This window comes from Arctopsyche grandis, chromosome 11 (assembly GCF_051622035.1).
Source record: "Arctopsyche grandis isolate Sample6627 chromosome 11, ASM5162203v2, whole genome shotgun sequence".
Classification (NCBI taxonomy): Eukaryota; Metazoa; Arthropoda; class Insecta; order Trichoptera; family Hydropsychidae; genus Arctopsyche; species Arctopsyche grandis.
The window spans coordinates 29,043,483-29,105,497 of NC_135365.1; the positions used below are offsets into that span (position 1 = coordinate 29,043,483).

General features: G+C 34.6%; 6 protein-coding genes across 6 annotated transcripts; 4 read left to right on the plus strand and 2 right to left on the minus strand.

Annotated features, from left to right (window-relative positions):
- The first annotated feature begins 7,092 nt into the window (after window positions 1-7,092).
- Window positions 7,093-9,956, plus strand: LOC143918794 (vesicular integral-membrane protein VIP36). Its single transcript, XM_077440859.1, has 6 exons — window positions 7,093-7,298; window positions 7,689-7,804; window positions 7,894-8,091; window positions 8,166-8,328; window positions 8,413-8,579; window positions 8,661-9,956. Exons 1-6 carry the CDS (start codon window positions 7,190-7,192, stop codon window positions 8,871-8,873), a joined length of 966 nt encoding a protein of 321 aa, XP_077296985.1. The 5' UTR covers window positions 7,093-7,189; the 3' UTR covers window positions 8,874-9,956.
- Window positions 9,957-12,204: 2,248 nt separating this feature from the next.
- Mitofilin (inner membrane mitochondrial protein mitofilin) lies at window positions 12,205-20,835 on the plus strand. Its single transcript, XM_077441234.1, has 14 exons — window positions 12,205-12,608; window positions 13,963-14,132; window positions 14,212-14,453; window positions 15,454-15,647; window positions 15,728-15,842; window positions 15,919-16,082; window positions 16,161-16,323; window positions 17,602-17,687; window positions 17,759-17,869; window positions 18,071-18,188; window positions 18,366-18,506; window positions 18,581-18,684; window positions 18,757-18,941; window positions 19,806-20,835. The coding sequence occupies exons 1-14, from the start codon at window positions 12,567-12,569 to the stop codon at window positions 19,981-19,983; spliced, it is 2,013 nt and encodes a 670-aa protein (XP_077297360.1). The 5' UTR covers window positions 12,205-12,566; the 3' UTR covers window positions 19,984-20,835.
- Window positions 20,836-20,909: 74 nt separating this feature from the next.
- Window positions 20,910-24,372, plus strand: LOC143919054 (hatching enzyme 1.2). Its single transcript, XM_077441235.1, has 6 exons — window positions 20,910-21,129; window positions 21,199-21,304; window positions 22,096-22,196; window positions 22,272-22,496; window positions 22,563-22,761; window positions 24,062-24,372. The coding sequence occupies exons 1-6, from the start codon at window positions 21,127-21,129 to the stop codon at window positions 24,331-24,333; spliced, it is 906 nt and encodes a 301-aa protein (XP_077297361.1). The 5' UTR covers window positions 20,910-21,126; the 3' UTR covers window positions 24,334-24,372.
- Window positions 24,373-25,104: 732 nt separating this feature from the next.
- On the minus strand, window positions 25,105-25,767 carry mRpS25 (mitochondrial ribosomal protein S25). Its single transcript, XM_077441102.1, has one exon. The coding sequence runs from the start codon at window positions 25,707-25,709 to the stop codon at window positions 25,212-25,214; it is 498 nt and encodes a 165-aa protein (XP_077297228.1). The 5' UTR covers window positions 25,710-25,767; the 3' UTR covers window positions 25,105-25,211.
- A 2,262-nt stretch (window positions 25,768-28,029) lies between these two features.
- LOC143918639 (uncharacterized) lies at window positions 28,030-31,267 on the plus strand. The gene is made up of 8 exons (XM_077440581.1): window positions 28,030-28,036; window positions 28,110-28,260; window positions 28,344-28,562; window positions 29,207-29,351; window positions 29,465-29,582; window positions 29,667-29,887; window positions 30,946-31,073; window positions 31,150-31,267. The coding sequence occupies exons 1-8, from the start codon at window positions 28,030-28,032 to the stop codon at window positions 31,265-31,267; spliced, it is 1,107 nt and encodes a 368-aa protein (XP_077296707.1).
- A 6,000-nt stretch (window positions 31,268-37,267) lies between these two features.
- Window positions 37,268-44,706, minus strand: LOC143918780 (uncharacterized). The gene is made up of 2 exons (XM_077440836.1): window positions 38,932-44,706; window positions 37,268-38,829 (listed from the first exon to the last, which is right to left on the minus strand). The coding sequence occupies exons 1-2, from the start codon at window positions 43,789-43,791 to the stop codon at window positions 38,530-38,532; spliced, it is 5,160 nt and encodes a 1,719-aa protein (XP_077296962.1). The 5' UTR covers window positions 43,792-44,706; the 3' UTR covers window positions 37,268-38,529.
- Between the last annotated feature and the right edge of the window lie 17,309 nt (window positions 44,707-62,015).

Consider the following 62,015-nt stretch of genomic DNA (forward strand, 5'->3'; position numbering starts at 1 on the left):
ACACACATTGATATTTGAACGAGTGCATTTAATGTCAATATGTTATAAATGTGATTTAGAGATGCTATTTAAGCTGTCTAATATCTGATTTAAAATGCCTTGCACGTATACATATGTATATATAATATATGTACATATGTATAAGCGCACATAATTAATTTTATTTATTTATTGCGCTGCGAGTGTTATTTTGAAACCAGTTTTGCGCATTTCAACGGTGCCGGAAGACCACATTACTTGTTGCAAAAAGGATATTCTCGATATACATACAAAAGACGCTATTCTATTATTGAATGTTTTAATGTTTGTCTTGATTTTGATTGACAATCGTCGATTGAATTGATTGTAATGATGTACCTACAAATATATATGTATATACATATATATTATATACATAATGCAAATGTTTAAAGACTGTTTAAAGACTCGGTTATTGTTTCATATTGTCGAATATTGTATTATGATGTGAATTTTCAATATATCGAATAGTTTTCGCGATCCCCAATCAGCGGTGTCTAATTTTTTCTAGTTTTGTTATAAAGAATTTTCAGCATTGTGAAATAATTTCTCTAGAAGTCTCTAGAAGTTTGTTATAACTAGAGGTAGGATAGTCACAGTGCTATCCATTGTTCAAATCTTTTGTAAAAAAGGTTCGGAACACCTTTAACAATGCATTTTTAACCTTTGAACAATACGCGGCACCTTCTGGGTCCGGTGACTAGTTATAACTTTAATTTATTCATTGGGTCATTAGGGCAATCACAAAATGCAATACACGTTCCAACAGTGCTAAAAAAAATGTTTTCTATAAAATTACAATAGCCATAATGCCAAAAAACCATATTGCCCTAATCACCTGTCGCTGTCTAGTTACAATAAAGCGTGACAGCAGCACATTTGTTTTATTCAGTGGCGCACCTAGGATTTAATATGTGGGTTAAATAAATTTAAAAAAATTTAATTCAACAAAAAGTGCTTATTTTATTTCAATATTTAAATAAATTTTAAATTTTAACCCAACAAAAAATATTTAAAGAATTAAAGTTAGCTTAATTTTATTATTACAAATTTTTTTAGATTTTCTGATTATAATGATTTGGGGATGTGGGGGGGGGGGGGTTATTACGGTTATTAGGTCTTAATATTCTTATATATGTATGTATGTACATATTAAAGTCGACACAATATTAATATTTAATTTTAAAATATTATTCAAATTATATTTTCCTTTTTTTACGTTTCTCTTTTCTCATTTTTCCAACCCCTTTACAATTACATTTTTAATTTTAAGAATTATTTTAATACTGCAGTGTCCTTGGAATGGTTTATCGAATATTACAATTTACAAAAAAAGTGTCATTTTATGCATTTTCAATATAAAAAAGAGCTTTTAACTCGATTTACTTTTTATTTCAGATTTTCAAATCTGAGCAATGATTCAGTTATGTAATATTTATGGAAGATTGCGCAATAATTCCATCACAAACCACACAATAAAAAGTCATGCAAGCGTCATTAATTTTAGTCGATTTATATTATTTATTGTATTTTATGCAATGAGGAATTCTTGAATTCAAGTTAAAAGCAATAAACAACTTTAATGCAGTTACATCATTTTTGACGAGAGATTATGCTCATTATAAAGTCATCAATTTTATTTAATTAATATTACCCTCATCTCTAGTATCATCTTGTTTATTGTGGTTAATTCTATTTCAATTAATTCAAATGAATTATTATATGAACACATATTTTAGAACATTCCCTACGAAACATTGTATCAAAAGACATATTCGAATATATGTAAGTAAAATATATTAGTAACAAAAATCAAATTGTACACGAAACAGAAAATACATCGCCACTTTTAATCCCAAATTTTATTAACCTTTGAAGGACGGAGCGTCGAGATTGAACGAATGTCCCAAACCGGGGTCGAGTAAGACCCCAGTATTTTTAAATCAAAATACAGCTTTTCTTAATACAAATGGGTTCAATATATATCTTATTAATCATTTTATACATCAACATAAAAAAGTTTTAGTCCTATAGCATATTTTTGACTATTTTTGTATTAAAAATAACGGCAAACATCGACATGTAAACGCACATAGGTAAGTCCAACAGGCGACTGCATGACTCAATAGCCATGCGCCAAAAGCGACGAAAACAATAGCTTACGAAAATATAGCTGTTTCTTTCTCTCGCATTGATTCATCGATCAATTAGAATATGCAAGCGAACAGTTAAAAGCATGACGTATCGCCACCGCCTTTAAATCATACTATGGAACGTAGAAATGTATAAATGTATTTTTTTACGATAAATAAATTTCTTGTAGTTCATTCTATGAATTCAAGAAATATAGGGTGTATAGATATGAAAAACCATACAGTTATTACGAAAAACGTAAAAATTGGGGCATTTACATACATAACCCCACATCGGTGAGGAAGGGTTAAATATTCTTTCAAATATGTATACTAATCTTAACAAAAGCATTCAATAATAGTCTAAATTTAGGAGCAAATCAGTTGCCGTCATATTTGAAGGCAAGTATCGCTAATTCCGCTAACAGTTAAAATTAGAACACATATGCATATCGACACGATAATATATCGAAAAAGTCGAGTGTCGGTCACGTCGAATTTTTTCATCCAACTCGGACACGATATGCAATTTTTTAGACGTATACCTACACGTATTGTATACACATACATAAATACATATATATATATATTAATAATATAGCTATCTAATATAATATAAAGCAATATTCCGATCACTCGTGACTGAACGCACATAACCGACAACGCGGTGCATTGACTTGGCCATTGCCGTCTCTAGGCACTAGGCAAGTGAGGCATGGCCCCAGGGCGACACGTCCGCCCAACTGTGCAATTAATATAATAATAATAATAACCAAAATCATAGTGCAGTTACGATCAAAAAATACCGAACCGAAATTCGATACCTGCCGACCGAAATGCGATTTTAAGTGATGCTGACTGGGATGTCGTTCCGAGTCTTGAATAAATTTCTTCATGACTGTGTAGTTGAATTACACGGCGCTGTTTGGGCGGTTAAAAGTTTTTCAGAAGATTTTCTAGTATACGATATACATACCATCTAAAATTTTTCTCCTATATTAAGAGGGCTGTACACCCGAAACCTTAATTTTGTTACCGTTCCTTTCTTGAGTAAATGCGACAGTTGAGCTTCGACCAGATAAAACGTATTTTAAATTGACAAAATCGAGGTTTCGTATTCTACTATTTTCTCCTCCAAAACTGGACCAATTTTTAAAAAAAATTCATCATCGGTATGAGAAAGATACTCTCTGTGCATCTATCGGCGTATTTTTTTAAAAATCGACCGTTAAATAAGCACGCTGGACTCGTTTCGTGGGTGTAAAAAAGAGGCGATTTTATAGATTTTTGGCGGCTCCTAGCTCATTTAAAAAATAATTAATCAAAAAAATAAAACGATAGATGCACCCCAATGGTGGATATCCATAGCATATTAAAAAATAATTTCTCTAGTGTCATAATTGAGGAAGGGAGAAGTATAGTACGTTTGTATGGACAAGGTGCTGCTGTCCAGCCCTCTTAAGAGGGCTGTACATCAGCGCCTTGTCCATACAAACGTATTACACTTCTCTCTTCTTCAATAAGAGCACTAGAGAAATTATTTTTTAATATGCTATGGATATCCAACATTGGGGTGCATCTATCGTTTTTTTTTTTTTTTTTTTAGTTATTTTTTATAGGAGTTAGGAGCCTCCAAACATCTATAAAATCGCCTCTTTTTTACACCCACGAAAAGAGTCCAGCGTGCTTATTTAACGGTTGATTTAAAAAAAAATACGACCACACAAACATAGAAAATATCTTTCTCGTACCGATGATGAATTTTTTTTAAATTGGTCCAGTTTCGGAGGAGAAAACTGGAGAATACGAAACCTCGATTTTGTCGATTTAAAATAGATATTATCTGGTCGAGGCGCAACTGTCGCATTCACTCAATATATATATTGATATATATTGTCGCATTCACTCAATATATACATTCATCTAATATATATATCGAAGAAAGGAACGGCAACAAAATTAACGTTTCGGGTATCCAGCCCTCTTAATGTCAAACAACAATTCATCTAACACACTTTATAAATATACTCGTACGTTCATACAATTTTATTTCATATATATGTATATGTATATATAAAATTGAATGTCTGTTTGTCTGTCTGTCTGTCTCGTATATGTTCCTAAGCCACTCAACCGATTACGATGGAACTTTCAGGATTTGTTGTATGCATGTGCGGGAAGCTTACTGTGAAAAAAAAACCGGGAAAAAACCTCTTAATAATGATATTCGTAATTACGTTTTTACCGACGCGAAAGTTTGTAGCGCCATTGTGTAGTCAAGGAAATGTGTTCGTTGGTAACTACGTTACCAGTTGGTTTATGACGACACGGCTTTGAAGAGACGTTAGTTGAGCTCCAACCATCACTAGAAACGGGAATGGGAACGGGAACATGCCGGGTTTAGCTCGTTTCATATGAAATCAAATCCTAGTCTGTTCAGAATAAAATGTGTAAAATTATAATTAATTCAACGATGACAGAAACATATTTAGATTTGTTTCTCGGGAAACATTTAATAAACACTTCCATAGCCAGCAGTATGGCTCAGTGGTAGCGTGTATGTTTGCTGCTGCGCTAACTGCTGGTTTGGCTTGGATATTTGTGAGTCCAAGTCGATCGTTTCTTATCAGAGTTTGCCAATTTTATTTCATCATTGTTGAAACGGTTCCTCAAAATTGTCAAAAAAATCATCCTACCTGCTGTCACAAATCTTCTGTATTTAATCTATGTAAAATTTGTAAAAATTATGTACAAATCTAAAATCCGTAGATGTCTCAATGGATTAATTAATTGTTAATGTCGTATTCTTCAGCTTCTTGAAATACAGTGATTTATGTAATAAAAATGCTACATTGCTTGTAATTAATTGTCTAGGAAGGCGCATTGGGGTCTTCCTGTCAAGCCTTCACGGTATATATCTATGTAAAAATAAAATAATATTATTAAGAGGAGAGATCCCGCTATCCCGGAGAAGTTAAAATTTTCACCCCCGGAAAAGCATAGGGTTTTACAAAATTTTTCATAATATTATTAAGAGGAGAGATTCAAAATTCCGCTATCTTGGAGAAGCTAAAATTTTTGACCCCGGAATATCATAGGGTTTTACGAAAATATAATATTTTGTTGCCAATTAGGGCTAGAACAAACGAGCTCATGAACTCCCCCCTCTCGAGAGCTGTTCAACTCCTTAACTTACTGGCACACTCCTTGGATATCTTCAATACCAGTTATGTTGAGTTAGTTGAACACATCTTACTTACATAGCACGATATAATTATCATTATTATTTATTTGTTTTTAATTATACATATTTCTTACATGCTTTATATATTTTTTTTTATTTTTGTTATTCTTGTTTTATATGTATATTTGTATTATAACCAGAGGGACGCTTTGAGGCTACCTTTCAAGTCACTGTTATATTGATTTTTTTAAATAAAAATAAAAATATGCAATTTCTTAAGTTGAATTAATTAAAGTCCTTACAAAAGCTGGTAAATCTACTCGGATTTTTTAATATCTCGAGACCCGGGAATCCCGGGAACGATCCGAAGCTGCAACTCGAGTTCCAGGAATTGAAAAAGTCCGGACCAAATTCATCTAAGGTGATTTCATACAAATTTGCCACTTATCTGTCTCTCCAAAAGGCAATAGAGAAAACTATTGAAGTTTCTAGTATATTATTGAAAATAACTTGTGTGAATTTTCAATAAATTAGTTAGAATGATCATAAAACGACTTAATGTATGCAATGGAAGTTTAATTTATGTACTTGAATGGATGCTAACTTTAATTTATGTACTTAATTGGATGCTAACAATTGGGACGCGCTTATAAGTAAATCGCCCAAGGACTCTCAAGTGTCCTTGGACAATTTTGAACTCATTCGAATAATTGGAGTAGTACTATAATACTATAACTACTACGACGAGTCGTGCATTGGCTCACGTACAAATAAGACGCTGGTCGAGTGCTATTCTCGTCGTCCATCCAATACAGGAAGAGACGACGACGAGCAGGTTGTTGGCTCAACAACCACCTTCCCCCTTCCTCCTGCACCTTCTCTCACCTTCTTCCCCTCCTCTTGCACCTACTCCATCTTCACACACGGAGAGAGAACAATTTCATCTCGCGTAAAAGGATTCCTACATTCCCCATACGAATAGATAAATCAACTATACCACTAAAGTTTCCGAATTTCCAGCAGGACTGGCGGCGTCAGTTGATGGGTATATTTGTGTCGTCTTGCATTGTTGTGATTTCGTCAAACCCTCGCCGAAGTCATCTCTCTGGTCGTGGGTGTGAACGATTTAACATGACCGGTCATCGATCTTTATGGACGCCAAATCTGAATCGCGATATTCGGACGTAAACAATGCAAATGTGATAATAATATAATACGATGTTACCGAGTTTGCACCATTGTTATGTCGATCTGTTTCAATGGGCGATAAAATTCCGTCGATTTGGTGCTATAATCGCATTGTATTTAATTTGTCTGTGATGAAATTAAGTGGTGTGCTTATTTGTTCACCTCTGATGATATTACAGTATATACTGTCGTTATGATTGAACCAAAAACTCACCGACCCTAATATACTAATGGTTTACAATTAATTAAGTTTTGAATTGTCCTAAAATTTTCATTCAAATGTTCCGCCTTTAATTTACAAACATCGAACAATTTAGTGACATCTAGCTATAATGTATAAAAATATTATATGTGTATGATAAAACAGTCTGCTGTATTATCGGCGAATGAAATATATTGAGTGTTGCTACTATAAACCATACACGTCAATTTTAACTTATCGAATTAATTAAAGAACGCTTTTCTAATATAATAATGCAAAAAATCAGCACAAAAATAATAAATATTCAATTGAATTGAAGTTAAAAGTGTTGCTAGTGTTTAAAAATGTGGTTTGAAGAAAATTATTTCGTTAGCAATATTTTTACATCTGGTAACACTGAAGCCGGGCGAAGTTTGACGTTTGCGTGTCAATGGTGTTCGTCGAGTGGAGCTAAACGCGTTCGAAATGCATCTTAAAGCGTTGCTGGTGACGCTGGCTGCGGCTGCAGCATCAGCAGACTGGAACACCAAGGACTACATGAAGCGAGAGCACTCTCTGACCAGACCGTATCAAGGTAACCTACAAATACACCCACACCCAATATTCTTAATTCTACCTTCAAACACCGATTCACATTCTTTTCACACACTACACGTCATCGATTTTATTTCAAAGATTATCTTTAACATCACTGTAAGCCCTACATGCTTATATGATAATCCTTTCGTATAGATTTTTAATACGTATGAGTCATTGCACTCAAACCTAATAAAAAAAAATATAAATTAAAAAAATAAAATTAAAAAATAAAATCATATTTAGTTTGTAATAAATCGTTCTTATCCAATGGTACAAATTACACAATGACGTAGCCTTATTTTTGTATATGTATTAGCTATTTTGAATTTTTCATATTTAAATATGCATTGGTATGAATGTGTTGTGCAATATTGATTTTTTTCAGGTACTGGGACGACCATTCCGTTCTGGGATTTAGTCGGCCACACAATGGTTACGCCTAAGCAAGTAAGAATTACCCCAGATGAACAGTCTAGAAGCGGGGCCATTTGGAATTCAGTGGTATAATATAAAGAAATTTGACTCTAAAGCTTTAAAATTACCCTACAATCTTTGATAGAATCACCACTAATTAAAATTATCATCGACAGGCATGCTCATCGAGGAACTGGGAACTTCAAATCGAGTTCAAAATACACGGCAAAGGAAAAGACCTGTTCGGAGACGGACTGGCGATATGGTATGTACGCGATAGGATGATAACCGGTCCCGTGTTTGGCAACATGGACTATTTTACAGGTCTCGCTGTCATACTAGACACGTACAGCAACCACAATGGCATTCACAACGTACGCGTTTACTTATGAGATATGTACAAATTTGATTAACGTCGTTTGTGTATTTATATAATATGCACTTGCAGCATCAACATCCGTATATTTCGGCGATGGTGAACAACGGCACATTGCATTACGACCACGACAGAGACGGCACACACACGCAGGTAGCCGGATGCGAAGGTCGATTCCGCAACTTGGACCGAGACACTCACATAGCAGTGCGTTATGAGAATGATGTTCTTACAGGTATTGAGCTTCTTCATCAAAAATACGTCAATTAATATGATTATATATTACTAATTTTAATCTCAAATTATTTTATCTATATAGTATCGACAGATTTGGATGGCAAGAGTGCATGGAAGGAGTGTTTCTCAGTCAAAGGTGTCTTATTGCCTACTGGATACTATTTCGGAGTATCGGCAACGACCGGTGATCTCAGCGACAACCACGATCTACTCTCAGTCAAGATGTACGAGTTGGATTATTTAGATGACGTATGTGTTGATTTGTATATTCACATTTTTATGTATATACATGTGATATCAAAGAAATTAAAATGAATGAATTTATTCCAGCCGAACAATCAAGAGGATCGATCAAAGATTGTGCCTTCGGCCGAGCTGTTCGAACCGCCTCGGGAGCACATCGAAGATCCGAAGCCGTCCCTCTCGGGAATAAAGATATTCTTACTGTTGATGGTCGGCTCGATCGCTCTGATCGCCTGCGTCGTCATGGGTATCATGTTCTATCAGAAGCATCAAGAGAAAACGAGAAAACGTTTCTATTAACTGTCGAAAGTGCGCTCTGGTTTATTTCGGTTTCGTTTTGTGAATTTGCACATGGACTTGAAGCAATTTTGTATATGTGAGACTTTTTCAGCGATGAATAATGAATGATATTTTGTAAGACTTATTTTTTCTATACATGCAAAAGTTTTAAGCGATATTTTAATTTTTTTTAAATTGCCATTATATTATTTATAAACGTGTTAATTAATTAATCCATTTATCTGGTCAGACTTTCAAACTTTCATTTAATGTTATTACAAGGTATCAAAACGCTTTCTCTCTTCTAAATATAGTTTAGTCAATCTTCTTATTTATGTAAAATGATTCATTCGTGAATTCTGTGATGAAATGATGATATAATAATATGTTAAGTCATTAAAATAAAAGGCTTTATAATTATAAATTTAAACGGGGGTAATAAATTTGTTTAAATATTCTCTCTAGTTTGTGTGATATGAGGAGATGTTTTGATTTTCATTAATCTTCAAATTTCATAAAAAGGTTACGGATTCGATTGTACTTTTTTTTTTCTTTTTTAATTTAATTTAAATTGTTTTAAACGTTTTTATTCCACATATTATTTGACATAAATTGTGTTTATCCGTGTGCTATATACCAATTTCCATTAGATTATAGTTTAACAATTCATGATTTGTTATAATCCCAAGACATTCATTTTATATGAAAAATTTAATGTACCGATTTAGGAAATCGAAATTTTTTAATAAACGATGTATTCTTTTATTAAAACAAGTTTTTCTCTCTTTTTATCCTTTACAGTCTAATTTAGTGATGCGAAAATAAAACGGTTTCAACGCACACGTAGTAACACGTTGTAAAAATGTATTCATTTTGATTGACATAAAAAAGTCTAAGCCTCTAAAAGAATCGTTTCTGTAGGGCAAGAAGTGACAGATCAGCAAAGCAAAGGAAAATGAGATAAATTTAGTAATCTATAAAAGACAGAATCCATTTTAACTTAATATGGGTTTTTGAGCTTATTTTTCTATTATGCTTCTAATACTAACATTAAATTTAGATAATATTAAGAAAGAAAAACAATAAATAAACTGTGAACATAGTATATGAAAAGTCAAAATCAAATTAGTAACATGAGAAATGTATTCCTGGAAGAATCTCAAGAGGTTGGATTCGTCTCAATATTGGATAAAATAATCGAAAAACCATATATTTTATTTTTGAAGCTCAAGCAGGTAGACGGCTTCAAATAGCAATGACGATGAAGTATTTGATTAATCGATCTACACTAATGATTCTCTAAGAATAAGACAAAGTTCTTATACTATTAAGATAGATATTACTGAAACCTATTCCGTTGAAGTCTCTGTCTATCGTCCAATCAGAATTTTATCTTCTATGGATATAATCGTCAATAGAGTCTAGTTTGATATTATACTTGGCGACGGCGACAAATTGGGAATTATAAAATGTCACCATGACTAAACATAAAAAATAAAATAACAATAAAATTTTCCAGATAAAATCATAGATAAGTATGTAGGAATATAGCACAACCTATACTATCCTGAATTGAGGTCGAAGATATCATTTATTTCTCCTTAAAACACAATTCGCACGATTGCATTATCCCCTTCCTGTACGAGTATGCAAAGTCGACTTCGCCTGGAATAGCTTTTTTCACACAAGGGGAAAGCCGAAAGACGCAATTCCATTTGCTCTACATAAACAACCCTTAACCTAAAAGAATCTCTGAGAGCATGATCTCATCATACAGCTCCACACGAACAATATCGAGCCCGTAGGAATCTTCAAAAACATGATCTTTAACAAGCATTTTAACAACGATGAAGAAGATGGAAATAGCAACGTTGTTTGAGAAAAAAAAAGGACGTTGCAAGATATATTACAGTCTAAACACATCTTTGCAAAACTCGAAATCCTCGGCAGCAGTTATCTAGGGTTTGTTTGAATTAGCTACAATTTTTATACCTGCTTTCTATTGGATTTCTAAATAATTCTAGCTGGAAATGTTGGCGAAATTTTCAGCGTGGCGGGCTTTCAACAGAAAAGACTTCAGCACTCAAAGGGATCACCGATCAGCTATCGCATCATCCCCAGATAACGGTGAGTCCCTAAAATGCAGCCTGCCTACTCCTCATCATATTTTTGACGTACATACAGAGAAATGTTATAATAACAGAAGTGGCTTTAGGCGTCATATTGTTGTCAAGTGACGATTGTCCACAGACAATCCTAAATATATTTAGCATCAGTCGTATTTGATGCTTGGTGCTCAACGTATGTCCGATAAAAACTTCTCTGTTTGTTTATATTACTCACAAGATGGGCAAGCATCGTTAAAAATTGCACAATGAATTCAAAAACACACAATAAACAACATGGGATACATTTTTATAAGTAAATTGACCCGATTGTATTCCGTGCGTTGTAGCGTATTTATAGTAATTATTTATTCGTAAGGGCCTTCTATTATTATAAGATTTCTCTGCGTACATAGAGCAATACTTGTATTCACTGAACATAAATAAAGATCCTCTTCAATACTCCGAGTTTAGGTCTGTTCATACCTAGTCAGCACGTACCGACTTCAGCAGGTATCCGGCCGTACGAATAGTATTCTTTGGTACATTTTGTTTGGGTATATTCATACCAACCGTCACGTTTACGCCACGGCAGGCTTACAGCAGTACCCGACATTTCCTGTTCATACCTTACAGCAACATCCGTCAACGTATCGTATCCGTTTTTTTGGCCATCGTGGAAATATACACGCGAATTACGTGCCATGAGTCTGCCGCTTTGCTGTTTTGGACCAATTATCGATAGTGACAGTTGGCAGCTGTTCAATCTTTTGGTTGAACAGCTGTCAACTGACATGGTTTTGGCGCAAATATTTAAAAAAAATTTAAATTTTTTACAGAAATATTTAAAAAAAATCATCCACAAGCTCCTTATACAGTGTCCAAAACTCTCCTTCGGTTTTTCTATTTTTTAACATGGGATGCACATCAAAACGTCTCCGTGCTTTTTTATTGCCTTCTTGAGCTTCTTCTTTCAACAACAGCGCGATTATATATAATTTTTCGTTCGATAAACGTCGAAACATATTTGCTGACTTGTATTCTGACGCGTAGCTACGAATGCACATGAATGCATTCATATTGTAAGTACTCGACAATACGACGTAAGCAATATTGCGCCGTATCGTCATGGCCTGTAACGTATAAGTAAGCCGATTTTGCCTTGCACTCGGCCAAATTGATGTAAACGTGACGTGACCGCGACGTGTAGGTAGATATGAATAGAAATGTAATAAAATGACATATTTGAAACGGAGTCGTGCAGTGCTGAAGCCGTGCAGTGCTGTTAAGTATGAACAGACCTTTTAGAATAAAGTTAGATTAGATAAGCCGAGTTTCCTTAAGCCGGGAAACGGTTGAAACATAACCACCCGTCCTATTGATAAGTGCAAAAATATAAACAGAATTTGAAAAGCTATGTTCAAGTCGAAAACGGTTCAAAATGATAAAGTTGGTAGTGGTTGACAGCGAGGTATAGTAGGCCGGCGCTGGGGGTGTTTTGGCCACCAGCAAGGTGTCATCAGCTTGCGAGGCGATCGAGCAGGCAGTTTGCCGGTGGTGGTGGCCGCGGTAACTCCTCGCGCCGCGGCTCCGCTTCCTCACATCGAACATGTTGCATTTGAGCGGTAGGGCGGCCGCCAGAGCACAACAGGTCAGCTCCGAGACACCTCTTCACTTTCCCCCCCGCCCCCCACCCCTCCGCCCCCTCGCCCCCCGCGCCGCTCGAACGCTTCGAGCCTCGCCCCTTCCCTAACGTCATTTCATACATAACATTGCATTACATAACTTGACATAACCTCGAAACCGTCAAACTCGGTGACCGGTGACGTCACCAGCTGTCATTGCACATGTTATGTTTTCATTCGTCGATTGTCAATTTTTCAATTGTGCAATGTTTTTGCACTATTCAATTTATTTATTTTACACGGTCAAATTGCGCTGCTTTTAACTGAATTGAAATACACATGTATATACTTTTTTATTATCCTATATGAATTTTTTTTTTTTTTACCATACTGAGCAATTATTTTATTATTATTTATACATTGCAGTTCATTATGTATATGTATGTGTGGAGGAAAATTTAAACAGTTGAAAATTAATCTTTATTTTTTCAAATCAATTTTCATAAAATCAATAATCACTTTGATTTTTAATTATTATTACGAAATTATGTTCACAATACATCTTATATCTATTTTAATAGCTACTGATCTACTGAACCTTTTCTATTTTACACTTTTAATTTAATTTTGTTAGTAATCATAGTATTATATTATTCTAATGTTAATGTACAGCATAATAGGAAAAAGAGCTCAAAAACCTATTTACAATTCTTATAAATGCTCATAATACATCTAATACATAATATTAAGTAAATACTCTAAAGTCGACGATCTAAAGCAGATTATGTTTAGGTAATCTGTGTGTTATACCTGAAGGGTATAGACATTTTGTTGTAATCACCGAGACTCTTCACAAGTGTGTTAGTATGGTTATTAGTGATTCCGTCATAGAATCTACTGGTTAGTTTGTTAGTAATGTCTGTAACAAACGGAATATTATTTATGGCATGCAGTTTTTTCAAGTTAGTATATATCGGTGTGTTATAAATTATTTTCAAGGATTTATTTTGTATTATTTGGAGCTTGGAAAGGCTAGTATTCGAGGCGTTATTCCATACAGGTGAAGCATAGGTTAATAATGGTAATATGAGCGCGCGATATAATTAATAATCGCTTAAAATATGTTTAATATATCAAAATCTAATAAATTACTTTTAAGTTTTCTCCACACTACTAATCATAACATCTTCAAACATCGACACGGCTTCAAATCAGTGGGATTTGAAGCCGTGACCACTCTGTTCAAAGCATTATATGCTAACCACTAATCTTTTCTACTGGTTTATACAATTAGAAAAATTACAATTAGACCCGTTTTGTTTTGTAATGAATGTTAAAGTATCTTTTTTCATGTGTTTTTAATATAATTTTTGTATTTAGGCGTATGGTAGAGTGGTGTGGGTGTCATCCAATGGACTAGCTTCACCACCGCCAGCATCGGATCCGGGACCGTCTGGATCGGGCGGCAAGAAATCCAAAGCAAAATCTCGCATTTTCTTCGCCCTGGTCGGTGCGACGGCCGTAACTTCAGCCACATTGGCATTAGCCAAGTGAGTATTCCACACGATTACGATGCAATTACACATTATATTATATGTTGAAGCTTATGTACTCGATCGTCTTCGTCAGGAGCAACCAGGACTTTCGCGACATCTTGAAAGACTATGCCCCATGGACTGACGATGCAATCGCTATCGTTTACGGCGAGAGGGAGACGGTGGTGTCGAAAGCCATTTCATCGACACGCGATTTGGCCACGTCTGCTTCAGAGATGGTCTTCGGAAGCTCGACCGAACCCACCCCGCAGAAAATCGAACCTCCGAAACCGTTGACACCGGCAAAGAAAGTAGAAATCATCACCCCACTTCCTGGTGCGTATTCTAAGGCTAGTTTGTATAGAAAAAAATCCCGTTCTTCAAAGTACCATGCTTAAAAACTCATTTGAGTTTTTGTGCCGAACATTTTGTCAGAAGGTTATGAGGAAATAAATAATCAGCTGTAGTTGTATTGTAAGAACTGATATGATATGGAGCAAGTCTTATTCTATTCGGGTGCGATTTAACTGTGCATTGAGAAAAATGCTTTGTATCTTAAAAAAAATGTTTGTGCATTAAAAATTTGCATTATTTTCGGTGCATTAAACAATCTCGTATTGTGCATCGAATAAAATATTTTGGCATTATAAAGTGACCATTAAAAAATATGAAACAATCATTCGAAAAAATTGGTTTTAGCATTATAATCATAGAAGTAGAATGCATAGAATGGTCATTGTTTACAAAAGTATCGTCTAAAAGCGAGCCATCGAAGAGAGAGACGGAGAGTCAGAAGAGAGACAAGAGAGAGAGAGAGAGACGAAGTTTAGCAAACAATGAAAAAACTTTTTGTACAGATTTTTTGTAGCAACATTTTTGGAGGCTGAGAGCGATTCTATGCATTCTACTTCTATGATTATAATAGATACAAAAAGTGGCAACTATCAACTGTCAAAAGTGTTTACTTTTGTTAACCGTATTACGTATGAATATGAATGATGATGTCAGGTCGTAAACCGCAGAGTAAAAAAAAAGAAGGAATCCTGTAGAGAGAAGCGTTGGTCGTTGTCGGTTCGTATTTTGGTATTCGCGACATTGCCATTAAAGTTCATCTTTCATTTTAATACACATTTCACCCGCTTTTTAAGTGGCAAATATTTTTTTTAATGATCAAAGCAAAGTTTCTAATGCAATCTGTGTCTGTCACTTAGAAATACACACAATTTTTTTTTTAAATGCACATCAATTTTATATAATGGACGTTTGAATTGTTCCCATTCTATTCTGTCAATCCCATCTTCAGTACAATAATTTGATTTAATTATCTATTTTTCAGTTATTCCAGCTCCTAAACCTAAAGAACTAATTGTACAAAAAGTTGCTGTAAAGGAAGAAATTGCATTGCCAAAAATAGAAAAATTCGACTCACCAGAAGCTGCCGCAACCATGGAAGCTGCTGGGAAGGCTGCCGTCGCCGCTTACAGACGAGCTGTTGAAGCTTTGAACATCTATTCAAAAAAAATTGACGCCGTTCGTATTCATGAAAGTTTGCATCAGATAATATTATTTTATTATAATTGTAACGTTTTTTTTTTTAATTTACAATTTAGGTAATGGACGACTATTCAGACGAGATCAATAAAAACATATTGGAAGACTTGAAACAATCCACGCGCAATCTGACAGAAGCCGAAGAAGTTGTCGACTTGGCCAATAGAAAACTAGGTGCATATCATATCATACATTATAATCATATATATGTATACGTGTCGAGTTGAATGTGTGTTATTTTTCAATTAAGAGGAGGCTTTGGGTGGCAGTGACAGTTCTCTCGCGGAAAAGATTCGCAAACATGTCAAATCGGCTCAGGAAGAACACAACAGAGTCAGCGCCAACACTTCCGTCTACCGTCGATATTGCTCGCAAGTCGAGCAAGCTCGCAAATACTTTATCGAAGAACTACAAGTACTCTTATATTCGCTTTGTGCACCTATTGTATGATTTGTGTCTTTATTTATGTATTTCATGGGTTTGTGATTTCAGGCGATATATCCCGAGATGGACATCGGCGCGCAAAAGCTGGACTTGCGCGGTGGAAATCCCGATGCTTTGCTCTTGGTGGTGTTGCGTCGTATCCTGCTGTATCAGCAGATGCTCGCTCGGCAGAATACGCTGCTCTCACAAAACATTGACGCCGCCATGCAAGGTTCGTTTCACCTCATGGTCTTCACATATTAATTTTCTTTATTACATACATACATCATATGTTAGATTTTTTTTGTACATAAGTTCTAACAATTTTTCAAACATAACAGTACATACATTACAATAGAGACATCTATGGAAAATCAACAAATTTTTTGATACAGTGAATACATTATGTAGGGATTATTTATAAAAAAACAAATTCGAGATGCTAATAACTTGAATTTGTGAGAAACTGAGGCGGAAGATATCGATTTATTGGATCCATCACAATAATTTAGCTAGAAAAATTGGAAAATTCTAACAGGAGACGGTCAATCTGTGTTTTTTAATAAACAAAAAATCTTTCCAGATAATATTTGGCCTGGATTTTAACCCACAACCTCTCTGCTGGTATGCAATTGTTCTACAAGTGCATTAAAACTAGGCTAGGCACTTGGATAGGGCGACATAGACAAGGGGCTCTGCGAGGCCCCCCATTTTTCTTTTTTTGATTATTGAATTGAAAAAATAAAAAAAAATAATTTGACTGTCTTTGAAATTATAAAACATTCTACATATATTCAATTTAATTTTACAATTCGAAGTAACAATGCTGATTGTAAAATATTATAATTTACGAGGAACGCAGGAAGTTGACTGTCAAATATCAACGACTCACGAACAAAATTTGTAAAACAGCAAACTTTCGTCGGTACAAATGTTAATTTGGGAATTTTATTTTATATAAAATACCGCTGAAACATGTATGTATACGTATATACATACATATATATATATATATATATATATATATATATATATATATATATATATATATATATATATATATATATTTTGGATGGATTTGATTCACGAAATTTTCTTATGTTAATCAATCAGGTTTGAAAGAAGAAATATCACTATAAAATTCTTCAATTCATTGTTGAATATATATTAATGTCTTCATTACCGAATTTATTCATAGTTATCCGTATTTTATACTAAAAACGTGCCTATTTTGAATAAAAAATTTTAATATATGAAAATGTTATTTATATATTTAATAAGTAAAATGTCACTCTAATAAAAAGTCTTAGATAAGAAATTTGCTCTCCGTTGTGTTATCCTCCCGTCTTCTTCGTCTCAAGTTTGTACTTCCATCGTGCACGTCTCACACAAATTTTTCTTTCGTAATTCTAAACCATTTAGTATATTTTTATAAGATTGCTGATGTCAAATATATGGCCATAAAACTTCATGTGAAAACCACCGATCTACAAACAGTTTTTATTTTTAGGTCAGGAAAAGGATGTGATTCGTGCCAAAGTTGAGTTTGAGCTGGAAAAGGAGAGGCAAAAGTTGTCTTTGGGTTTTCAGAAAAAGGTTGGTTTACTCGTCGATTGTGATCGGTTTGATTTGAGTTAAGCGTTCTATTGATCATTTTGTGTTTTAAGGATGCGGCAAGCCGTGCTAAGGTGCATCGAGAAATGGACACTCAACTGAAGAAGCAGCTCGAAATACATACGTCTCATTTGCAGGACGCTCTCGATGCTCGCGCTCGCCAGGTATTGAAACAGTTCATGTATGTGTGTATGTAGAGAGGAATATTTATTAGTTTATATCGGCGAAAAATCCATTTAATAAGTTTTTATGTAATGTATGAACGAAGGTGCTTGTTCATAAGAACATGTGAAAATTATGGTTTAATATGTGGACATTATTATTAGTTATTTTGAGTTGATATAATATGTATTAATGATTTTTAGGTAACTCAAGAGGAACGGAAACTAGCCGATGAGCGAGCTGAACAGCAAAGAGCAACTCATGAATTACGACTGGCTGCCGTACTTGGCCGCCTTCAAGGCGTCGACGATGCTCTCAAAGGTACACATATCATATGTATATTACTGACGTACGATTAACTCACCGTAGTCTATTTAATCCGATCGTTTATTACTTGTCTAAACACGCAGCCGTGGACGACGATCTCAAAGGTAGACTTGTCTAAATTTTTTCCCAGTATCGAGGACTCTTTATCTTCAAGTGTGTTTTCATTTTCAGCGCGTTCCGACGCCGACAAAATGGCCCGACAGTCACAGAAGCTGTGGGCCGCTTGCGAGGCTTTGGAGTCGGCGCTGAGGAGGGACACCAATCTGCCAATGCCGCTCATCAGAGAACTTGAAGCCATCGCCACGGCAGCTGGTAATATTATCGTTGTTTTTTTTTTTATAATATTGTTAAGCTTTTGAGTGCTAATTTTTGTTTTGAATTTGCAGCCGATTCTGATGATTTGGTTGTTGCTGTGTTGCGAGGAGTTCCTAATTTGGCCCGGGAGAGAGGCGTCTTCAGCGAGCTCGCTCTTAGAGAAAGATTCAACAAGGTTGATTGGTTAATTTGATATGTATTGATATTGTTTTTATGGTTTATTTGAATATTTTTACTTTTGTTTTAGGTTGAGAAAGCGTGTAAAAAGGTAGCATTGGTTCCCGAAGAAGGCGGCAGTCTGCCGGTGTATTTCTTATCTTGGCTGCAAAGCGTTTTTCTAATCCAAGGTCAAGGGATCCCAAAAGACGAGCTCGACGATCAGTCAGTGGATTTCAGCAAATTGGACACACATGATATTTTGCAACGTGTTCGGTTGGTATATTTATTAGACATTGTATTTTATTTTTGCGTTCTGCTATACATAAATAAAACAGGGGGTGAATAAGTACGGTTGAATGCCATATTTGGGCTTAGCTCCCTCAAGTGGATCTATTAATCACTATCGCTAACTTGAATCATCGATATTGATCATTATCGCTACTATCCAATTATCACTATCGCTAACTTGAAGCATCGATATTGATCACTATCGCTACTATCTATTAATCACTATCGATATTGATCAAATCCTATACATGGTTTAGGCAGGGAGGTGTGTTGACCAGTGTCCCAGCCTCTGTAAATACATCTGTGTTTGGAAGAGGATCTTTATTGTTCGGTGGATACAGGGATTATTGTATGTACACCAAAAGAGATAGTTGCTTGACTTTGGAGGAGTGGGCAGGCTGAACTCCAGAAGCTCACTGGTGCCTGAGGCTGGTTTATATCTTGGTTCATTGTGCAATGCCTAGCTTCCTGGTGAGATCATTTATTGAAAAACCCTACGGGCTCAAGGTTGTTTGCTGCGTAGCTGTATGATGAGATCATGCTCTCGGAGGTTCCTTTGAGCTCGAGGTTGTTTTATGTAGAGCGAATCGAATCGTATCATTGCCCTTGTGTGAACGAAGATGTTTCGGGTCGGCTTTGCTTGCTCGTACACGTAGGCAATGATGCAATCGTTCGACTTGTGTTTTGGAGAAGTAGATAAGATCATCGAACTTGATTTGGGATAGTACAAGTTGTGCTATATTCCTACAATGTTTCAAGTGTTTTGAACTCGAATAGAAAATAGTATATTAAGGTTGAGATGAGGCTACTCAATAGTCGCAAGTTTGAATTCAATTTTTAAATTTTCAGGTATTGGGTGGAGCGTTGCGATTGGACAAAAGCTCTACGGTACATCAATCTGCTTAAAGGTGCTCCGAGCAGTGTAGCTCGGGACTGGACGAAAGAAGTCACGCTACATTTGGAAGCCCGTCAAGCTGCTCGAGCTCTCTTAGCGCACGCATCAGCCACCGGTCTACTCCACGTATAATTTAGTTAAAAAAAATTAGCCCTCGAGAGAGAGAGAGATATATTAAAATACAATTCAAATTCGACAATGTGCCTATTTTCATTTCGAAATATTACTCGAACGCAATTTCGACGAAATGCGTCTCTCAGTAATGTACCATGTTATGTGCAACTTATTGTACAACTTGTCGGACAACATACGGTACAACTTCTTGTACATTGAACAAGTTTTACTGTTAATTTATTATGATTTCGTCACATTTTCATATCTTTTTCGCACAAATTTTTATTTATTGCTATGTCTTCAGTTGCGATTTTATTTCCTAAACAGTTGTCGATTGTCGAAACGAATTTACTTAATTGTATTTATTTGTTATTTTTATCAATGTTGAATAGTTATTATTACAAAGTGATTAATTTCTAATCGGAATGCGATTCCTAGCTACGCTGCTTTGGTTATAAATAGAAAGAAAAAAAATTTGCTAACGAGAAAATTATCTATGTAAGAGTTTAGATGCTTTTAATATCATATTTTGATTTCGTCGTGAATATAATTGGTATATGCGAAATTTGCGTTGTTCATTCAAATTGCATTATGTGTATTATAAATATAGAAATATTTGTTCTTTTCCAATTCTTGTAAATACAATGATTTTTTAAAACTGGCTTTCGTTTTATTTTATTTTGTTTATAGCACACTCGAAGAGCGCTATCTGAATTTGAAATTGTGCATGTACTTATTCGGCAGAATTCCAGGAAGTTGTTTAAGAAAGTACACATGTTTACGGGATCGTAAAATTGAAACCAGTTTATGACTGAGAGTCGTCTTTCAAGTCCGTAATTATACAGTATATCATAGAAACCATTTCAACTGGTATCTCATACTTTTTGACGACTTTTCTTTATGTATATTGAGTTAAACTAATATTTATCATACAAATATGGTAGGATTCGGTTTCGACGCTGCGTGGGTGTGCATATATCGGTTTAATATTCGCAAAGTGAGTTTGCACACAATTAGTATTCCTATTGGGTTTTATGTGCGAGCTGAGAGCAAACTAGTTCAACGACCAAAGAACAGTTATCGAGTGCGAGTCCAGCATTGAATTGATCGATCAGTTCAGTCACTTGGAGAGATTCAATCTGCCAGATTCCACCATCCGACATGGTACGTACGTCAGACGCTTTCGTCTTCGCTTCAACGCGATAAATTATCAATTTTACTGTAAACTTTCAGATACTCTTCGTTGGTATAATAGTGTCCTTGATACTCGCTGGAAATGAAGCCAGGATTATATTGCCAAAAGTTCCTAGCGTGGTTCATCCTTCAGTGCCGACTAATTGTAAGGATATTCAATGGAATTGAAAGCTTATTTACTTGATATACCATTTTCTTTTTCAAATACGAAGTTTTATCTTTGTTGAGATATCTCTTTCTAGATCTATGTATCTATCTAGATTTCAAGATTTTCTAGATTTTTATCTATCCTTTGGTTGTTCTGATAGATTTTTTGATTTTTAAATGCTTTTTATTATTACGAAATTATGTTCGCAATACATCTTATATCTATTTTAATAGCTACTGATCTACTGATCATTTTCTATTTTACAATTTTAATTTAATTTTGTTAGTAATCATAGTATTATATTATTCTAATGTTAATATACAGCATAATAGGAAAAATAGCTCAAAAACCCATTTACAATTTTTATAAATGCTCATAATGCATCTAATACATAATATTAATTAAAGAGTCTCTAAAGTCGATGACCTAAAGCAGATTGTGTTTAGGTAATCTGTTATACCTGAAGGGTATACACATTTTGTTGTAATCACCGAGACTCTTCACAAGTGTGTTAGTATGGTTATTAGTGATTCTGTCATAGAATCTACTGGTTAGGCAGTTAGTAATGTCTGTAACAAACGGAATATTATATATGGCATGCAGTTTTTTAAAGTTAGTATATATGGGTGTATTATAAATTATTTTTAGGGATTTATTTTGTATTACATGGAGCTTGGAAAGGTTAGTATTCGAGGTGTGTTCTGATAGATAGAATCTTCTTAACCTGCTATTACAGGAGCTGTATTCATGGAAAGTGCTGCATAATCCTTAACCTTGTAATGTTGCAGCTAAATTAGACAGTGAAACTGTCCAACAGCTTCAAGACTCATCACAAGATCCGGAAGTAAGACCTGGCTTATTCCAAGGCGACATGGCTCTGAACGATGAGGTGGTCCCGTATATACATACATACATTCTCAACGACAGGGAAGTAATGAGATAATCAAATATAACTTCGTTTTAGATATATAATCACTGGCGAGTGGGTCTCCGATGGGACGTGTTTCCCGAAAAGCTGTGGAAGAACGCGACCGTTCCTTACTTAATCAGTCCACTGTACGAACCGTCCGACTATGTGACGATATACCAAGCCATACGTATATTGGGCTTCATGACGTGCGTCAAATTCGTACCGTGGAACGGAAAGGCCAAAGACTATCTACTCATATGGCCTATAAAATATCCAAAAGTATGCATATTCTGAAATTTTTTTGTTAAAAGATATCCAATATGTAATGACATCATCTTGTTTTAGGGTTGTTGGTCTTATATTGGAAAAATAGGAGGTCCTCAATTGTTGTCCCTACAGCCGCCTGATGCCAGAGGTCCAAACTGTTTGGGCAACGAAGGTAGAGCGATTCATGAAATAATGCACGCTCTTGGAATATTTCACGAGCAGTCTCGCTCCGATAGAGACCGCTTCGTAAAAATACACAAGGAAAATATTGTACCAGGTTTGAACTTTTTAAACATTCAAAATGAATCCTAATGCCTAAAACCAGACTCGGAACATGTCAAATTCAACTAAAAATCATCAGTTATAAGTTTCATTGTAGATTAGTGATTGTGCACTGCTGTATATGTTACAGTTGAAGTCTATTTTCCAGTTGTAATATATTCCATCTAACCTGGTACCAACTACCGCTATAGTTGAAGTGCATTTTCAGTTGTAATATATTCCATCTAAACCACGTAAGTTGATTCATATGACGAATTACATTCCAATTAGTCAAAATATATTACAACTGAAAATGCAGTTCAACTATAAATTGGTACCAGGTTAGGATGGAGAGTTAAGGTTTGCGTTTGTATCACCCTTTCGTCATAAACAAAAACGCGATACAAAATTGTATCATCGGCCACAGACGATTGACGAAAGCGTGATACAAAAATATATCAGTGGACTGAAACAGTTCGCGCAGTCGTGAATCATATATGTGTCAGCGGCCAATAAACGTTGTGCACCCAACATGATACTGTTACGTACACCAATCGGATTAGGCCAAGTAGCATCCCAGAGACTGTGTGACCGTTATAATTGGTTTCAAGGATTATCTCCAGACTAAGTGCAAGTAGGCTAAACAATGGCCACCGAATTGGCGTAGTAAGCGGCTCCCGATCCCTTCTCAGAAGTGATCGATTGCGTGGGACTGAGTGTCGTGGGAATACATATCCAGGTACATGCCTAAACAATGGGGAAGTAACCGGACGTCGAAAATGCCCTGAGCGACCTGTCCCTTTATAAGGAGGTACTAAGATCATATCAAGACATTCTGGACGGAGCACTGCCAGTGTGTGTATCTCCTTAATCACCAATAAATGCTGTGACACGACTTTGGCCTTTTACTTGGATCCTCTACCCACCACTACGCAACAATACAAATATGAGTCAGCGGCCGCCATAGTGTTAATTATTGAATTCTAAAGCATTCGTAAAAACATTAGAACTGTCAAAACTCAACTGTTATATTACAACTGGCGCACATTGTTGAAAGTAGATTTGCGCTTTTACACTTATAATTTACTAGTTGAATTGTATTCGAATATGAATGACCTAAAACGCCAGTTGGAATATATTTCAAGCTGAAAATACACTCTGACTGTAACATATATACATATGTAGATGTAATTTTATTAGCCGCAGATGTAAGATTGATTTGGCAAACGTTTTCCAATCTGAAAGCTCTCAGTCCTGTTGATTTTTTGTGACTCTTTTTACTCACAATCTTATTACTTACTTACTATTGCTTGCAGAGTATCGTTCGAATTTCGAAAAGCAGAGTTTGGAGAACACCACGTACACATTCGAATACGACTTCGACTCGATAATGCACTACGGCACGGACTACTTCACGAAGGCAAAGGGAAAACCGACAATAACGACTAAAATCAGAGGCGCCAAGATAGGTCAGAGACGCAGCCTCAGCAAGACGGATTGTCTGAAAATCAACGACCTGTACAGCTGTTTGGAAAACCCCAAGATGGCCACAAAATATTACGCATTGTGCCGAACGCTCGGCTTATAATATCGAAGAACTTTTCTAGTATAATAACATTGATCACATAAGTATACAATTTGTTTGATTTATTCAATTATTCCATCATCTATGTTTCCTATACTCGGGTCCAAATCTCAAGTCTGATTTGCAGTATCTTTTAACCCTTTGAATGCTGATGTCTTTTCTGTTGAAAGTCCGCCAACATATCCAACTAGAATCAATTAGAAATACAATAGAAAGCAAGTATAAAAATTGTAGCTTATCCAAACCATAGATAACTACCACCGAGGATTTCGAGTTTTGTAAAGGTGTGTTTATACTCTTTAATATATCTTGCAACAATATAAAATAAACAAAAGAAGTCTATTAATGAATGTATTTTCTCAAAACTGGTTCCATCTCATTCATTGTTGTTAAAATGTAATGCTCACAATCTAAAATACTCAGCAGTTAGCGATTTCCACTGGGAACTTCTGTTATGGTTATAAATTCAGAAATTCCGGTATAAACAAGTCTTTATAAACATCGACACAGATTACAGGATCCATGTTCAATGCATTTTTTTTCAATGCTACCTGGAAAGGTTAATTGGGTAGTATTCTTGTTTACTTTGTATATGCTCAAAATACAACGACTATCGGTTTTTTTCAAGTCCATGGACTCGTCGGCAAAACGCCGTTCGGCGTTTGTCAGCATTCAAAGGGTTAATTAATATGACAGTTTTACAGTTAGTTCACTTGTAATATAATAATACTATTGAAAATGTTATATACAGTAAAACGACATAATGTTATCAAATACGTTTAATTAAAACTACACTAACAACACTTATAAATAAGATCTGTACAATAGTCATTCAAAGTTGCATACAATAAACATAATCTTAATTGAATAATAAAAGGCACTCATTCTGCCTTCTGGTAGGTGTATTTTCCACGCAGTTCTCTAGGCAGCTCGACGATGCCGGGACACGGCACCTGTCCTCGCACCTCGCATATGCACGGCCTGTCAAATCCGACACCAAAGTTGGCAGGGTTGACCAGCTGCTCGGCGTTAGCTTGGATGCTCGTCAGAGACTTGCAGGCCACGGTTAGGATGTGGTCGTGGATCTGCTCCTGGGTCTTGTTGTCCACGTCGACGATCATGGAGCGGCCGTCGTCCAGGTAGCACTTGATGAAGGGGCTCGGCGTCATGTTGATGAACGTGGCCACTTGCACCTCCGGGTTGACGTACTGCAGTTTGGGCAGCTCCCAAAAGACGAACTGGCGCGCGCCCCAGTGTCGGGTTCCGCGCGAGTTGTAGTTCACCGTGAACACCTTGATGCGGTTCAGCAGTTGCAGCTGGCCCGATTGCAGGTATTGCAGTGTCCTCCGCACCGGTGCAGGTCCTATCATAAACGGCATTTCGGCGGTTTGTAGGTTATGGCGCGTTTGACAGTACGGCTCGAGAAGTCGGTGTTGCCACTGTGGAAAATTTTTCCAAAGTTGTGTAACGATGCTGCCAGATGTTGTATGATTCTACATAGAATTTGATGATTTTTAGGCATCAACGATACAATGAAACTGTAATTCCTGCTAAAAGAATTTACTCTTATTCTCTGCTAAAAGAATTTAACTCAAAAGTATCAGTTAATTGTCAATTGATGTTGGTGACGTAGTCGTAGCACACAATTTTCTGTGCAGGTGTTGGATGCCTTTTTTACTCAGAAGAACCCTTTTTTTTCGTTTATGCCAATTTCAAATTGTACGACGGGGGTCTACCTTACGGCACCGAAAGTCAAAAGATCGAAAAAGCAAATATCGGAAGGCAAAGATCGAAAATCGAAAGATCAAAAAAAAGGGTGCATGGTACTATGGTACTATGTATATATAATATATATCGGTGGCATGCGGTGAAATTATCTCTCTTTTTGTCATACAGCCTTGTTTAATGTGTGCGCGCAGGATAGAGGAAGAAAAGCCTGTTCCTTTTGTTCGTCTTGTATCCTGCTCGCGCAAATTAAGTGAGAATGTACGACGGAGGGAGAGAGAGTTTTACCGCACGCCACTGATATATATATATATATATATATATATATATATATATATATATATATATATATATATATATATTCGATTTTTTGACTGTCGGTGACGGCCACCCGTACGACGGACATTCATTGTCTACCAAATTATTAATCTAAATATGTAATAATAGAAAACAAAGTCTTACGAAATACATATTGTGTTTTATTAAAGATTTCCAAAAATCAAACTTAATATATTGTTGATATTGAAGCGTCACATTTTCCATTCACATTTTCTATCCTTTACCAGATTCCCTTTAGGGTGCTATTTATGAAGGTTTGGTGATTATTGCCCACAAAGCGCTCGCCTAAAAACCACTAAAATCTCTATAATGGAACATCTGGCAGCCGAAATGTCCATCATACTTACGATAACTATCATACTAATGAAAACTCGAGTGCTAAATATTCCGTATTCGCGTTTTTCATGGCAAAAATTATCTTTTGGGTGATCGCAATTTGCGTAATAATCCAATTATCATTCATGAATGACGCCATATCTCAGTAATCAAATGGAGAATACAATAAAATGATACTCAATACTTCCCACTTCTCTCTACTATGCTATGACCTAACCAGAGAACATCCATTCAAACCGAACCCAACATTTACTTTCTGGTTAAAATACGTTGGGTGCGAAACTGAAAATTACAAATCTAGGGCCGTAATCGGATGAGCAGTATTTCACGAGCCAATTGACAATCATATATTTATCAAAGATACCTGAAGTCGCCATAATCCCACATCCAAACAGTCGGTAAACGTATTATTACGCAAAAAGCGATCTCGCACAAGTCAATAAAATCTCGATCACGGAACATCTGGCACTCGAGTTCTCGTTAGTACAATATTTTGATTGATGGAGTTTTTGGGTGCCAGATGTTCCGTGATCGAGATTTTAGTGACTTGCGCGAGATCGTTTTTTGCGGAATAATACGTTTACCGAATATTCATGGCCTATTTGTCGATTTCTGTACGATTCCATGTTTACTCACCGGACGGAAACGAAAACCAAAAAAAAAAAATCTTTCCCAAGGGTCTTGACCACATAATAGAAAAGTATTACATACAATGTAGCAACTACGCTTGAAATCGAGTAAGCATTGAAAATGAATTGCCTTATTTCATTTATACGAGGACTCTGCGTAGAAGAGTCGACCCACTCGAGATGTGGCGTCTACGTCTGGAAAGTGACGAGGATCTCGTAGACAGCGAAGAGGTTCTAGATGTCCGTACTTCGAAAACTTCAAATAAATAATAGACCGTCTGTTTGAGAAGGATACTACGCCACTTTGAACACACCCAAAACCTTGACAGAGATAATTTAGGAAAAGTACATAAGGGGAAGGTGAGGAAAGATGAAGTAGAGTTGCTGGCCACTTGGATTAGATGTCAATTGATGGTGTTTCGTGATTGTGATTGTTTTGTGTAATTGATGGTGAATTGATCAGTTAGTAGTAAAAATGGAAATACCATTGAGGGCACAAAAGGTACTTAATAATGTCAAAGGGTTATTATTCTTAATTTTAAAATCCAATGACATTAGTATACCCAAGTATTGTAGTATATACCTTTATTAAGAGTGAGATCTAATATTTATATTATTAAAAAGAATTAAACAAGTGAAAAGCGTTGAAACAAAAATAGTACTGTTAAGAATGACAGGTAATGTAAACGACATATTATTTTAATAAAAAATTAATGGCTTGTTTAATATAAAAATCAGAAATTGATTTAGATTATCCACCATATAAAAGGTGGTTCACCATTTCCAATTGGCATCCGCTTACAGCATATTATTTTAGAAGTTCAAAATCAATCAGAAAAGAGCAACAAGCACACTTCACCAATCACGAAAACGTTTACGTACATCCATTGAGTAGATTTAGGCGAGTCTATAAATCGAAATGTTAAAAATATATAAACTATACATCAAATGTATCTTATTAATTTATTTTAAATATGATTTTAGATGGTGCTGGGAATCGTTCATGATGTTTTTGTACTTGACCTATTTTTTGTGCTTGACTTTTCAAATCAGTTTTCAAAAACCTGAAGACGATTACAGCTTTGAGATAGTCATTTTCATCATGGATGCTATATTTTTGGTGGATATTTATTTGAATTTTAATACTGGATGTGCTAATAAATTTTCAAGAACTGTTTTGATGGATAGAAATAAAATAAGACGGTTTTGTTTATAATTTTTTTTATGTATGTAGAATATATTTTTAATTTTATTTGAATTAATATTATTATTTTGTAAAATATAAGGCGTTATTTGAAGAATCACTTCATTTCTGATTTTTTATCTTGTTTGCCTATTGATGCTTTTCTCTCATCGCGAAATTCAATATGGCATTTGGTCGCGCTATGCGTCCATCTCTTGAGATTTTTCCGCTTTTCCTCGTTTTTGGATTATCTGAAGCGTTTTTTATTGGTCAGTATTAATGTTGAGATGTTGCTCGACGGTTTTTCGTTTGAAAATTATAGCAATTTTATTTTTTTGTAGAAGATATTAAACGACGAATACATGTCTTGGTTTTGCGTCGAGACAGTTTTCTTCTTATCAGTCATCCATATTGTCGGGTGCAGTTACAATATATTGCACACGCATTCTTCATTATTGATTGACGTCGATGATGATAAGTTGCTGTGGACCCATCGTTTTAATATTTCATCCACTGAAAGTGAGTTCGTCAATTACACAGTTGGAATTTTTTTGGCGTTTTGTAATGCATTTCGTAAGTCATTTTTCATTTATTGTCAATTTTGTTGGGAAAATAAAAAGTTCCTTTAGATATTTTTATAAACTTTTTTTTAAAAATATTTTAGAGGTCAGCTCGGGACTCATTCAACCGATACAACGCTACGAGCTGATGATATTTGTGGCGAACGTTTTTATACTCGGTTTTTGTACACTTCGCTATGCAAAATTAATTCTGATCCACGCTGTAACGAAAATGAGATCTTCAATGATGTATTATAAAATAATTAAACAACACAGAGTGAGCCCGATATATATAATGATACGATTTTTATAAAATTATAACCGTCTCATTACACTTTTAACATGTTTAACATCTTTTTAAGGAGTATATGACTAATCTTGGATTTCCGTCTGCTTACAAAAACGTCATAAACAGATACAACTATTATATGTACCGACATAAATACTATAATGAAAATGTGCTCATGGAAATTTTACCAGGTTTTAAATATATGAACATTACTTTTACAATCCTAAATATACATTCATACATTTTTGTATCAATGTGTAAATATTTTTTTACAGATCACTTTAGAGCTGAAATACATTACTATTCATGTAGTTCGGTGTGCAAAAATGAAATATTCATCGGTGTACCGATGGTCGTGGTCGCTAACATAGTTTCTCGTCTGAAGTACGAAATTTACATGCCGGAAGATTGTATCACTACTCCCGGTTTCCTAGGTGAAGCCTTGTACTTCATATTGCACGGCTCCGTCAGAATATACACGCCTTCTGGAAAGGAAGTAAGCAAAAAACCAGGACTTCACAAAACAGATTGATATCGCATTCAATTGGATTTTGAAAATTTTTAATAGTTGTATTTTAGGTTAGGTTCATTGTTGCGCAAGCTAGAAAGTTGAGGTTGGATTGGATCGGGTTATTTGTTAATTAGAATAAATTAACATTTCAATTAAAAAAAGTCTGTATGCTATTCATAGGTTAGGTTAATTTTGTGTATAGAATTTAATTATTTTAATCGTATACTTTTTAGGTTAGGTTAAGTTTTGCGTGCGTTAATTACATATTTAGTATTTTTAGGTTAGGTTAGCTTTTGCGTTTAGCAATGATTTATGTACATATTGTAAAATTTTATAATTTAACAAAGCCTAACTTTATTATTATATATGAATAAAGAATAAATATTAAAGATTAGAATGATTATGTTAAAATTTAAAAATTCTGATATTATATTTGTATTTATTTATATATTAATTATTTGTGGCAAAACTTAAGGGTAACATTTATCGGCCCGGCAAAATAACCCAATTTCCAGACAAATTAGGTATTTATCACGACATAATATGCAAATTACCATCTCTGAAACATTTCGCCCTGCAAATAAAAGGAGCTTTAAGGTTAGGTTAAGTTAGAGTCGGTTTAATTCATTGAAGATTAGGTTTTTAGGGTCGGTATTTATTTTTGTTACTGGCAATCCATTTGACGTTTGATTTGCCGGGCGGACCCCGATTGGGTCGTGCAAGCTATTTTAGAAATGTTAATTTAACATTAAATGTCGTTTTAGCTTATGTCGTGTAATTTATTTAACAGCCGTGACAAAAATATTATCCCAATAACTATAATTTAATACCTTTATTAAAATGTATAAAATTCTACATAATTTTTCATTTAGGTATATATTGAATTAAAAAAATAATTTTGATTTTTTGCTTCAATCTTAAAATCAAAATAGGTTATATCATTCATATATATATTTTTTAAAACATAATTTTAAATTTTAAATTAGCATGCATCGATTCGAAAGGCATAATCACATTAACTAAAAATATATTTAATTTTACAGTTCTGTCACAAAACAGATGGTGAAATTTTCGGAATAATTCCGATGATTTTGAAGAACACTCTCACGATGTCTCTTTCGGTGTCCATAGAAGTGACCGAAATTTACAAATTAGAAAGAGACGACTTCAAGTATGTTTTGCATTTCGCCTATTTTTACGTATCGGAATATTATATAATTAATGAATGAAATCAAAATTTGTTTCAGCGAACTGGTGTTGCCTGACGAAACGCTATCGCAGAATATAAAAAAAATGGCGGATAAACTTAAGAAATACATCGAAGTCGTCGATTACCAGTACAGAGTGTCGAAGGGATTAGAATAAATTTAGTATAATATTGTATATTGTTAATGCTCTATCTATTATATGTATGTATACATAGTTATTCGACATAAACTCTCCAACTCACTTATCTCATATGCTATTGTGGTTTCGTTACAGAATGCACTATATGTGATACTTTTTAACAAACGACTCGGAAAAGCTTCTGAGAGACTTTTCTCGTCGCGAAAACGTGCTTTAAATGAAAAATCATCCAGTTCTAATTGAAATCGTATCGAGAATACTCTATTATAATGACCTCGATTATCAAATCTAAATATATATGTATAAGTGCATTGAAGTTACATTAAAATAATAAAAAAATATTAAGTTTTTCAATTTGAAATATTTCAAATTTTTTTAGTTATTTTTTCGTTTGATTGTTTTGTTATTGTTAGATTATATATATATATATATATATAGAATTTATTATGTGAAAAACGAGCTTGTTTTCCTTCTTTAAGTGTGCTTATCGCGAAATCTGCTCGAGGAAAAATAAGCTGTAAATATTGGTGAGGTTTATCGATTCATATTTATTATGTTGTTTTCGACATCTTCGTTTGCAGTGGTGTAGTAATTATTAAAAAAAATGGCAATTTCAAATGTCTATGCATTATATTAATGTCACAGTAAAAGCGTAACAGATCGTAATTGTGCACTCTTATAAGTTGATATAAGATAGTAAAAAGATTGTTAAATATAAATCTGCTGTAACTCTTTATTAAAAGCACTAGTGTTGTGCCCGCTGATTTCAACGGCTGGCTTCGGAAAGGAATTGATTAAACTCCCACCGTTCGCCTGAATGATGAATGAATGTGTATGTATCTTCATGGATGTGTGTATGTGCATTCTTAGGCGCATCTGACGCTGACGCCACCCGTTCCAACTCACTCAATATCAGGAGCACATGTCAGATGCTCCACACACCCCCACTTCCCCGCTACCTGACTTTCCCGTGTCTCCTCGACATGATCGGTCATCACGCTATATCCCTATGCATAACGTAGACTCCTGGTATTCTAAAATTTGTTTCTTGAAATCTCCATACTTGTCGATGCACTCGAACATACATTCCGTTCGTGTATATATATTACTAGTGTTTTGCCCTTTGATTTCAACACGTGGTTTCATAAAGAAATTGATATACGAATTGATTAATTAATTAATTATTCTTCCTATTATTATAATTATTATTATTATTTATTTTTATTTTTTATTATTATTCTATACTATTGTATTAATATCTATATATTATTTATATGGACGATGGTGATTGCACTATTCTCCCCTTCGTCTGGAATAAAAAAGTTATTATTATTATTAAAATAAAGTTATATATTATGTATAAATATAATATAATATTAATCGTACTAAAAAGTACGCGCATTATACGCTCACCAATCCAACCCGTTCGAAATGATGAATGAATGTGTGTGTGTGTGCGTGTGTATGGTCACCCGTCGCTCGGCCTGACGTCGCACATGGCTGTCGCCACTCGGCCTGACGTCACATGACGCGCTCCCCCCCACTTCCCCGCATCTCCTCGACCACTTGACTCAGATTGGCTGTGTGTCCACGGTCTGGCACATATCCACATACCCACATCGCATCCGTTTTTATATATGAAGGGCTGAAAACCAGACTGGTACAAGTGACATTTTTATAAACAGCTGGTTTAAGTGCTAAAATAATAGCATTTCATATATGCTATTGTTACGTACGCCGCGGATTGAGCGAATTGCACTTAGACCAACGGATATCTGTTATCGGATTAACTAAGTGCATGCACTTACTTCCAAGGATTATATCTGGACTCATTTAGTGCATTTAGGCTAAACAATGACCGTTATTAGTTATTTCTCAGAATCGGTACGGGGAGACCCAATGTCGTGGAAATACATATCCGAATACGTGACTATTCAACAGGTAAACAGATTAGACGTCCTGAGAGATTGACCCTTTATAAGGCGGTACGTAGGCGATATCATGTCATTCTGGACTGAGCACTGCCAGTGCGTGTATCTCCTTAATCATCAATAAATGCTGTGAAATGACTGTTGGCCTTTTACTTGGATCCTCCACCCACCCCTACGCAACACTATTATTTTAGCATTTAAACCAGATTTTTTTAAAAATGTCACTTGTACTAGTCTGGTTTTCAGCCCGTCATATATTATTATTATACAGTAACAAAAAAGCACAGGCATGATCATATCGTAAATTGATCCCTCTAATACGAATTGATTCAGTTACTTTCTTAAATATTATAATTCTTAAATACAGTATTTTAGTATTTCAGTAGTGTATGTGGTCAGTGTGTACACTGTATATACTAGCAACAAGATACATCAATTAAATCTGACGTGAAAAAGTACGCATCCCCTAATCATTTTTAATGTTTTTAAATCACACATCGAATTAGTATGCGCACAATTTGACTAGTAAGTGTGTTTGTTCGCTGAATTGTACTCACATACACAGTAGGTATTATTCAATTAGTTCAAAATTCAGCCTGTTGCGAACTATGTATGTAGGTCACCAATAAACAGGGTGTGTCGAGAAAGTGTTGACCAATTTCAAGATTTTGTCGATGACGTCATTGCGAAAAGGTTGGCGGCTGGGGTGGGGGGAGGGGGTCATTCTGCGAAGTAGTAAAGCTTATTATAATAGTGGACTAATTTATGGCGTTCGCAATTTCGAATGTGCAAACATTTTACTGTCTGCCGGTGGTGGTCGGATGTTGACTTTTGGGAAATATTGTAATTTAAAGTGGGAATGAATATTTGTCGGCGTCCGTTCCGTATAAAATCGTTTCGATAAATTCAGATGAAATCGCCAAACTTTGACATGAAACTGTTGGTCTTGATTTATTGTCGTAGGCATCATAGTGGGTGTAAAAACCATTGAAAAAATCGAATATGTTTTTTGACTTACATACATACGTGTAGACCGTGATTGATATGAAAAACATTATTGTGAATATCCTCCTTTATGTATTTTCAAGTATTCGAATAGTCATTCACCAAAAGTAGGCCCCTTCCTCTCGTTCTCTCCACGCCATCACGTATGATGAATCATCTCAGAGTGCCTTCCCCTCTCTACATTACATTTTTAATGAAATTAATAATACAAATTTCCTATATGTTGATGGTTAAATCAGGCCTGCTTAAATTATGGTAAATCATACTCAAGTCTTCAGCTGAAAGCTAATGATATTTTCCATTGTATATAGCCAGCAGCATAGCTCGGTCGTTAAGCTTCTGCCTAGCATCGAGAGGCACCGGGTTTGATCCCATGAGCTAACCTAGATTGAAAAGATTTTTTCTGAGTATATCTGTATTGCTACTGGTCAGATCTGGATATTTGTGATTCCAGGTCGATCGTTTCCTATCAGAGTTTGCCAATTTCACTGATTTCATTGTTGAAACGGTTTCCGATTAAAATTGGCTGGAAACCTTCCTACCTACTATGTCACCACTATTTGAGTATGATTAATGTACAATAAAATTTATATACAATTCATAGATGTGTCGTTAATTTGCGAGTTTTCAGTGTCTCGTAATTCAGCGACTTGTGTATTAAAAAAAATGCTGCATTCTTTGTAATTGGCCAGGAAGGCGCATTGGGGTTTACCTGTAAGGACTTCCTGGTGTAAAAATGTAATAAAAAACAAAACAAATACGTATGTACATATGCTTACTTTTTTCATATACTGTACATATGTATGTATATACATACATATACACATATTGGGAAAGATGGCATAGGTTCAAATTTCCAAGTCTGACTAGCATCACTACAGATAATACTCGGAATAAATTCATTTCAATTGGTCAACCCACCGAGCTATGCTGCTGGATATTTTAATATATAATTTTAATAATATTTTATAATAATAATTTTAATAATATTTTATAATATTTTATAATAATTTTATAATAATGTCCAAAATTAAGAATATATATATAAAATGAATTCCTTATATTAAAAATCAAAGCACGTCACTGGTATGTACATATGTTAATTACTAAGAAAATACCAGGTTTAGTTGATTTTTGAAAACTTATGAGGATGAATTGAAGAAATAGTGAAGATCTATGAAATTTTCGTATGGATTTTATGGCTTTCTTAAAATATTTAAATATGATTTAAAAATTATGTTGACAGTTAAGACAGACCTGCTCTTAGAATTGACAGAAAACAAATCCTCAAGCTTATACTAATCCATTTCGATATTTTTTCGTCTTGGAGAACAAAAGTGTTGGAAAACCTCTTATGCATTGATTCAATTTATTTTTTTAAATATAATATAAGCCACAATGACACTAAAGAATACTATAACGCCTCACTGTGACCAGACAAATAAGCATAATACAAATACTATATACATATGTATAAGAAAATTAGCGAGATATCTATGTTATAGATAATAAATTTTTGAAATCATATTCAAATAGTGGTGACATTGGATAGGCTGGTTTTTTGCCAATTTGACGGAGGAACCGTTTCAACAATGAAACCAGATTAATTGGCAAACCCTGATAGGAAACGATCGACTTGGAGTCACTAATATCTAAGTCTGACCAGCAGCATTAAAGATTATACTCGGAATAAATTCTTTTCAATCGCGGTCAGCTCAAATACATATGTTATATCAGCATATATGTTATAGATAATACATTTTTGTAATCATATTCAAATAGTGGTGACATAGTGGGTAGGATAGTTGATGGAGGAACCGTTTTAACAATAAAATCAAATAAAATAGCAGGCTATGATAGGACACGAGTAACAAATATCCAAGTCTGACCAGCAGCATTTACGATTATACTCAGGATAAATTATTTTCAATCGAGGTCAGCTTTCGGGATCGAAACTGGCGACCTCTCGGTGCTTAGTATCAACGCAACTACCAAACCATGCTGCTGGCTAAATTAATTGACTTGGGTACTTTCTGTGGATGTTTGCAAGAAGTTTTTGACTTTTTAGAAGCACTTGTAAGGATTGATTGGTAAAACAGAGTTGATAAACTGACGAGTTTTCCTCGAGATGAGTAAAATTGAAAAATATATGGATATTGGTAGAATAGGATTGTTCAACCTGTAAAACTTTAATGATACACGTATCTCACTTTATTTTTCAGCTGAAAGAATCTCATCCACCGACTCAATGTTGAGTTGAGTGCCATTTGAGACATCCTGTATAAAATATGTAGAGGAAAAATGAAAAAAAAAACAACACTAAACACGAAAGTAAAAAGCTTTAGTGCGCGAGTAAAAGGACTTTTAGTGTATTCACTAATGTAGTACGTATGTGTAATATATTGTTAATATATATTTTTTTATTATCACAATAAAACGGTACGTGATTCACATCACGTAGCTCGATTCCAAGCGCATTTATTTAAATTAATCTTCTGAAAATCGTTCTCAATGCGTACATTTTCCGACTAATGCTTTCGATTTAATTCAAGTTGAGGTGATCGTCAGCCTTTGGAGATGTCGTATAGATGATTTAATGTTGAGATTTGAACCGATTTCGAGGATAAGAAAGGATAACTAGTTGAATTACATCGTACGTATAATATAATATATATGTAATATCATGGAGTAGTAGGGGAAAACTTAAGTCTACCGTGCACGATCATTGCTTTCATAATAATATGTGTGGGTGTATGTTGTTTTACGTTTGCTTCATATCGATGTATTATAGTATTATATCAATATTATGATATGTCTGTATACATAAAATAAATCATAATACTGGAAAAGAAAATCGTTTATGATTTTATTTGTGAAGCTGGGTAGTAATTCTGATAGTATTAGATCTTTACATAGTTAAAGTTGAACATTTTGATATGTAAATATATGAATCAAGGTCATAGTTGAATGAAAAATTAGGTTTTTCTTAATATCTATACTTAAGAAAAGGCAGAATAGCCGATGAATCCAATTTCATATTTTCCCATGATGACATTATCGGGTTGCCCTTGAGCAATGGAAAAGACTTCGATAATGGTTTGATGTAGTTTATTGAAATGTAAAATTTGCACGTGGTGGGCCAGCGGAGCGTACGGAACACAAGCTGTCCGTACGCCGTCTACTCGGTGACTCTGTCGACCGTCGCGTATTTCCGCTTGGGCCGACACTAATGCCAACTCGTCAATAATGCCAATCGACAATCAGTTAATAAGACTGTTTGCCACACGTCATTACAAAAGTCGGAACATAGTCCCACATAGGAAAACTGTTGAACAATACAGTTATTCTACAGAGTTACAGCATTACTGACGAGTCGTTTACAATAAATCATAGCTCTTAAAATAATTAAATAGAGGGTGAATAATGAAACCTTTGCCTCATCCAGTGTGAGGATAAAATCAATTTATTGGTTCAGTAATATTTCAACTTATAGGTATACCTCTGGTGAATGTTGTTTCTATTTACATTAAAATTTTTGAAATCTCCTTTGAAGCTGTGAATAAGCATTACAAGATAAGTTTACTTTAAAGAAGAGAGAGTGGACTGTATATGGTTTAAAACTTAAGCATTCCTCATCTTGATGTTAACTTAGACAATACAATGTTGACACTGTTACAGTTGTCAAGACAGATCAGCTATTACCGATCAACTAAACTTGATTAGTGAGTGTAATGCTCCTAAGTTAACTTGATTTCATCAACAAGTAGCACAAACATTGCTAAATTAAAAGTAAATTGGAAAGTCATTCATTCATTCCTACAAGCAGGAAATGAAGGCGAACTATGATTATAGATGTCTCTACGTTAAACATCGAAATGTTCAGTATTATAATATTTACTTATTCTATGATTCACATAAATACTATAAACAGTAAGAGTTAACTTATGTTTTCATAACAAGAAACATAAGACCTGCGGATGACTCCCGGCAGGTTATAATTAAGTAGACATGAAATAATTTAAGATGCTCCATTAAGTGTGGCTTGGAGACTAACATTAACAAATCATGAATCTAATTTTAACTGTCAAATTTGAACAGTTTATTTTAAACTCGGATATAATCCTTCCGAGTGATGACATGAGACAAGTCTTATATTATAAAGACAAAATGATTAGATTAAATTCGGAGATATATACTGCCGAATGTTAAAATGAAAATAGCTTAAATTATACACACAACACAATTAAAGTGAATTACGGAGTACTACTATTAACATTGAATGATTTAAACTCATGATTACATCTAATAAGTAATATGAGTTGGGGGTAGTGTCTTCGGGTTAAACTAAGCTACCGAAGTTGACGGAATTGAAGCTGCTGTTTCTCCTCCCTCTTGCTGATCTTCCTTCCTGTCAAGTGGTCCTTGTGGTAGAATCGGCAATGGCGCCACTAGATGACTGGACCGACGAAACTCTCCGCTGGCAGTAAAGACGTCGACGACTCGAACTCTGCCATCTGGTCCGGGATACAATTTAGTGACTCGACCCAAGACCCATCGGGTTGGCAGCATGTGTTCCTCCTTTAACAGGACCATTTGACCCACACTCAGATTGTTGCTCGAGTCCTTCTTCCATTTGTGTCGTAACTGCAAAGAATGTAAATATTCCGCCGACCAACGTTTCCAAAATGCTGCTGTGGTCAATTGTATCTGAAGCAGATTGGCATGGACATTAGTGTTATATTTAACCTCCATTGGAAGAGCGAGTAAGGATCTGCCAATTAAGAAATGTCCAGGTGTGAGGGGTAAAAGGTCTAGTGGATCCGAAGACAAGGGACTAAGAGGACGGGAATTCATGCAAGCTTCTATTTGAGTCAATACCGTACAAAATGATTCGAAATTTAAGGTGGTGGCCTTTAACACCTTGTTTAAATGAATCTTCATGGATTTAACCGCTGCTTCCCACAGCCCTCCCATGTGAGGCGCCCTTGGCGGGTTAAACTTCCAACGAATCCCTTCGGAGGCTACATACCGTAGTAGCTTCTCCTCATGAGGACGTTCGTAAATTAATTTTACTAAATTAACGAGTTCACGACTTGCACCGACAAAATTAGTAGCATTGTCGGAATATATCGTATTGGGCCTGCCACGTCTGGCTACGAATCTTCTTAAACAATTTAAGAAATTTGAACTCGTTAAGTCTCCGACAAGTTCCAAGTGAACTGCCTTACTGGAAAAACACACAAAGACACAAACGTAACCCTTAATTATCTTAGAATTCTTATTGCAACCACTCTTCACAGGAAAAGGTCCTGCGAAATCTATCCCCACATGACTGAAAGGAAAATTCGCAGTGGTACGTTCAAGCGGGAGTAATCCCATTAATCTATTGTGTGACAGTGGTTTATTTCTGAAACAAATGACACATGAACGCACCACTCCTTTGACAGTATTATGTCCGGCCAATGGCCAATAGGTCTGCCGCAATAACGACAGTAAGGCTTGAGTACCCAAGTGAATATATTTCAAGTGCGCATCTCGGACAATCATGTGTGTAAGTTTATGCTTATTTGACAAGATAATGGGTGACGTTGATAGAGTTGTTCCCAGAGGAAGTCTACTTCCAACACAAATTAAATTCTCGTGGAATAGAGGGGACAATTTAGCTAATTTACTGCTACTGGGAATTGGATGTCCCTTGCTCAGCAAACGATATTCCAATGGAAATGATTCCATTTGCGATAACCTAATCAAATTATTTAAAGCATCATTTAATTCTAAAGCGGACGGTTCGTTATTTTCTTTAACGTTTAATTGTTTATTCCTTAGTGGCCGACGAACATATGATAAAACTCGAAGGAGTCTTGGAAGATGAGAATATTTATCTATCCAATTATTTTCCCTCACAAGGGTAGCGTTAGTGACTACCCTTCTCTCTGGAAGATCTATTGTGATCTCAGGAGGTCTTCGAGGCCATCGTGATTCGTCTAATTTCAACCAACTAGGGCCGTCCCACCATAACGAATTATGATTTAATTCTGATGGTTGAGTCCCTCGAGAAATTAAATCTGCTGGATTGTCTGTAGAGGAGACATGGTACCACTCAATGGGTTGAGATATTGATTGGATTTCGGCCACTCGATTGGCAACGAAGGTGGTCCATTTACATGACTCTCCTCTAATCCAATGCAATGCGACGGTTGAATCCGTCCAATAATATTTTTCATTAATATGAATTGTTAATTGGTCTATTGTTGACTTCATTAACTTTGATAATAACATAGCGGAGCACAGCTCTAAACGCGGAATAGTTACAAAACTGAGCGGAGCGACTCTCGAACGAGAACACACAAGATGACATTTGGAATTTCCCAATTGATCAGTACATTTTACATAAATACAAGCACCATAAGCTTTCTCGGATGCGTCACAAAATCCGTGTGCCTGTATATTAATGACATTATTTAGTATTATCAATCTAGGAATTTTATAAAGTTTCATGACTGTATTGGATAATTGACAATCTTTCCATTTTTTGAAGATTGTCTGAGGAATGAATTCATCCCAACCAATGGTTTGTTGCCAGACAGATTGCATTAATATCTTATAATTAATTAACAATGGAGATAATAGTCCTAATGGGTCGAAGATCTGACTAATTACTGATAAAAAGTTTCTTTTTGTTATATTTTCAGTCTCGACTTCGGTTTGAACCTTAAATACAAAAACGTCTTCCCGCGGTTTCCAAAATAAACCTAAAGTTTTGTGTGATTCGTTAGAGAAGTTAAAATCTGAACAATCGTCAGCTTTAACATCCGTGATTATATCGGAGTTGTTCGATGTCCATTTGCTTAAGGGCATACCGGCTGATAATAATATGGTTTCCAGTTGAACCTTTAATAATTTACCAGCTTCAATAGTATTAGTTCCCGTGAGCAAATCATCAACATAAAAATCACGTTCGATCACTTTACTAGCGATGGGATATTTGTTTCTATTCTCCTCTGCTAACTGATTTAGACATCTAGTAGCTAAAAATGGGGCTGAAGCAGTTCCGAATGTTACTGTATTAAGCTTGTAATGCTTGAATTTACTCTGGGGATCTGTTCGCCAAATGATTCGTTGTACATTTTTATTTTTCTCTGCTATTTGAATCTGTCGGTACATCTGCTTAATATCCGCAGTAATCACGTATTTATGGAGTCGAAAGTTGAGTAGTAAACTTAACAAATCTGATTGGACATTAGGTCCCACCATCAAAATATTATTTAGTGAGATATTAGACGTTGTCTTTGCGGACGCATCAAAAACTACACGATATTTAGTGGTAAGGCTAGACTCCTTAACCACGACGTGATGAGGTAAATAACAATGAACCTCATGTGCCTCCGGAGGTTCACACTCTGACATATGTCCTAAATTTATGTACTCTTCTAAAACTTTATTGTATTCCATTTTTAAATTATTATTGGCTAAAAAACGTCTTTCCAAAGTTTTGTGTCTTTTCTCCGCAATGTGCAATGAACTTCCTAATACTACCGGGGAATTTTTATATGGTAAAGCTACACAAAATCTACCGTTTTTATCTCGTGATGTGTGTGCTTGGAAATGTTCCTCACATCTTTTCTCCTCAAGAGATTGATGTTTTACCATAGGAACCTGGTCGATCATCCAAAAGTTTTGAATGTGACTGTCTAATTGACTTAAGCCTATGTGGCTCTTCCCTGGAGCATTATTTACTTCGGGATATGGACCAACTATTGTCCATCCGAATTCGGTATCCTTTAAGATAGGCATACCTTTTCCTAACTGGATGGTTCCTGCTTTCATAGCATGAACGCAAATCTCGGCGCCGAGCAATAAATCGATTGGCGTCGGTTTATTCCAAAGGGGATCTGATAACTTGATTCCCGCTGGTATTGAAATTAACTGTTGATCCAGTTTCACAGTTGGAATTTCGCCAGTAATTTCTGGTAATACCAAACACAACACTTTGGTTGAGTAATTAGTGGTTGAAGACCTTATGGTCACCTTGGTGATGTGACGAATGCTACTTTCTTGATTAGCGATACCTACAATTTTTTGAGAGATTTTCTCTAATTTGAAGTTATTCTTCTTAGCGAAAGATGTGGTAACATAGTTGACTTGTGAGCCGGAATCTAATAATGTGCGACCCTTAACGACCGTTCCATTGGACGTTATAATGTCTACTTGTACCGTCGGTAAAATTATCTCCCTTTGAGAGAAATGAGTAGAATGAGCATTAATTGACTTCCTTCCCGTATTATTGGAACTAAATGTATCGTCCTGATGCAACAAAGTGTGATGGTTTTGTTTGCACCTTAAGCAATTATAGTTAGACTTGCAATTTGTTATCTTATGCGATGAATTTAAACATTTAAAACACATGTTATTAGATTTAACGAATTCATTTCTTTCCATACTGGATTTTGCTTTGAATTTATCACATTTGCCTATGAAATGATTATTTCGACAGAATGCGCATGCGTTTACCTTACTTGATGGGTTTTTGTTCGCGACATGAGTTCTCATGATTCTTTGACGACTATGAGGGAATTCCTTCACCGTAGTTACAGATGCAGTAGATTGTAATACATTACATCTATTCTGCAAGAATGTCTCTAAACTTTCATATGGTGGCATTTCTCTGCTAACCAGCGATATTTCCCAGTCTCTTACTATATTAAAAGGTAATTTCCTTAGAACTAAACATGTTACCCATGGATCTAAAATTTCTCTCGCGTAACCCAACGATTCAATGTTTTTAATACACACTGTTACCTGATTCAATAGATTTCTCAATTCGATATGTGATTCTCTTGTGATTAATTTTAAGTCACAAAGTGAATTAATCCTAGTTTTGAGATTAAGTCTTGGTAAATTATATTGCTTGTCTAAAATACTCCAAGCTATTTCGTAATTGTCTGAGCTAATATCTAAACCTGATACAGCTGCCAAAGCGGGACCGATTAAGGATTGATGCAAATATTGCAATTTCGTGACATTCGAATATTCCGTTTTGTTTCCTATTATATTCTTAAAAGCTTGTTGAAACGATTGCCATTCAGATGGATCTCCCTGAAATGTGGGAATGGTTAACGTCGGTAACTTATCTCTAGCAAATTTAATTGTTGCTTGCTCTACCTTTAGTTTACTATCTTGAAAGGATTGGCAATCTAATGCTGCTTTAAGATTTTTAACTGTTATTGTAATTGCATCGTACTCTTCGTCTATTTTGGCCGCTTTCGGTATGTCTGTAAGGTTATCTAAATATTCGTAATGGAGTTTTCGGACATAATCGTATGCTTCTTTAATGGTTTGATACTGTCCTTCATCTAATTCGGAGGATTTATCTATTTTTCCTTTTAGTCTTTGTACCGCGCCTGAATACCTTAATTCTATTGACGTCATTATGACTTCTACTTTATTTTCCTTCGCTAATATTTCTATCGATTGAGTCTGACTTCGAGTCTGATGTATTCTAGAGCTTGACCTGTCTCTAATAGGTTCTACGTCCCTAGTTGGATTTCGACCTTTATGCGACTTGGAAGTCGAAGCTTCTATTTCCTCGTTTTCAGCACTTGACATTTGTTTCAGAAAGTTGCACTATTTCGTCTCATAAATACAGTTGTTCTCTACTATAGCTGTCAATTGAACTATTCGTAGAGATAAGGTAATAATATTCAATGATTAACCGTGAATCTTAATATTCTACTTTAACTATTATCACCAGAATCTATCCAACATATTTTGGAAGAAATTACAACCCTAAATTGGTGGGTGCTTGATTTAAACCACTTTGGGGCTACAAGTCTTGTGATTTATTTTAAATCACCACTGTTTCATCACACATTATGAAACAAAGAGATCTACCGATGTATGAATATGCCGGTATGTACTTGATTTAATCCACTTTGGGGCTACAAGTGTAATTCCACATTTATCGTGGAAGGGGGGGGGGGGGAGGGTGTTTCTACACACATTAAGAAACAAAGATCTACCGATATGCATATACCGGTATGTACTTGGTTTAAGCCACTTTGGGGCTACAAGTATAATTCCACATTTATCGTGGAAGGGGGGGGGGGGGAGGAGGGTGTTTCTACACACATTAAGAAACAAAGATCTACCGATATGAATATACCGGTATGTACTTGGTTTAAGCCACTTTGGGGCTACAAGTATAATTCCACATTTATCGTGGAAGGGGGGGGGGGGGAGGGTGTTTCTACACACATTAAGAAACAAAGATCTACCGATATGAATATACCGGTATGTACTTGGTTTAAGCCACTTTGGGGCTACAAGTATAATTCCCCACGTGCTTTGCTAATTTTACACTACATCTGATTTTACACTTTTAATACGAAATTCGATGCGACCGATGAAACCTTCCTTCGTAGCGCGATATTATTTTATACAATCGCGTTAATTAATTGTTATACTTTAAAACATATTTTAAAAACTGACCTACCCACATGATTGCCTTTTGAACAGATTGCCTGAGATTGAATACATTCACTTACTTGAATATCCTTTACGATGTTTATGTGATCGTTCCGATAATTTTGGATTACCTCTGTGTCCCATGCGTCTTTGTAGGTTATGTTTTTATTTATATATTTTCTGCGTCAATCACGCGGTCATGTACCTCTGTACATCAATCAATATATTGCTGAAATAGAAGCAAACATGTTATTAGTATTGGAAAGGTATGGATAGTAACAAAGGAACGATACCGATTTCTTAATTGACATCCATTTTTTCTCGACCACGTTTTTTCCTATTGGTTTGTCCGTTTGGTGTTGTGGCCTAGGTTACTGGTGTCCGGTTCGAAGTGACCATCATGGAAAAGACTTCGATAATGGTTTGATGTAGTTTATTGAAATGTAAAATTTGCACGTGGTGGGCCAGCGGAGCGTACGGAACACAAGCTGTCCGTACGCCGTCTACTCGGTGACTCTGTCGACCGTCGCGTATTTCCGCTTGGGCCGACACTAATGCCAACTCGTCAATAATGCCAATCGACAATCAGTTAATAAGACTGTTTGCCACACGTCATTACAAAAGTCGGAACAAGCAACATTAAATAAATTTATAGATTTTAAGTTTGAAATTATATTCAAATAGTACTGACAAATAGATGGTTTAGTCAATTTAAAGAGGAGCCGTTTCAACAATGAAATCAAGATCTACTTGGAGTTTCAAATTTCCATGTCTAACCAGCAGCACTACAGATAATACTCGGAATTAATTCATTTCAATCGAAGTCAACCCACGGGATTGAACCCGGCTACCTCTCGGTGGTTAGCATTAACATAACTACCAATCTATGCTTCTGGTTAATAATAAAAAAATAAACAATAAATAGTATTAAATTGTATAATATTATTTTTACTTTATTTTTTCAATCGAACATATACACTCGCCTTTACAGATCGCTCCAAAGTGACGAGTGTACTAATCAGATACAATACAGTAATAAAATTAATACAAGCATTTGCATTTTTATACAAACATCATTCACAGTGACATCTATGGAGAGATTTTTGCAGCATTTAATTATAGAAATTTGGTGAACCTCAAGACGCTGAATAACTTGAGATATTCAAGAGAGATTGGAAAGGAAGTGCCAAATTAGCCAGCAGCATAGCTCGGTCGTAAAGCTTCTGCCTAACACCGAGAGGCGCCTGGTTCGATCCCATGATCGATTGAAAAGAATTTTTCTGAATATATCTGTAGTGCTGCTGGTCAGACCTGGATATTTGTGACTTCAAGTCGATCGTTTCCTATCAGAGTTTGCCAATTTTCTTTGATTTCATTGTTGAAACGGTTCCTGGTAAAATTGGCTAAATATCCTTCCTACCTACTATGTCACCACTATTTGAGATTAATTAATGTACAATAAAATTTATGTACAATTCATAGATGTCTCGTTAATTTGCGGGTTTTTCAGAGTCTCGTAATTCAGCGACTTGTATAATAAAAAAAATGCTGCAATGTTTGTAATTGGCCAGGAAGGCGCATTGGGGTTACCTGTAAGGCCTTCCTGGTATATATGTAAAAATAAATAAAAAAAATAAAAATTTACAAGAACCGTTTCAATGAAAATCAGAAAATTGGCCAACTCTGAAAGGAAACGATTTACCTGGAGTCACAAACCAAGATCTGGCCAACAGCTACTAGTGGGAATCGAACCATAACTACTCCACTCAAAACCATAATATGCTAAACACTAGTTCTCCCTGCGTTTGTTTGAACTCGTCAAAAATGATTGTATATATTTTAATATTATCGAGCTTTTACGGGAAATTTCACATTTTATAAACATTTTTTGATTTTCAAATGTTTTTTATTATTATGAAATTATGTTCACAATACATCTTATATCTATTTTAATAGCTACTGATCTACTGATCATTTTCTATTTTACAATTTTATTTTATTTGGTTAGTAATCATAGTATTATATTTTTACGTAGGGGTGGGTGGAGGATCCAAGTAAAAGGCCAAAAGTCGTCTCACAGCATTTATTGATGATTATGGAGATACACGCACTGGCAGTGATCAGTCCAGACTGACATGATATCGCCTACGTACCGCCCTATAAAGGGTAGATCTCTCAGGTCGTCTAATCTGTTTACCTGTTGTATAGTCACGTATTCGGATATGTATTTCCACGACATTGGGTCTCCCCGTACCGATTCTGAGAAAGGCCTAATAACGGTCATTGTTTAGCCTAAATGCATTTAGAGTCCAGATATAATCCTGGAAGTAAGTGTAAGCACTTAGTTAATCCGATAACAGATATCCGTTGGTCTAAGTGCAAGCACTTAGTTAATCCGTTAACAGATAACCCTTGAACGGTCACATAGTCTCTGGGATTCTATTCGCTTAATCCGCGGCGTACGTAACAATATTATTCTAATGTTAATGTACAGCATAATAGGAAAAATAGCTCAAAAACCTATTTTATATACATAGATAGTTTGATTTGGTCGTAAAACTTTGCTTTTGAAAAAATGCATCCGTTCTGAATTGTACACAAACATGCAATAAACCGGACATCGGCAAATAAGTATACCCAAAATGCACAATACAAGTTCGTAAAATAATAATAGTAGGGATTATAAATTTAAACGCAGAGCGTGCGCGCCAGCCTTTGGAAAATGAAAACGCTTCGAGGCGGGTACGCTCGGAAAATTCGTCAGTTGTTTTCAAGCTGTCGTAGAGTAAGACTGTCAGTCGCATTGAAACAAGATTGCAAAAAATTAAACAAATAATAATAACAATAAAATAAAAAATAACAAAAAAAAAACAACACCACCGCAATCGACCAATTCAACGCATGAATTAAATATTAAATTTAATTAATTTTAAAAACAATATTAATATATTATTACATAAACAATTTGACGAGACGAAATAGAATATATTACACATATTATTTAATATATATATATATTGTATATTCAAGATTGTATTTAAAAGGTCGAAAGCTTATAAGGCGGTCATTAGCTTAATTGTCGTCCGTGTTTTCAATGACAAATTCACTGCTTGGCCGTTCATGATATGTATTATATATCTGTTACAATACACATTCACTTACCAATCGTACATACATATACATAGGTACATACATACATACATACATATAATCTTGTATTTTCGTACAACGTTGTAAATGTAAACTGAATTAACTGTCGAGTTCTAGAGTTGATCTAATTAGAGGGCGGCTTAATTCGGGTCCGTTTACGTCAACGGATTAAAATCTTTGCATATGTTTCGGTCTTTTGGTTTGCAATATATGTATGTATGTATGTATATTATATGTATTTTTTTCGAACAGTTGCAGACCAGCGATGCTCGACAGTGACAACTCAAGCTTTAGCGAAATTTAAATTATATTTTAAAAATCAAATTAAATTAAAACAAAGGTGCTGCTTGTGGAATTATGAATTTCCGTTTAGAATTTTAATTAGTTTGTGAATTTATTGCGAGGAGAAGAAGGCGAACTTTCAACACTTTCAAAAGCAATTGCGTGAAACTAAACGGTGAGTTATTCTCATTATGATATGTTTATGTCTTTTACTTGGTACAAAAGAATGTGTTCATTTTGAAAATTATTTCCAAATAAGACTTCAAACAGTTGTAAGTCAATTTATAATATTTCATTTTTATAAATATATTGCATTTATTCTATAATAATTATATTAGTTATGTTGCAATAATCTTTTTGATTGAGATATATTACTCTTATTATTTAATATATATATTGTATATTCAAGATTGCTTAAAAAGAGTGTGCAGGATTTTCCATCACCCGTCTGAATTCACGTTTGAAATAATCTTTTTAATAAAATTTAAATAATATGATTGAAAATTTTGTATAATTTTTTAATGCCAAAATGATGCAATCGACCTTTGAGCGTATTAATTTTTTATTATAATTTTTAATATAAATTATTTACTATTTTACTAACGAAATTAGTTTAAATAAAAATGATACATTTAATATTTCACAAATTTTGAAATAAAGTGCCTCATATTATATTGTACATTAAAGAACACATTTTTAGGTTTTACATTCAATATTGATAACTTTTATAAAATCTTATATTAAATTGTTGAAATTAATAAATTTACATACTTAAATGCGTTTTCGTCAAGATGAACTTCACAATCGTATTAAATTATAACTTTTCTTCGTTCCATTTCCAAGAAAATAAAATTTGTAATATTCTCTCACATTGCGAAGGATTCATCAAATCCATTCACTTATTATACAATACAAAATAATAATGTATTCAGCAAACTTTGTGAATTTTTTTCGGTCATTTTCGCTCTGTCGAGCTTTGAGCGATAATAACCGCCGAAGAAATCTAGCTTTTCAGCAACACGTGTTTCCACGAGATAAAGAAAAGCTTATCGGAAAAATTCTGCCAGAGATACAGCCAGAAACGAAGCGTGGATAATACATTTCGATTTTTGACCTTTTGCTTTGGCGAAACGAAACGTACGATAAATCTAAAAAAAAAATCGTCATAACAGAAAAAAATTCAATTCGTCAACCCCCAAAACGAAAATTGAATCGCATCCGAAAAAAATATGTACCCCAAAATGAAGATAAAGAATAGTGATGGATCAAAAGTTAACCGCAAACAACAAAGGGAAAATTGCCTCACAAACGGACTCGCTCGGAAAATACGCGAAAAGCCTTTCAACGGCTGGAAAAAGGTCGTTGTTTCAACAGCGTTGGGAAATTTCTTCGATTCGTACGATAACTTTCTACATAGAGATCGAGTTGCAAATCTTCTGCACGTACACTATACAGAGTATCTCGAAATGAACGACAAGAAACACATATGTATATTTTATCCAGAAGAGTCTATTCTAAGCCCCGTTTCAGTCATTCAAAAAAGGAAAATTCACATACAAACACTTGTAAGTCATTTTGGGACAAATGTTTTCGTTTTCCCACGATTTTTCCTCCTTTGATCAATTGTGAAAATATTTACTCAGAATAATATCAAAAGCTACATACGTTTGCACATTTTTAATTTGAAATGAGTGCTGAATTGTACGTGTTCTGCTTTTGTTCGTTTCATATTCTTTCTCCCATACATTTATGTATGTAATTTTGGCATGAAATAAATTGATCAATTCGGTAATAAATAAAATCAATTCAACTAGTTACGAGATAAAATATATATGATAATAATGCTTGAGGCAATTTTGAAAAGGTCAGACTTTTTGCTAGTTCGAATAACATCATCCTTTATTATTATCAAAATATTTATTGTTATCACACCAGAAGCATCAATTGTGACCTTTAACTATAGCTTCAAACGCAATTTACGTCATATCTTTTAATTAATGTAATCTATGATAAATTGATCATAATATCATATTTTAGACCAAATTTGGTCACTTTGCTTTTAATTGGGTCGGGTAGATTGTATTTAAAAAAAAAATTGTGCTATAGTGGCTTTACAGTTTCCCAATACGCAACTATGGACATATACATACATTTATAAATATAAATGTTGAAACTGGCTATTTATTAAATATTCATGTATGTACAATCTAATATATAATTTCGAAAGAGACTTTGTATGTAAGTTTTGGTTCGTAGAATCCGTGGCGTTATCGAAAATTTAAAATTTTCTATGATGACGATATCGATTTCGATTTCTTTTTCAGTTCCGAAATAGGATTCCTTTTTCAGTTCTGGATTTGGATTCCTGTTTCTATTCCGGATCCGGATTACTTTTTCAGTTCCGGTTCCAAATTCATTTTTCAGTTCTGGATCCGGATTCCTGTTTCAGTTCCAGATCCGGATTACTTTTTCATTTCCGGTTCTCGATTCCTGTTTCAGTTCCAATACGATTCTCAGTTCTAATTTCAGTTCCGATTCCTTTATATATAAAAAAACCATTCGTTTCTGAATGACGTTAAGTATGTATAAATATGTATTTATACTACAAATACCGAGCGAAATTGGGTAAAACCACTAGTATGTAATAAGTATAAATATACCACTAGTGTGTAATAAATATAAACAGTGATTGATTCTAGACATTTTATAATCATTTGAAGGTTATAATAATGATAAAAATGGACAAAAAGTTTACATTTTATATGTAAATAGGAATATATATATTTTTTTATAAAATACACACATGCTAACTAACGCAATATATACGTAGAAGATAAAAAAGCAAAAGTATACTCAAACAAATTTATAGATACCTTAAATAAGGCCGTATTAAATTACATAAAAACATTTTCGATTATTTTTAAGAAATAATAATATCCAAAATCCTATTACGTTTTATAATAAGCAATTTCCGCCAACGTTTCGCTTTCGTTCGCCGATTTTAGTTTAATCCCACCTTCTTACCAGTACGCGGCGTAGACTTCGTTTGAACGTCGATTGCCCGCTTAAAAAAGGCTATACGAGCCACATTTTGGTTCCAAATGAAGCCCAAAACCTTCCTAATTCACCCCATGTACGCTGGGGGTGCAAAACACCCCCATCATTTGGAAAAGAAAGGTTCGTAATGAGGGCGCCGGGCGACGCACGGTTAATCCTACATACATCCCGTACAAACTGCGAGACGTGCTTCTCTAAATCGACTAACCCCGTTAATACAACAAAAGATAAAATTATATATATATATATATATATATATATATATATATATATATATATATATATATATATATATATACATATATATATATATATATATATATATATATATATATATATATATATATATATATATATATATATATATATATATATATATATATATATATATATATATATATATATATATATATATATATATATATATATATATATATATATATATATATATATATATATATATATATATATATATATATATATATATCCAAGTCGATCGTTTTCTACCAGAGTTTTCCAATTTATCTGAAACGGTTTATCATCAAATTGGCAAAAAAAAAACCATCCATATCAATTATTGCACCACTTTTGGAATATGATTTCAAATTTATATACGTACGAGTTTAATACCGTATGTGCTCCCAAGAGTAATACTAGTTAAGACATCATGGGAAAATATAAGTTAAAAAACAAGAAAAATGGTCGTGAAATGATATGGATGTAAAAAATGTGTGCGTATAGATGCATAAATACAATATTATTATCGATTTTATATTATATAATATTATTATATAAGATTATTTTTTTCCGATATGATGAAAATTAATCGGATTTACTTTCAATCAATTTATTATTTGAAATCCTATACGTTCGTTGGTTTTTGGTTCGTTGTTAAATTAACAAACGGATATATTTCTGAATAGATTTTAATTCAATGTCTATTATTATTTCAACGCGGGTGATATGGGCATTATGTAATACGCGCGTGCGCCTATAAATTACCTTACACTATATTTATTTGCAATCAATTTATTTATTAATAGTTTTGGACCATTGTGGCATTACAGGAAGAACCTAATGCGCCACAATGGCCTAAATTTAACAAAGATATAAATACAAGTAAAATTAGTAAAAAACAGAAAAATTAAAAAGCAGAAAACATGGTAAAATAAAATAATAATAAAAAAGTAACAAAAGGAAAATAATAATACAATTAAAATAGTACATAAAAATGTACAAAGGAGAAAGAAAAAGTAAAATAAATAAAACAAAATATGAATAAAAAAAATAAAATCACAGCGAGGCCGAAATGGAAGAGAGTAGATTAAGATTCCACTCAGAATTCACATTCAAATTAAGAAAGTAATGATGAGCGCAGGTTACCAGATAAATATGTTAAAATAACATCCGATAATCTACGCTCCCCAAGGTGGAAAATATCACATTCAGCGACGGCAGCAACGATTTCATTGAGAAGTCGAATAGCTCTTGGAATAGGAGCCATTCAAAAAAGAACTGTGCGAGCAGCAGGTACAACCATCAAATGATGATGTCTACCACGCACATAATTATTAGGGACATAAAGTCCCAACTGTTTCAGCAACAACGGGCATGACGTATTACCACGCAATAGCTGGAGAACGAAACGAATTAACGAGAAGTTTCTCCGAAGTTCAAGGGAATTATACCCAAGCATGCCCACAAGGAAAGGAGTAGGATAGAGATATGGGTAGTACCCATACTCTTTCTTATAAAGAAAACGAAGAAATGCTTTTTGCACTTTTTCGATAATAAGAGAGTAGTTTTCTTCATGCGGATTCCACACAATCGCATTATACTCTAGCTTGCTTCTAACAAGCGAGTTGAAAAGCAAGCGAGAAGACAAGGGGTTGGAGAATAATCTAGCATATCTCAAGACAAATCCAAGTCGACGAAAGGAAACGTCAGCGACTGTCTTGATGTGGTTGTGAAAGGTGAATTGAGGATCAAAAGTGATACCCAAGTCGACCATAGATTCCACACACTTCAACAATACAGATCCAATGGAATATCCGTGACAATAGAGCGAATTCGCACGTCCATAACTCATAATGGCACATGTACTAGTATTCAGTTAATTTTATATAACATATAAATTTATTTAAATTCGTGTATCAATTCCTTTCGAAGCCACTCATAGAAATCAACGGGCCCAATACTAGTCTTACAATAAAGCCAATACTATGGCCATTACCATGATTTTTATTTCATTTTAAAATTCAATACCTCTAAAAAACTCCCTTTACTAAGAGATTTTTACATATTACACAGATATAAACACATTTAAAGTGAAATCAAAAAATCAAAATATTTGGCAAAAGTGAGGACCACTTTATATACACATACATATGTATATATATGCATATATACATATTTAGGAGAAATGTATTCAGAAAATACTCTGCATCACTTTTCCACACCCGTCTGTTGACACAAAAGCAATAAATAAAGGACCACTGGATAAAAAAAACATTCGCAAACCGACACGCACCATTTTTTACCGTCTATCGCAGTAAAACATCAAAAAAAGACTCTCCACTGAACGAAATTTCCAAAAAAAAAAAATCGGTATAATTTTTTATTTCATTACAATATTTTCCACAATGACTTGACAGGCTTTTCCTAATGCCTTCCGATATATTATTTATACATATATGTATATTTATACTTCATTTAGCCAACAGAATAGCTCGGTTGTTAAGCTTCCGCCTAACACCGAGAGGCGCTGGGTTCGATCCCATGAGCTGAACTCGATTGAAAAGAATTTTTCTGAGTATATCTGTAGTGCTGCTGGTCAGACCTGGATATTTGTGCTCCAGGTCGATCGTTTCCTATCAAACTTTGCCAATTTCTCTGATTTCATTTTTGAAACGGATCCCGATTAAATTGGCTAAAAACCTTCCTACTACATACTACATATGTCACCACTATTTGAGTATGATTAATGTACAATAAAATTCATGTACAATTCATAGATGTCTCCTTAATTACGAGTTTTCCGTGTATCGTAATTCATTGACTTGTGTAATACAAATGCTGCATTGTTTGTAATTGGCCAGGAAGGTGCATTGGGGTTTACCTGTAAGGTCTTCCTGGTATAAAATGTAATAAATAAATGAATAAACACGTCAATAAAAAAATGCACCTTATTCTTCATTAACTAGCATAGTGGTACGGTGGTTGCGTTGGTATTAAGCACCGAGAGGTCACCAGGATCGATCCCGAGAGCTGATCTCGATTGAAAAGAATTTATATGAGTATAATCTTAAATGTTGCTGGTCAGACTTGGATATTTGTGACTCCAAGTCGATCGTTTCCTATCAGAGTCGGCCATTTTATTTGATTTCATTGTTAAAGCAGTTCCTCCAATTGGCCAGAAAGGCGTATTGGGATTTACCTGTAATGCCTTCCTGGTATAAAATGTATAAAAAAAAAAAATGAGGAACTTTTCATGTTCAACTTATATCTCGCCTCAAATATGTACACACACACACTCCTGAAAGTCAAACTCGGATATACGTATTTCTGGCCAATGTTTACCGGTTTATGAATAAATTTGTAGACCGCGACGCCAAGACCAGAATCACGTGTCTCGAAGTGGCCGGTCATTAATTTTTCGAGACTAATCACCGATGCACCTGATGAATGCTTTAGTGAGGCGATTAATCTCCGCAAGACGATGGCAAGGATCTCGGCGATGACGTGACGACTCCTGATTTTAATCGACCGGCGACAACAATGGGTCGTCAATAATACGAAACGATTAGTTGGATGCAATTTTGCCGCGCTTACGTGCGAAATATTTACATGGACACGTTTATGGCCGCCATTAAGCGTGCGGTGGCAACAACATCATTATTATTATATATTATATATCGTCGCCGATGTCCTTATTTTATTTTTAGTCTCAGACCAGTGTTGTTTTCGGCTTTGGTTTCATTGATTCTGAAGGCGGATGTGTGCGACGCAAGTAGAGGGTGAAGGTCAAAGTGAAAGTGGCACTATACACGATGGCCTACCCCTACTCCACGCGCACGTACGCGCACGCTATAGTCGTCCACTAAAGTGGAGAGTGGGGGTGGGCCTTCGTAAATGGAAATACTCAAGTTCAATTGCTTTTGCTTTCAATTTCAATTTAAACCAGCAGAATAGACTAATGGTTAGCATATAATGGCCAGACCTTAGATTTGTGACTCCAGGTCGATTGTTTCCTATCAGAGTTTGCCAATTTATCTGATTTTCATTGAAACGGTTCCAACAAATAGTTCCAACCTTACCCATTTTCTCGCAAAATTTCAAGTTTTCAGCAATCTCGAATTTCGCTTAATTTTATAAAATGCTGCAAATTTAAAAATTTGACCATAGATGTTGCTGTGTATATTAATTGCTATGTATTTATGTACTTTGTATAATATTAATAATATTTGTATCAAATGTATAATGTTTCTGACCAGGAAGGCGCATTGGGGTTGCCTGTTAGACCTTCCTGGTATAAATTAAAGATAAAATAAAATTGCCTGTGATCTTTTTTAATTGGTATATTACTATACATATATTCGCACTTGCTATATTCTAATTGTATGGACGCCAGGGGTTCTCAATCGAGAACCCCTGGCAAGAAGCGAAGGGCCACGTAAACACCCCCAATATTTACGTGCCCAGGGTGGCCAACGCCAAGAAACATCGGCCAAATCGTGGGTCGTAAGGCCACGAAAGCCGACCATCAGACAAGTAGTCTGAACACTAATATATGTACACATCAAGATAACTATGCTCGATGCAAGTACATAGCCAGCAGTATATCTCAGTGGTTGCGTTTATGTTCAGCACCAAGAGATTATTGGGTTCGATCCCGGGCTAATATTTAATATACTGCTGGTTAGATTTAGATGTTTGTAAGTCCAAGTTTCTTATCAGAGTTTGCCAATTTTATCTGAGCATTGAAAAATCATCTTTCCTGTTACAAATATTCTGTATTTATTGTATAAAATTATGTACAAATCTAAATCCATAGATGTTTCAATCGATTAATTCTTTAATTAATTGTTATTTTGTGTTCTTCAGTTTCTCGAAATACAGTGATTTATGTAATAATAAAATGCTGCATTTTTTGTTATTAATTGTCCAGGAAGGCACATTGGGGTCTTCCTGTAAAGCCTTCCTGGAACCGTTTCGGTTCCTCAAAATTGGAAAAAAGTCATCTTTCCTGTTGTCACAAATCTTCTGTATTTATTGTATGTACAATTTGTAAAAATAATGTATAAATCTAAATCCATAGATGTTTCAATGGATTAATTATTTAATTAATTGTTATTTCGTGTTCTTCAGCTTCTCGAAATACAGTGATTTATCTAATAGTAAAATGTTGCATTGTTAGTAATTGATTGTCCAGGAAGGCGCATTGGGGTCTTCCTGTCAAGCCTTCCTGGTATATATCTATGTAAAATAAAATATAATATATACAAGTTGCAATTCGTAGATGGCTGGTGTGCAATGTTGTAGCAGTAGTGGGGGGCGCTACTCAAGCGAGTACACCGCGCGTGGGTTCATCGACATGACAATACAATACGTACATACATATGTACTTATAATGTCATATCATTGGATATGGCATTTTAATATGCTCATCGATACACTTGCCATATTCGTCGACGACATTCCGCAATCTGGTATGGTATAACGGTTTGCCAATACCGTAACCGCGCCACACACTATCGGAAAAACCATTTTTCCGGCGGTCGGGTCGTTTAATATCCTTATCTTAGCATTCTGCGCACCGTCCCCCAACCCGAAAAGGACAATGTGTAAAAAATAAGAAAAAAGTTTCAGCACGCCACTGAAAGACGGGAGAAATTAATTTCACAGCGTGTGGATCGTAAAAACTGCGGGTTAAAGCAAGCGAACGTGTCGACGTACATTTCGTACAATCTTCTTCGTTTTCACTTTCCACGTCTATGAATGCTTCATAAAAGTGAACTAACACCTCGTCGAAAACGTGCTGATATTATTAAGTGATATTTCGTTCTTCCACGCTACAATTTTGTATATACATTAATTGTTATGATAATTTCATTACTCGATGCTCAAACTTTTTTTTATTTCCCCTATTTGTGGACAAAAATTCTAATAAAATGGTCTCGTTTTTGATAAAATTCATTTAATGGGCGAAATTACCCAATTTGACTACTATATAAACTTGTCAACGAACAAAATACTACTTCAAAATACAACTCAGCGCACGTCAACTCAGCGCCAACCTTTCAGCGCAGAAAATTCGGCGCACGGATAAATAAAACCGTGCTCCACTAATACGAGTTTTTAGCTCGCAATTTTACCGATCGAAAATTCAGCACACTTCCAATTAACCCTTTAAACAAAAATAAAAAATAGTGTGGCCACAACACTATCCCAATAAACATGTTTCAATAGAAAATATTCAATATAAAATAGTATTAACAGTGGGAAAAATTCCCAAGTGAAAATACGTACTTTTGACTTTTGATTTGAACTGGACGACTACTTGGAAAGATTTGAAATCTGAAAAGTACTACAAATGAAAGATAAAATACCCAACTATAGATTCCAATATTCCATTTTGAACAGAAAATTGACGGATTTTAAGACATCGACCGAACAACACCAAGATATAGAAAAATCGCGCGATTTAAAAAAAAAATATCTCCGAATCTCGAGCAAATCAACATTTTTATTACCAGATTCGTATTCATTGGGCATAGATCTATAAGAAAAGTCATATCTCGTGTCTGAACCAAAAAAATGTCGTCATTTGTCAAACAGTGTAATTACTCTATTGAAATTGTCGACTACATCTACTTAATAATTTTATAAAATGCGATTGAATTTATCTAATAATCTTCATGCGTTTATGATTTTCTCACTGGGGTGCATGAAATATTACGCAAGCAGGGTTTCTAAACTAAGCCTGCAAAAATTTATTCTTCAGCAGCGTTTCTAAAGTAAGGTCGCTAAAATTTATTCCTAAGCAGCGTTTCTAAACCAGGCAGTTAATTTTTTTTAATAGCTATTTACGTATTAGCTTTTAATTATCCAAAATCTTACGTATGCAGGGTTTCTAAACCAAGGTTCGTTAATCGTCATTATGGGCTTTGTTTTTGATAAAAAATTAGAGAATCTTTTGTTTTTGATTTTTTCAAGTTAAATACGTGAATACAGACATACACGCGTACATGTTTGATATGAATAGAAGAACCGATGATGACGGGTTTGCAAACCTTGGTTTAGAAACCGTTTTTTTGCTGTCTATCCCGGTGTGGAAACTCTTCTTAAGAAATATTTTTTGCGGACCCTAGTTTAGAAACTCTTAATACGTAAAATTATTTAATTAATCGTTTTCTCTAGGGAGCACGTTGTAAGAAAATGTATTTTATGAAGAATACTATATATATGTACAGGAAAATGTGTTATAGGAGGTATTATTATATGTACAATTAATAATTCAGTTAATAAAATATTGAAGAAAAACGATGGGGTCATATATATATTCTTATATATATATATAAACGAGTATATTTTTCTTACAAATCTTATAAAAAAAATGATGCTATCTATGGACAGAGAAGTTGAGTGACGAAGGCATGACAGCTCAATTTTTTTGATGTTTGTTTTCTGTTTTGTTTGGCATATATAAATTATTAGAACCAAATAACAAGAAAGAAATAAACACACATAAAGCAATATTAATGTAGTCAATATATCTGCTTAATTATAAAGTACAAAAATATATGAATATTTTAATTTATTGTGTATTAATGACATGTTTGTGTTCAGTATATGCTCAGGCTGATATGCCGTATGTAACAATATTTTAAATTCAATATTGGTCTCATTAAGATATCCCTACCACGTGTCCCATCCCATTAGATTCTCAACGTATTAGACTAAGTCCCATACTATACTTTACCATGCGTATAATCTGTAGATGTATTATAATTAAATAAATTTAATCAAAATGTATTAATCGCCACAGTTTTGATTTAAATTTATGAGCAGGCTTGAATGGAGAGCACTTTCCGGTGAAGTTTTGAAGTCAAGAAATTTTCTAGGAATTTCATCATCCATTGATCCGGAAACAATGGATATGGCAGGGGTATTGAACGAAACTGTGCAAAGGTTCAAAGGATCTAATACCATTCTTCGGACAAAAGCTTAAAACTTTCGTCAAAAGATCGTCAAAGCTGGAGGAAAATGATTTTTTCCATGCACACTGAATTGATAACGTTTCGCTGAACGTTATAAATGTTATTACTTTTTGCATATTTAAATGGGGAAAATTCAGGATAGCGATCTGTATTCATCGTACGTTGCCCGAAAAGCCTTCGGAATTATTTATTCCACTTTTGTTGTGTCTTATTAAAAGTTATGTAGTACACTCGAAAAATACGAAAACGTCCCAAGCAATACACTTTCCATCTACATTTTCTTTGTTGTACATTTTCTTTATCGTTCTTATAGGTCTGTTGAGTGGAACATTGTCCACGTTTATGTCAAAGTATCTATTATATTATGAACAAAAAAAATTGCTGAAGACGTGTAACATTAATTGGATTGTGTTTAACAATTGGACGATCCATTTGAAACATATTTCGTGTTGAATTAACCGTTTGAATTACTTACATTGTAGGTAATTAAATATATTGTGTTTTTTATTAATCAAACCATATTGAAATTTTCCGATTTCCACTGGGAATTTTTCAGTCTACGCTTTTTCCGTTTTCTAAAAAGCAGGATGTTTGTGAATTAATCATCATTGTGAAATATTAAGCAAAGATATGGATTAAGGTAAATACAACACAAAGCGCGCTCGGAGACACAAGGTGCGCACCGACGTACATCAATTGTGAAACTTATGTCGTTGTATTTGTCGGTGCGCGTCTTGTATTTCCATGCTGATCTTATGTGTATGTGCACGTCTTATGTCTTAATTTGGGGCAGTTAAGTTAAAATTAATACTTTATTTTATCTTAAGTTTAAGTTTGGCTTATTACAGGAGTACCTAATGCGCCACAATGGTTGAAAAAATACAGATATACGAGAAAAATAAAAATATACACAGACAAAAAATACATTTATACACACACAATCATAAAAAAATAGCATTATAATAATATTATTCATTTATAGTTTTGGACCATTGTGGCATTATAGGAAGAATCTAATGCACCACAATGGCCTACATTTGAAAAAGAGAAGAACATAAAAATAAAATACGGTAACATGCATAAAATAAAAAAGAAAAAAGCAAAAGCAGAAAAAGATGATAAAAAAAAAATTAACGAAAAATGACAAACGAAAAAATCAAATAAAAGAATAAATAAAATCCTATTCTTAGTTTCATATTGAATATAAAGTGAGTATAATATTTATTTAAACATTAGTTTGGACCATTGTGGCATTACAGGAAGAACCAAATGCGCCACAATGACCTCCAGAGAAAATAAGAGAGAAAAATAAAAATCATAATAATAATAGTAAAAATTCATAGATTAAAAATAAATAAAAGATAAAAGCAGAAAAATACTATAAAAAAATAGAAAAATAGTATATAAAAATGTATATAAGGAAAAAAATAGATAATAGCAGATAAAGTAAAAATACCATATAATAAAATAACCATATAATAAAAAAACGTCTTGTACCAATATACAAGAACCAGCCGCAAATACAAATCATCCCTGTGACTCCCAAATGGAAGAGAGAATATAAAAATTCCACTCACACATCACATTCAATTATGAAAAATAATGATGAGCGCAGGCTACCAGACAAATAGGTTAAGATAATTTCCGATAACCTACGCTCACTTAGATGGAAAATATCACATTCAAGCGCAGGAATAACGATTTCATTGAGAAGTCGGATAGCTCTTGGAATAGGAGCCATTCGATAAAGAGCTATACGAGCAGGAGATACAACCAGAAAATGATCCAAAAAGTCCCAAATGCTCCAGCAACGACGGGCATGATGTATTAACACGTACATACATATAAGCTGGAAAACGAGACGAATTAATGAGAAGTCCCTCCGAAGTTCAAGGGAATTATACCCAAGCATACGTAAAAGGAAAGGAGTGGGGTAATATGGATAATACCCACAATCTTTCCTATATAGGAAACGAAGAAATGCTTTTTGGACTTTCTCAATCAATTAACTAATCAATTAATTAATGAAGAGGCATATGTTTTTATTATAATTTTTATCAGCTCTAAGTTGGATTATTTTAGCATTGACTAAGTCTGGATTATTTGTTATTAAAAATATATCTATACAGGTATGTTAGGTTTCAAGCCACAAATGGTATCAAAATAAAGAAAAATGTGTGTTTGAGGCCATGTGAACAAGTGATACAAGTGAATCTTCCGAGCTAAAATTAACTTTATACCAATAATTAACATTTTGCCTTTTGAAAATGTCTCCCATGGGCATTCAATGCTGAATTGACAAGATAATACTAAAAAAAAAGGATGGATAGATGTGTGAAATCACCAACTTTGTGTGAAACGTGACTAGACAGGGGTGCAAGGGGTGGCACAACCAGATTTGTTAAAAAAAAAAACCAGTGGGAATTTTTTGTTACCAATAACGGTCTTGGGCCCAATAGACGTTTTCACTAAAAAAAAGTCTCTATTGATTACATATATCTTGAAAAAGTTATAGAATGCACAAAGTTAAATATGGTATTCGTGTTCAATGGATCGAATTAGTGAAGATTATTGGGTTTAAAAGTTTCTTCTTTGCACGATGGCGTTCCTTCGCTCGGAAACATTTCGTCCTTAAAGGACTTCAATTAAGTAGGTACG

Excerpts from the sequence above, each read along its gene's own strand:
- LOC143918794 (XM_077440859.1), top strand. The coding sequence starts at position 7,190 with ATGCATCTTAAAGCGTTGCTGGTGACGCTGGCTGCGGCTGCAGCATCA. Across the intron at positions 7,299-7,688 it reads TCTGACCAGACCGTATCAAG|GTACTGGGACGACCATTCCG; the intron begins GTAACCTACAAA and ends GATTTTTTTCAG. Across the intron at positions 8,580-8,660 it reads AGTTGGATTATTTAGATGAC|CCGAACAATCAAGAGGATCG; the intron begins GTATGTGTTGAT and ends AATTTATTCCAG.
- Mitofilin (XM_077441234.1), top strand. The coding sequence starts at position 12,567 with ATGTTGCATTTGAGCGGTAGGGCGGCCGCCAGAGCACAACAG. Across the intron at positions 15,843-15,918 it reads CTTGGCCAATAGAAAACTAG|AGGAGGCTTTGGGTGGCAGT; the intron begins GTGCATATCATA and ends TTTTCAATTAAG. Across the intron at positions 17,870-18,070 it reads TCGATGCTCGCGCTCGCCAG|GTAACTCAAGAGGAACGGAA; the intron begins GTATTGAAACAG and ends AATGATTTTTAG.
- mRpS25 (XM_077441102.1), bottom strand. The coding sequence starts at position 25,709 with ATGCCGTTTATGATAGGACCTGCACCGGTGCGGAGGACACTGCAATAC.
- LOC143918639 (XM_077440581.1), top strand. Across the intron at positions 28,261-28,343 it reads CATCCATTGAGTAGATTTAG|ATGGTGCTGGGAATCGTTCA; the intron begins GCGAGTCTATAA and ends ATATGATTTTAG. Across the intron at positions 28,563-29,206 it reads GATAGAAATAAAATAAGACG|AGGTCAGCTCGGGACTCATT; the intron begins GTTTTGTTTATA and ends AAAATATTTTAG.
- LOC143919054 (XM_077441235.1), top strand. Across the intron at positions 21,305-22,095 it reads TCCTTCAGTGCCGACTAATT|CTAAATTAGACAGTGAAACT; the intron begins GTAAGGATATTC and ends GTAATGTTGCAG. Across the intron at positions 22,762-24,061 it reads CAAGGAAAATATTGTACCAG|AGTATCGTTCGAATTTCGAA; the intron begins GTTTGAACTTTT and ends TATTGCTTGCAG.
- LOC143918780 (XM_077440836.1), bottom strand. The coding sequence starts at position 43,791 with ATGTCAAGTGCTGAAAACGAGGAAATAGAAGCTTCGACTTCCAAGTCG. Across the intron at positions 38,830-38,931 it reads TACTCGCTCTTCCAATGGAG|TTACGACACAAATGGAAGAA; the intron begins GTTAAATATAAC and ends CATTCTTTGCAG.